The sequence below is a fragment of the Saccopteryx leptura genome, chromosome 12 (assembly GCF_036850995.1).
Source record: "Saccopteryx leptura isolate mSacLep1 chromosome 12, mSacLep1_pri_phased_curated, whole genome shotgun sequence".
NCBI lineage: Eukaryota > Metazoa > Chordata > Mammalia > Chiroptera > Emballonuridae > Saccopteryx > Saccopteryx leptura.
Genome location: NC_089514.1, coordinates 49692083 through 49764171, shown reverse-complemented (window position 1 = coordinate 49764171; position 72089 = coordinate 49692083).

Below are 72089 nucleotides of genomic sequence, written 5' to 3'. Positions count from 1 at the left end.
CTTATTCAATTTAATATTTCAAGTATGTTCTATGCTTTTGTCCTTTATTGGATCTGCATAATTAGAGTGACTATTCCCAGCAGTTTACATGGGGAAAGAATCCCAGTTTACCTTTGAGGTTCAGAAGTATTTATGATTATCTCTCCCTTCCAATCTCAGAATTGATAAAGTTTAGATAATAATTTGGTAGCACCACACTTAATACTTATTTCATTATTGATTATTTACATTTACTAGTTTTAAATATGATTATTTGTAAAATAGGTGAAGAAATTACTAAATCCATTGTCTCCAGGTTGATACCAATTGCAATCATCAGCAAGAGAGAAGAAAGGGTCAGAGAAGAAATGGGTATAAGTGGACAGAATTAGGAATATGAATTGTGGACAAGTTATTATTCTTTAAGTGGAAGTAAGTAACTTCAGAGAAACAATGCAGAAGGGTAGAGATGATATGATGAAAGTCTACAATGTTGAAGAATCTCAAATTTTGATAATTTCTCTTATGTCATTATCTAAATAGCTGTCTATAATAATATGCAAACCTTATTTTTCTTTACTAAAATTTTACCTGTGTTTAAATGAGAAACTACAGTGCCTTACCAGTATAAAAGTAATGGTCTTTCATAAAGACCAAGTTAAACTCAGCCTCAGAAAGTAATCTTTATATTGTATCTGGGCTGTGAGGACATTCATTTACCATTCCTGAGTCTTACATTCTTTTCCATATTATATAAGTTTCAACATCAAAACTTTGAATAAAGAATATAAGTTATATAAACAAAATGGAGCAAAAGTAAACAACCAAATTATGTAGTAATATTTTTTAATAAAAAGTGTAAAAGATGTAGTATACTATTATTGCCTTCACTCTTTGGTTTCTATATTGCTAAGAAAATATTTTGAGAACTAGCTGATTCATCAGAAAAACCTGTTAACCATGGGGTGGGTATTTATTTTTAAATAAACTATTTTCTATGGATCTAAGCCACAAATTGATGAAGAACTGTGGCTTAGAAGTTAACTCCCTCCAAGTACAGCCTGGCATCCTCAAGTCAATGGAAATATTTTCTCTTTAGTGGTTTTCTAAAAATTTTCAGGAAATTACCTCAAAATATTTGAAGATGAACAATTAATACCTTTAAATCATTGTAAACTATTCTCAAGGTAATAATTAGTAATTTATGAAGAACCTAAAGGATGCCATTTAATCATCTTGGCACCAGGTGTGTGTGTGTGTGTGTGTGTGTGTGTGTGTGTGTGTTAGATCCAGTAATTAATCGAGCACTGGAAGATGGAGAGGAGAGTGCAAAGTCATGCTCTTTTTTTCACGCTCAACTCTCACATCAAAGCCCATAGTATACTCTAAAGGCTCCAGGGGTATTATTCTAGATTCAGGAGATACATACTTCTGACTTTTTGGTATCTATCATTGAGGTAGTGGATTGTTCTAAAGACCATATATTGTTAGTAGATATAAATGATTCCAAAAATCTAGTCAGTGATTTAAACTGAGAAATGTGGAATTCTCAGTATAGGAGAACAATACACCTTAATATTCTGGAATACTAATTTCTCAATATAAAATAAATAAAAAATTAAAATTTGAGAAGTGTTTTTTAACATCACTTTTAAATCTCAAGAGCACAAGCCAAACTCAAAGAAACAAGTCAACTCTATGGATAAAAGAAAGATGTTAGACATTTACAGCTAGTCCAAACTAGTGACTGATGATTTAGCTGGGGGTATGTAACTTTTTGAGGTCTCATTGAGGGTAGCTGGTTTTCTCACTTGATATTCTTCTCATGTTCCTTAATCATTAATACAGGCTTTGAGACAAGACAGGTTTGACTTTTAATCTTAAAAAAATCACTGTAGAGAATTCAGTTTCACACATAGTCTTAAATGTAACACATATTTTTAAGGTTCCTATTGCTGCCTGAAAATAGAAAGTATCCTATTTTTTTCATTAAAACTAATTTTTATTTCTGGTTTTATAAAAATATAATATAAAATTTATCACAAGAATAATTTCATCTGTATCAATACCACAGAAAATGCTTACTATGTTTCAATTATTTAATCAGCTTCCTGTATACAAGCTATGCATACTGGCATTGAATGACCATTGGTGTGAAGCAAATACTCTTCTAAAGTCTTTTGATTACATTGTAAACCTGTTTAGCTTGAATGAGTGATAACTTTGTACATTAGTATATAACCGTTTCAGTGAGAAAAAATATTAAAGATTGGTTATTTGACAGGAAAATCTTTATTTATTTGATAAACATAACACTCAAGTCCCAATCAAGCATAATTTGATTTCTAATATAGTTTGTTTTATATGATATACAAATCCTAATCCATTAGATGTGTGCATGCATTAGACATAAAGACATGAACCAATGTGAGTGACCTTTTCCTTCTATGATACCCTGTAAATTTATGATTCTCCTAGATATCTTATGGACAAAGCCATTCCCTTTCTCCTCTATAACCACTACAATGGCCATGAAACTAAGGTACAGATAAGGTTAATATTTGTTTCAACTTACATCTATCTTCAGAAACCTCAGGGAAGCGAATAAGTGTGATATTAGGGAGGGAAGCGCACAGATCATAAAAAGCCAAATGTAATATGCCAGTAATATATTTTACCAATTTGCAACAATTTAGCCAAATATTAAAATATGTACCCATATTTTGAGGACATGTAACTTGAAGACACTATCAGGCAGAAGGTGATGTCAAAAGTCTCTTCTTAATTACCTCACTCCTTATGATTTCAATTTTTATATTCTTATGAAAAAATATATGAGTTTGCAGTGCTAAGACAAGACTGAAATCAGGGTAGAATGCATGAGTCAGACTTCATATCTGCCTAAGATTAATTGTACCTTTTTGATGCTGTAGAGCCAAATGGAATACTTCATCCACATGAGCTTTTGGCCTGTCTCCACAAACTGTAGCTGTAAGAATTAAGGAAAAATTGAGAACTCTCAAATACATTTCTCAGCATATTATAAATGTGCCACCCTTTAATTATTTATTTATTCATTCATTCATTTTAGAGAGGAGAGAGAGAGAGAGAGAGAGAGAGAAGAGAAGGGGGAGGAGCAGGAAGCATCAACTCCCACATGTGCCTTGACCAGGCAAGCGCATGGTTTTGAACCGGCGACCTCAGCATTCCAGGTCGATGCTTTATCCACTGAGCCACCACAGGTCAGGCAAATGTGCTACCCTTTGAATAGGCCAAATATCTTTACTGAGGATTTTTGCTCATTGTCTGTTGTCAGCAAGCATACACACACACATTCCCCACACACACACACCCGTGTACACAAAAGGAAAAATATAGCTCAGTAGGTATTTTTATAGAATTCTTTTACTACCAATTAGATTAAACAGCATTAAAGAATGGAATTTAATTAATTTAATTAAATTTAGTATTTTTTGCAGACTGCTAACATTAAATTTACTTAAGTAGAAAATGTACATGCTCTAAAAGATTGTGAATTAATCTCCCATTAAATTACTAAGACCAATTTTAAAAGTGAGTAACATTGACAAGTTATTAAGGGACTTGATATTTTTGCAAAGTAAGTCTGTCAATGATAGACCTATAATGGAAGAATGACATACAGTATTCCAAATCACACACAGAAACAGCACATATACAAATGTGGCAGCAATCTAAAGAATATATTCATATTTCTATTCTAGGAATTAAACTATATAAGTATAAATATAAAATTGACATCTGTGTAAATTATTTCTAAATGGCAGTCTAGAATAAAATATCTCAGCTGTTGCTGTGTATAGCTGTGTAAATCTGTGTATATGTGTGTGTGAATGTGTGTATATGAGTTTGTGTGAATGTGTGAGGTGTGTGTGGGGGGATGAGTACTATACAAGAAAGAATATTAATACTCTAAAGAAACTACCTAAAAATAATTGCAAGTGTTTGGACAGAGTACTTAATGCAGATTTGAAAACAGGTTCCAGGTTCCAACCTTGCAGTATCTATACCTGCGAAGCCACTTAATCTCTCTGATTAATTTGATTCTCCAGTTGGAATAAGTTATGTCTGAGATTCTTTTGTCTTCTAAAATACCAACTATGTAATATTTACATCTCTTGGCTATGTTTTTTTCTAGTCATTTTTGAAGGCACTATTAAATAGGAAAAAAAATGCAATTTACATCAAGTAGGTGGTAAAAAGAAAAAAGCAACAAACAAGTCAACAAGATCTGTTCACATCCTACAGGATGGTTCCAAAGTATTTCAAATGCACTAACATTCGATTATCACCTATAAATGCCACCTGTTTTAAAATACAATTATTTATAAACTACCTTCATGACAATCCTTAAAATCTATTTTGAGCGGGAATCAATCACACAAAAAAAATTGAAAGCAGAAGTTTGGTTGGTTATTAATTTTAAATATACAAAAAATAGCAATAGAAATTTAGAATAGATACTTCATAGAGCAATGTGAGTTCAAATCAGTGTTTGTATACTTGTCACCAAAGTTTAGTGATGTAATACTCTTCTATTTAACATCTTACACACAGAATTTTTCCACCAGGCTAGTTAATACTGCCTGTTACCTGGTTCTCTGAGATGAAGTGGAAGAAGCATTAGACTGTTAATCATGAAAGTCTAGGTTGTAGTTTCAGTCAGCTTACCTAAATATAGTAACGCTCTTTTGTCCTGAGCATTTTCATCAGGATTATCAAACAAACTGGAGTCATCTCAAGGTTTCTATCAATTAAATATGTGTAACTATGTTACTAATAAGAACATGATATTTAGATTTATAAATATTACACACATATAATACACACATTTATTTACATAAATATCACACAACTTGTTAAGTACAAAGTAAGTTTTTTCCAATTATAAACCTATTTTATATTAAGAAGATTTTTAATTCTGTTATACTTGGAAGGAATAAACTACAAAAACAAGTTAAAAATATCCTTGTGCATTGTGCTCTGATATTAAAAATAAATGCTTTTAATGAACAAAGAACCCTCCTTAGAATTATTTATTGTAAGAATTAATAATCATATTATTACAAAGATTGCCATTGCATCCAGAATACTGTAAAAAATCTAAGGAGTTATCAGGTATCATACAGCATGAGGCAAAAGCAGGCTTATAGTTGTGAGTATGCAAAACACAGAGTTCATTCTTGCATTATAATTTATTAATTATTGTGTTATTTTACATAGGAACAACTGTATACCTGCTTTTTGCCTCACCCTGTATATGTCTTCACTGTAGAAAAAGGCAATTTATGTAATTTATAGTTTAATTATTAAATTTGTTCTGCCAAAATAAAATCTGGATACAAAGCCAAGCAATTTTAAAAAATATTATTTAGAAAATTAAATTTAACAGGGTGACATTTATCAGTAAGAGGACATAGGTTTGAGGTAAGTTCCAAGCAACTTTTAAATAATAAAATCATACTAAGATCAATGAATAAAATATTCAAATATAAAGAAAATATCAACATAGGTATTTTGAATTCTTAAATTCCTTTCTTAAAAGAAAAATATTAGTATAAATTTTCAAACTTTATAATAGCATGCATTATGAAAACATATTTAAATAAGTTATCATTCACTCAAAAGTATTTTTAATCAAGTTAAATATTAGGACCATTTTAGACTTACAGATTTATTATAAAGATACTACAGGCCTGACCTGTGGTGGTGCAGTGGATAAAGCATCAACCTGGAATGCTGAGGTCATCAGTTCAAAACCCTGCACTTGTCTGGTCAAGGCACATATGGGAGTTGATGCTTCCTGCTCTTCTCCCTTTTCTCTCTCTCTCTCACTCTCTCCCACTCTCTCTCCTCTCTAAAATGAATAAGTAAATAAAAAATGTAAAGAAAAAAAGATACTACAGTGGGTTCTCATATATCCTACACCAAATATTCCCTATTATTAATTTATCCTACAATAGTTCGGTGCATTTGTCAAATTAATTAAAAAATACTGAATTATTGTTATTAAGTTTATAATATATTCAAATTTCATTGGTTTCCTCCTACTGTTTATTTTTGCTTTCAAAATCCTATAAAAACTACTACATGAATTTAATAGTCATGTCTCCTTAGTTTAATCTTGGCTGTGATTTGTTCTCAGACTTTTCTTGTTTTTGATGATTTTGAGTTCTTTAAGGATTACTAGTCAGATACTTTGTACAATGTCTCTCAGCTTTGATTTGTCTGATGTTTTCCTTGATTACACAGGTATGTGTTTGAGAAAGAAAGACCATAGAGGCCAGTACCATTTTCATTTCATCATAACAAGGGTACAGAGTATTAGTATGACTTCCTATTCATCCATAGTTGACCTTGATTAGCAGCTTGATACAATGTTTGGTTTCTCCATGTGAAGTCACTCTCCTGTTTTCTCACTTCCCATATTGAGGAGTTATGCGCCCTCTCCTTAAGAGTGGAGTTGCTACATAAGTTATCTGAAACATTTTTGCATGGGAAATATATCTACTGTCCCTTATTAAATAATTAACTGATTAATTTACATCAGTATGGATATTTATGTTATACTTTGGGTTATAATCTAATACTATTTTACTTAATTTATTGCTTAATATTTCCAGCTTTCACCATTGGTAGCACTTTTCGATGCCCCTTTTACCCCTTGATATACTCAATCACTGTGGTTTTTCCATTTGTTATGATCACTTTCTTAAATCCTAGTTCAACAAGATGCTCCAGGCTCATCTTGTATATTTCCTGTCTCGGTCTTAGATTCAGGCCAAGGAATCCAGGCTTCCTTTCATTGAGGAATAGTATTAGAAACCAAGATCTAGGTATTAGGGGTCAATAAATATTTAATATGCAAAGTTTAATTTATATTTATAAGCTGCATATATATAAATAATATATCATATAATTACCTAATAATTTTGTATTTCTATATCTTCCACCTGTTCCCAATTTATTTAAAGTAAACCCACAGTTGGGTGAAGAAGACCTCTATTACAAGGAGCGTCTCTAGTTATCCAAAGGTGCAGATTGTTTATTTTAGAGCACATTCCTAGGACACGTGCCTTCACATCACAGCTCTTAGAAGGATGCCTGTGGCCTCAGTGAACATTACATTCAATCATCCTGAATTAGACAAATCCCTGGCATTTCTGTAGAACCAAGTCTAATTATTATATATATGCATAATTTATCAGATTTATTAATTGGGAGGAGGTTCATTTCACCTCTGTGGAAAGGTCACAAAACATTTGATAATAGATATAATTTCATTTGTGATCCAACGATTTTACTAATCCACATTGTATTCTCAAATGACAGCCTTGTCTCAACAACTTAAAATGAAACATAATATAACTTCCTTTTCTATTTCAGAAAAAAGTAATTACTTTGCTATTGTCTTACATTGCTGTGTAACATTGCTTTTGAGGGTCTTATTCTGTTATTTGTGCTATTCCACTTACGGTTACCTTTTGAAAAATTTATATTATTAATAAATGAAAAAAACACACTTTGAAGAAGATTCTCTAAATGGACTCTGTCGAGAAAATTGTTCATAATCTTATAGATCAATGAACATTACATTGATGTGATTTTTCTGGCCCTTGAATGTCATTTCTTAGGATCAGAAGAAGCATTACAACACCATTAATTTTCATTTTCTTAATACCAATTAAGAGTTATGCTAAATTTTGAGCAATGTTAGAAATTTCCAGGACTTTGATAAATAAAACTAGTGTAAAATCTTTGTCCAGAAAGTAAAAATGGCAGCAGCTTTACAAACTTCAAATGAACTTCCACAATGAAGCAGAGTGAGAAAGCTACAATGTAGTGAATATATATAAAAACTAGAAAGAATAGTGAACTGAACACTGATAATAACTGAACACATGATAAAATGACATCGTTTGACACTATGCCTTCTATTATAATCCTCGACTGTAAAAACATGGTGAAACTAAGGATTCATATGAGACTTAAAATTTCATATGAGACTTAAAATGCTAAACATTTATATAGGTTATTTCTTTTGTAGTATAAGTACTGTTATAATATTTTAACATACTAGTACTTATAAATTGAGTAAAAGATGTTTTGTGTTGAAATCACTACAAAAGCGCATTTGGGTTGTATCAAGTTCTACTATGCAGAAGAAAAATGGGATTAATTAAATATCTTATTCTTTTCTTTGTGTTAAATTAAATAATTTCTTTCTGGTTCTTGATGTTTATGCCATTGAACAACATTGATGGACTTGCAGACCAATTCTTAGTGCACTTAGGTTTGTCATTTCAACTGACTGTGGGTGTTTTATGTCATAACCTAATTTCCCATGCCTGAGTTCCCAAATAATCTGAAATATTGAAAAGCACATTTTACAATTGGCTATAAGTGTTGTGCTTTATGGAAAGAATTAATGATCATTTCCCCATAAACTTATAAGCTAAAACAGATAAATAAGACAAGCAACAGAAGCAGGTGAATGAGACAAAACCAGATGTACCTAACTGGTGTGGGAGTGGGGCTGCTGTAGGGTCAGATTATATTGCATCAGTATCTTCTGACATCAGTTTCAAAATACTTCATTCAGTAAATACACTAGCATGGGTTAGTAGATTTTTTAAAGGACATAATAAAGAGAAAAAATAAAGACAGAGTTTATTTTAAACATACATGTTTTGAAAAAGAAAGGGGAAATCAAATGAAGAAGTATAATATTTAAACAACACAAAACTTCTTTCCTCCAATGGAGAGTGGTAAGTGTACTGTGCCACCTGCGCTTGGACCTGCCCCAGGCCACAGTCTCTCATCACTAAACGGCAATGAAAGATTGTGTGACGTGCTTTACTGTGTGTCAGAGTTTCATAGGAAGTATGATAAAACTAAAGAATTCTCAGTCAAAATTGATCAAAGATAATTTTTCTAATGATAAAGTGTAATGTCAGTGGCCAAGGCCAGGTAGGTTCACACTGGATTTGGGCAGACAGCAGAGTAAGTTTGAAGCTAGAAAGAGTAAGCCATTCCTGTTTGTTCTAGTCTCCCGACGGCTGGAAAACAAACAGGGAGGGGAAAATCACTGCTCATGGCAGCAGGTAAGAGATCAGGAAAACAGTCCCCTGCAATGGTAGGCCAGCGGTCCGTGTGAAGGGAAAACTCCTGTACCCTTATAGGCTACACACACGTGGCTCTGCCGTGTGCTCACACACCAATCATGCAGAGTGCATGGGAGCAGGCCGAACACAGCTGTTTTCCCTACAGGAAGTATCTCATCTTTTCTCACAAACAGGCCCTAGAAACTTTAGTTGGGAATATTCAGATAATTTAGTGTGGTAAATTTAAATTATAGCAGGAGACATATTCTTTTAGTCAATAATATTCATAAATACATACTATGTTCTTTAAATAAAATTAAAATAAATGATTAACAAATTATATATTTTATCTTGTCATCAGTAAATTGGGTATGCACAATGAACTTATTTTTTCAAAATGGTGGATATATTGATACTATCTTATAATTCCTTCCTTATTATGAGGTCACTTATTTTCTCCCAACCTCAGTCTCTTCCCAGAGCCCTTGACTCCTGCTTAGCCTGGAATATAAAACTGTTCACTATACAACTTTTGCACTAACTCCTCCTTCCATAATCCACCCCATTCCTTCTGGACCCAATGGTTAGTTTATGGTAAACATTGACTGACACTGAATCACTCAAACAGATTTTTTAGCCTATGTATTGGAATATGAGAAAAAATTAAGTTAGTTGGATATGCTGAGCTCACTGTGAGAAGAATCAGGGTTAGGACTGCCACTCCAGAGCAGCAGTAGTGAGCTGGTCTGCAACACAGAGGATAAGAATCTGGGAACGCCCGAAGGAACGGTGTTGAGGTCAGAGAAGAACGTGAAGCTGAGGGGGAGAGCGAGCAGGTGAGTGAGAAAGAATAGTGAGCTGGTCTGCAACACAGAGGGTAAGAATCTGGGAACGCCCGAAGGAACGGTGTTGAGGTCAGAGAAGAACGTGAAGCTGAGGGGGAGAGCGAGCAGGTGAGTGAGAAAGACAACAACTGCATTATTTCAATTGTTATTACAGTCAGCTGTTCTCGCAATAATGTTTTCATTACATTCTTTGTACTATCCTTAAAATAAAATCACTTTTCCTAGACATTTAGTAAATGAGTTTTTATTCCCTGTAACCAATCTGAGTCAACAATACCAAGATAACTTCATAGTAACAGTACACTATTTGGCTATAGTGAGGCTTATTAGTATGCTGCCTGCCTGTAGTTTGGTGTGAGATATACAATCAATAGAAAAGGAAATTGATTTGTGATATTTAGTGTTTTGAAAATGTTTAAAACTTTTTTCTCTTTGATTATAAATATGTAAAGAATTATAAAGCTAATTTATCAAAAAATTTTTATCAAGAACTTTTTTGGAAATAATATTAAAGAGAAAAAATTGGAATATAGATCACTCTATAAGCTGATATGTATAACCTACATAAATAATTTATTGTAGCATGAGTAGTTTTATCTAGACACTCAGCGCCATCCACCTCCCATCGGCCACTCTGCCACTAGAGAGTGACTGAAGTAGGGAACTCAAAGCCCCTTGTTCTCTTGAAAGCCCTTACCAACACCATATCTTTGTAATAATAATTATTTCCTCTTTCATCTTTCTTAATCTGTCCTGTAAATGTTCTTGATGATTTCAACATACTTGGAAATGATACTTCAAATCTTGTATCACCATTTCTTGATTGCCTCTTGCTAATGATGTCATCCCCAACCTTTCTCATATATTTTTATTCATGGTCATAGATAGATTTTGCTAAAGATTGTCTTGACTCTTCCAGGACCCATATATACCGGTAGATTTTTCACTGATTTTGACTTCTGCTTTGTTCCTAAACTAAGCACACATAGATTAGATCCACAGCCCATTTTTTCTAATAATATCCTCAAATGCCTCAACTCCCTTGCAAAAAATCATTGCATCATATTGACTTTAAAGTCATGACTACCTAACATTAGTTTTGCTTTTACTGCTACAAGCAACCAAACTAAATATTCTTAATCAATTCTCTGACTCTGTGATTTATTTCACAACTTCTTTCCTTTCAAACATCTGTTAATTTTTCTCCTCTCCTTGCACTCAGCCCACAAATTAGCCTCAAAAGCATTCAGAAGAGAATTGTTAAATACTTCTCCCCACCATCACACTACTTAGATGATTGTTAAAAACGTCTAAGGGAAACCACTCCTTTCCCGATTAATGTTATATCTTGCAAGTGTCTCCTCTTTCCTGAAATGTCAGCTTTTCTTTATACAGTAGTAGATGCCCATCAGCCTACAAAGGTGTTACAATATCTTTCATCTTAAATTTAAAAACAAAAATTAGCACATTGGCTTGGAAATTCAGTTGATTAGAGCATCATTCCAATATGCGAAGGTTGCAAGTGCCATACCTGGTCAGGCATATACAAGAATCAATCAATAAATGTATAAGTGAACCAACAAATTGATGTCTCTCTCTCTCTCTCTCTCTCTCTCTCTCTCTCTCTTTCCCTCTCACGCACTCTCTCTTTCTCCCTGTCAAATGAATAAATAGAATTAAAATTCAAAAAGTAGCCCACAAAAGTTGCACATGAAATGGCCTGAAGACAATTTAGTTTGTAATTCCAAACAGTAAGTTAAACTGAATTCTTTAAATAATAAAAAATAAGTTCCAGGAAAATAAAGACTAGTAGGCTGTGAAAACTATTCATAACCCATTCCATGAACACATGTTTTACATTTCATTCATACACCAGTAAAATTTTTATAGAAACTGGCAGAGAATGATTTTAAAATCAGCATTCTGTAAAATACAAGAATAACATGAAAGTTAGGTACAGATGTGACATAAACAATTTACAGGTCATAAAGGAATATATCATATTCTAATTTAATACCCTCTTTATACTTTGTGCTGAAATAAGATTTTTTTTAACTTAGAACTTTTATATATATTTAGTAATCTGTGATATTGGTCTAGTCTACCTGCATTCTTGGTAAAGCAGTTTAATTAGTTTTAGAGTTGGTAAGCAATGTTAAAAACATATCTTTATAGAAGTCCCGGGTTCGATTTCCGGCCAGGGCACACAGGAGAAGCACCCATCTGCTTCTCCACCCCTCCCCCTCTCCTTCCTCTCTGTCTCTCTCTTCCCCTCTTGCAGCAAGGCTCCATTGGAGCAAAGATGGCCAGGGCGCTGGGGAAGGCTCCTTGGCCTCTGCCCCAGGCGCTGGAGTGTTAATATTCAGAAATCAGTGGCATTTTTATACACCAACAATAAGTTGTCTGAAAGAGAAATTGAGGAAACAATCCCCTTCAGTATTGCAACAGTGAAATAAAGTATCTAGGAGTAAATTTAACGAAGGAGGTAAAGGACTTGTACTTGGAAAATTATAAAACATTGATAAAAGAAATCATGGAAGATACACACAAGTGGAAGCATATACCGTGCTCATGGATAGGAAAAATAAACATTAGAATATCTATATTACCCAAAGCAATATATAAATTCAATGCAATTCCTATTAAACTATAAATGGCATACTTCAAGGATATAGAACAAATATTCCAAAAATTTATATGGAACCAAAAATGAACACGAATAGCCTCAGCAATCTTGAAAATGAAGAATAAAGTGGGAGGCATCACACTTTCAGATATCAAGTTATACTACAAGGCCACTGTACTCAAAACAGCTTGGTACTGGCATTAGAACAGGCATACACAATGGAATAGAACAGAGAATCCAGAAATAAACCTACGCCTTTATGGACAATTAATATTTGACAGAGGAGATACATGCATACAATGAAGTAAAGACAGTGTCTTTAATAAATAGTGTTGGGAAAATTGGACAGGTACATGCAAGAAATTTAACTAGACCACCAACTTACACCATTCACAAAAGTAAGCTCAAAATGGATAAAAGACTTAAATGTAAGTCATGAAACCATAAACATCTTGGAAGAACACATAGGCAGTAAACTCCAATATCTCTCATAGCAATATTTTTTCTTATTTTTCTTCATGGGCAAGTGAAATAAAGGACAGGATGAACAAATGGGACTATATCAAACTGATAAGTTTTTGCACAGCAAAAGACACCATGAACAAAATAAAAAGACAACCCACACAATGGGAGAACATATTCTTCAATATGTCTGATAAGGGGTCAATAACTAAAATTTATAAAGAACTTCTAAAACTAAATAGCAGGAAGGTAAACAATCCCAGTTAAAAAATGGACACAAGAACTGAATAGACACTTCTCCTAAGAGGACATACAAATGGCCAATAGACAAATGAAAAAATGTTCAATGTCATTGAAATGTCATTGAAAAAATGTTCAATGATCAAAGAAATGCAAATTAAAACCATAATGAGATACCACCTCACACCAGTCAGGATGGCGCTCATTAACAAAACAACAACAGAAAGTGCTGGTGAGGCTGTGGAGAAAAGGGGAACCCTCCTGCACTGCTGGTGGGAATGCAGACTGGTGCAGCCATTGTGGAAAACTGTATGGGGTTTCCTCAAAAAATTAAAAATGGAACTGCCTTTTGACCCAGCTACCCCACTTTTTGGAATATATCCTAAGAATACCAAATCATGGATTCAAAGAAAATATGCATCCCCATGTTTATGACAGCATTGTTCACAATAGCCAAGAACTGGAAACAGCCCAAGTGTCCATCAGTGGATGAGTGGATTAAAAAGCATTGGTACATATACACAATGGATTACTATGTGGCTATGAAAAAGAAGGAAATCTTACCTTTTGTGACAACATGGATGGACCTGGAGATTATTATGCTGAGTGAAATAAACCAGGCAGAGAAAGAAAAAATATCATATAATCTCACATATATGTGGAATCTAATGAAGAAAGCGAATTTAGGATCTGAATAGAGCCAGAGGCAGGGTCACAGGAACCATAGGGACAGCTGTCAGAGGGAAAGGGGATGAGGGGATGGGATTAGAGAAGGTAAAGTGATTAGTGAAACTGTATATACATAACACAGAGATATAGATAGCAGGACAGCAAATCCTAAAGGGGATAGGGGAGGTAGTTAGAGGGAGGGGGGTAAAGGGGGTATAAAAAGGGACACAGGTTGGGGGTGAGAGAGTTATATTCAGTGGGACACTTGAATCCATGTAAATACAATAAACTAAAAATTAAAAAAATAAAGCCATAAAATGGATATGAAACATAATTCAACTTTAGAATATGAATCCAGAATTCACATCTTGTATTAAGTACTTGCTTTGGTATTTTTCTTACTTGCTTATTAGGTTATTTTATTCACATACATAATCTTTCTATGCCAAATGTAGTAAAAAGATACATACATTTAGAAGTTATTAGATTAGATCTTGTTAGAATAATATCAATTTTTTTATCCCAATTATCTCTAAGGTTATTTGAGCTTTAAATTAAAAAAATGTAGAAGTCTAGTGCATTCTCATTTTTAAAGTTATTTAATAGCTTAATAAATTTTTTTATAATTTTATATTTTAATAAGTCTTCTGTTTTGAGTGCTTAGTTTAAACAGTTGACCCGTGAACAATGTGGAGGATAGAGGTGCCGATATCCCACACAATTGAAAATCCACATATAATTTTGACTCCCCCAAAATATAACCACTATTAGCCTTCTGTTGACCAGCAGTCTTACAGATAACATAAACAGTTAATTAAACATATTCTATATGTTCTCTGTATTATATACTATATTCTTACAATAAAGTAAGCTAGAGGAAACAAAATGTTATAAAGGAAAGCATAAGGGAGAGAAAATAAATTTACAGTACTGTATATATTTATTGGGGAAAGAAGGGTAAGTGGGCCCATGCAGTTCAAGGGTTCACTGTATAAAGAACACAGATAAGAGTTTGTATAAAGCCTTTATGTGGACTTCTGGTTTGGGTTCCATATGTAAGGAGCTTGGAAATCACCCCTGTCTTAACAAGTTAAAAACTGAACTGATGTAAAAATAAACTTTTCCCTAAGAGAAGTGAGGTCACAGGACAAACCACTGGCCCAAGACCAGAGACAGGTGACTACTCGACATTGCACTTACCTGAGCAGAGATTCGTGAGTGGAAACTTCTGCAACAACCAGTGCTGGGTAGGATAATGTCAACAGGCATTGATGAATTGCTGGAGGCTCAGTGTGACAGCCTGGGCTAAGCATTCCAGGGGTTCCCAATCAGGGGGGAAACCTGATATTTTTGTGGGACTAACTTCCAGGAGCTTGACCAGGTTTCTCACAGTAAATATCAGATGAAAATACCCTTGTGCTTCCAGCATAAGGAGAGAAAAGGAACCATTTTTTAATATGTCAGAACCCTCTGTTCTTCTTAACAAGGCTAGAACTCAAGAGAAGCAAGAGAAGCAAGTTAATCAGAGCATAACCAGCTGTGGTATTATCAGCGCCTAATTAATCCAGAGGAAGGAACATAACCTCACTTCAGTCAGTACTAGCCATCCTGGCCGTTAAGGGTGGGGGAAAAAAAACACAGAAATGCTCGTGAAGGACACAGTCCAGAAGCATAGGGTCCTTAATGGACTGAGACCTAATTTCAGGACTATCGAACACATCCCCTCCACCTACACCTCACCATGACATTGGTAGAGGCCTATGTAGAGCAGTCCCTTTTATAAGGACCACTTGTCCAGCTATAAAATAAAAAATGTCCAGGATGGGAACTTCAGTTGATTAGAGTATTGTTTGCACAGTCCAAGGTTCCATCCCCAGTCAAGGCACATACAAGAATTAACCAATCGATCTGTCTCTCTCCTTCTAAAATCAATAAATAAAAATTTAAAAAATATATCCAAGTTAGGATATTCCCCTTTCTGATTACAAGTCTGTTTCATGATCCTTTCCTTGAGGATATTTACTATCAATCTCCTTCTTAAAATTTTCCTAAATTGTAACTCAAAATTCTTCTATCTCCTAAAAACTTGCCAGAGTGTTATAATATCTGTGATATCATTTTACTATCCTAGAATTTAATAACTTGTTTAGAGTTCAACATTGATTATCTCTAACTCTATTTTAATCTCTAGTTATGAAATGGGGAGGGAATTTTTTTTTATCCCATAGAGATAGTTTTATATCATCAAAATACTGTCATTTCCAAAGTGAATCACCATGCCTCTTGACGTTTGCCAGATGCTGATTGTGGTACTTTTAGAGCTTGCACCCTAAGGAAGAAGCAAAGCTTGGCTGATTCAGAATCATGCAGGAATACTCAGCTGGTATTGCTAGGTCAGCCAGGATAGAAACAGAATCAATAAATCTCTCTCTCCCCCACCACAATTTAAGAAAAAGAAGTTATTCTAAGGGATTGGCTTATGGGACTGTTGGAATCTGGCTAAACAAACTTATAGTCACTAGGGCCAGGTATCTGAAAGGGCAGCGGGAGCTGATGCCGCTGTTCAAAGACATTTCTCCTCAGGGAAACCTTAGTTCTGCTCTTCAGTCCTTTCAACTGATTGGAACAAGAATGTCCTGATGGTGCGGGTTGATTTCCTTTAATAAAAAGCTACAAAATACTTTCACAGAAACCTAGGTTAGTATTTGGCTGAGTAATAGGCTAACCAAATTGAAACACAAAGTGACCAGCAAAGTTGCCAAATCTGCTTTTTCAAGAAAAACTAAAAAGGCTGACTTTTAAAAATGTCAAGTCATCTGATTTTTTATTTTATTTTATTTTTTTATTAATTTTAATGGGGTGACATTAATAAATCAGGGTACATAGGTTCAAAGAAAACATCTCCAGGTTATTTTGACATTTGATTATGTTGCATAGCCATCACCCAAAGTCAAATTGTCTTCTGTCACCTTCTATCTGGTTTTCTTTGTGCCCCTCCTCTTCCTCCACCCCCTCCCATCTCCTCCCCACCCCCAGTAATCGCTACACTCTTGTCCATGCATCTGAGTCTCATATTATGTCCCACCTATGTATGAGATTATATAGATCTTAGTTTTTTCTGATTTACTTATTTCACTCCGTATAATATTATTAAGGTCCATCCATGATGTTGTAAATGATCCGATCATCATTTCTTATGGCTGAGTAGTATTTCATAGTATATATGTACCAATCTTCTTTATCCAATCATCTATTGAAGGGCTTTTTAGTTGTTTTCTTGTCTTGGCCACTGTGAACAATACTGCGATGAACATGGGGCTGCATGTGTCTTTATGTACCAGTGTTTTTGAGTTATGGGGGTATATTTCCAGTAGAGGAATTGCTGGGTCATATGGTCGTTCTATTTTTAATTTTCTGAGGGACCACCATACTTTCTTCCATAATGATTGTACTACTTTACATTCCCACTAACAATGGATGAGTGCTCCCCCTTCTCCACAGCCTCTCCAACACTTGTTATTACCTGTCCTGTTGATAATAGCTAATCTAACAGGTGTGAGGTGGTATCTCATTGTAGCTCTGATTGGCATTTCTCCAATAGCTAATAAAGATGACCATCTTTTCATACAATATATCTGTTGGCCATTGTATTTCTTCCTGGGAGAAGTGTCTGTTTATGTCCTTTTCTCATTTTTTTATTGGATTGTTTGCTTGTTTGTAGTTGAGTTTTATGAGTTCTTTGTATATTTTGGATATTAGGTCCTTATCTGTGCTGTGGTTTGAAACTATCGTCTCCCATTTAGTTGGCTGTCTGTTTTGTTGTTAGTTTCTCTTGCTGTGCAAAAGTTTCTTAGTCTGATGTGATCCCATTCATCTATCTTTGCCTTCACTTCCCTTGCCGTTGAAGTCAAATTCATAAAGTGCTCTTTGTAACCAAGGTCCATGAGTTTAGTACCTATGTGTTTTCAATGTAATTTATTGTTTCAGGTCTTATATTTAGGTCTTTGATCCATTTTGAATTAATTTTAAGTACAAGGAGACAAACTGTAGTTCAGTTTTGTTCTTTTTTTTTCTTTTTTTAATTTTATAAATAAATTTTTATTAATGTTAATGGGGTGACATCTATAAATCAGGGTATATATATTCAAAGAAAACATGTCCAGGTTATCTTGTCATTCAATTATGTTGCATACCCATCACCCAAAGTCAGATTGTTCTCTGTCACTCTCCATCTAGTTTTCTTAGTGCCCCTCCCCTTCTCCCTTCCCCTTTCCCTCCTTCCATCCCACATTCCCCCTTCCCTCCACCCCTGGTAACCACCACACTCTTGTCCATGTCTCTTAGTCTCATTTTTATGTCCCACCAATGTATGAAATCATGTAGTTACTGGTTTTTTCTGATTTACTTATTTCACTTCGTATAATGTTAACAAGATCCCAACATTTTGTTGTAAATGATCTGATGTCATCATTTCTTATGGCTGAGTAGTATTCCATAGTGTATATGTGCCACATCTTCTTTATCCAGTTTTCTACTGAAGGGCTTTTTGATTGTTTCCATGTCTTGGCCACTGTAAACAATGCTGCAATGAACATGGGGCTACATGTGTCTTTACATATCAATGTTTCTGAGTTTTGGGGGTATATACCCAGTAGAGGGATTGCTGGGTCATAAGGTAGTTCTATATTCAGTTTTTTGAGGAACCACCATAATTTCCTCCATAATGGTTGTACTACTTTACATTGCCACCAACAGTGAATGAGGGTTCCTTTTTCTCAACAGCCTATCCAATATTTGCTATTACCTGTCTTGTTGATAATAGCTAATCTAACAGGTGTGAGGTGGTATCTCATAGTGTTTTGATTTGCATTTCTCTAATAACTAATGAAGATGAGTATCTTTTCATATACCATTTGTATTTCTTCCTGAGAGAAGTATCTGTTCATGTCCTCTTCCCTTTTTTTATTGTATTGTATTGTTTGTTTGTTTGTTGTTGAGTTTTATGAGTTCTTTGTATATTTTGGATATTAGGCCCTTATCTGAGCTGTTGTTTGAAAATATCATTTCCCATTTAGTTGGCTGTCAGTTTATTTTATTGTCAGTTTCTCTTGCTGAGCAAAAACTTTTTAGTCTGATGTAGTTCCATTCATTTATCTTTGCCTTCAATTCTCTTGCCTTTAGAGTCAAATTCATAAAATGCTCTTTAAAACCAAGTTCCATGAGTTTAGTACCTATGTTTTCTTCTATGTAAGTTATTGTTTCAGGTCTTACATTTAGGTCTTTGATCCATTTTGAATTAATTTTAGTACAAGGGGACAAGCTGTAGTTGAGTTTCATTCTTTTGCATGTGGCTTTCCAGTTTTCCCAGTACCATTTGTTGAAGAGGCTTTCTTTTCTCCATTGTGTGTTGTTGGCCCACAAATATATAAAAAATTATTTGACCATATATATGTGGTTTTATTTTTGGACTTCCTATTCTGTTCCATTGGTCTGAGTGTCTATTTTTCTGCCAATACTATGCTGTTTTGATTGTCGTGGCCCTATAATATAGTTTGAAGTCAGGTATTGTAATGTCCCCAGCTTCATTCTTTTTCCTTAAAATTGCTTTGGCTCTTTGATGTTTTTTATAGTTCCATATAAATCTGATGATTTTTTGTTCCATTTCTTTAAAAAATGTCTAGGAATTTTGATGGGAATTGCATTAAATTTATAAATTGCTTTGGGTAATATGGTCATTTTGATTATATTTATTCTTACTATCCAAGAACAAGGAAAATTTTTTATCTCATTGTATCTTTTTCGATTTCCTTTAACAATGCTTTGTAGTTTTCATTATATAGGTCCTTTACATTCTTTGTTATGTTTATTCCTAGGTATTTTATTTTTTTGTTGCAATCGTGAAGGGGATTATTTTTTTGAGTTCATTTTCTAATATTTCATTGTTGGCATATAGAAAGTCTATGGACTTTTGTATGTTAATTTTGTATCCTGTGACCTTACTGTATTGGTTTATTGTTTTTAGTAATCTTATTGTGGAGTCTTTGGAGTTTTTGACCAAATGATCTTATCAATAGATGCAGAAAAGGCATTTGATAAAATACAACACAATTTTATATTTGAGACACTCAACAAAATGGGTATAGAAGGAAAATATCTCAACATGATAAAGGCCATATATGATAAACCATCAGCTAACATCATATTAAATGGCATAATACTGAGGACTTTCCACCTTAAATCAGGAACAAGACAGGGTTTTCCCCTCTCTCCACTCTTATTTAACATGGTGCTAGAAGTTCTGGCCAGAGCAATCAGACAAGAAAAAGAAATAAAAGGCATCCATATCAGAAAAGAAGAAGTAAAGGTATCACTTTTTGCAGATGATATGATCCTATACATCGAGTTTTATTCTTTTGCATGTGTTTTTCCAATTTTCCCAGCACCATTTCTTGAAGAGGCTTTTTTTTTCTCCATTGTGTGTTGTTGGACCCTTTATCAAAAATTATTTGACCATATACATGTGGTTTTATTTCTAGGCTTTCTACTCTGTTCCATTGGTCTGAGTGTTTATTTTTCTGCCAATACTATGCTGTTTTGAATATCGTGGCTCTATAATATAATTTGAAGTCAGGTATTGTAATGTCTCCAGCTTTGACCTTTTTCCTCACAATTGCTCTGGCTATTTAGGGTTTTCTGTAGTTTCATATAAACCTGATGATTTTTTTTCCATTTCTTTAAAAAATGACATTGGAATTTTGACAGAATTGCATTAAATTTATATATCGCTTGGGTAATATACTCATTTTGACTATATTTATTTTTCCTATCTAAGAACAAGGGATATTTTTTCATTTCATTACATCTTTTTTGATTTCCCTTAACAATGCTTTGTAGTTTTCATTATATAGGTCCTTTACATTCTTTATTATGTTTATCCCTAGGTATTTGATTTTATTTTTGTTGCAACCATGAAGGGGATTGCTTTTTTGAGCTCATTTTCTGATGCGTCATTGGCATATATGAAGGCAATGGACTTCTGTATATTAATTTTGTATCATGCGACCTTACTGTATTGGTTTATTGTTTCTAGTAATCTTTTTGTGGAGTTTGGGGTTTTCTATGTACAAGATCATATTATCTGCAAAAAGTGAAACCTTTATTTCATCTTTCTCCATATGAATTCCTTTTATTTCTTTCTCTTATCTGATTGCTCTGGCTAGAACTTCCAGCACTATGTTGAATAAGAGTGGAGAGAGTGGACAACCTTGTCTTGTTCCTGATTTTAGGAAAAAGTCCTTAGTTTTATACCATTTAATATGATGTTAGCTGATGGTTTATTATAGATGGCCTTTATTATGTTAAAATATATTCCTTCTATATCCATTTTGTTAAGTGTTTTAAACATAAAATGATGTTGTATTTTATTGAATGCCTTTTCTGCATCAATTGATAAGATCATATGATTTTTGTTTTGTTGATATGCTGTATTATGTTAACCGTTTTATGTATGTTGAACCATCCCTGTGATTCTGGGATGAATCCCACTTGATTATGATGAATTATTTTTTTAATGTGTTGTTGTATTCGATTTGCTAGTATTTTGTTTAGTATTTTAGCCTCTGTATTTATTAGACATATTGGTCTGTAGTTTTCTTTTTTTCTGTTGTCTTTGCCAGGTTTTGGTATGGGTTATATTGACCACATAAAATGTTTTGGCAATATTGCTTCTTCTTCAATTTTTTGGAAGACTGAGTAGAATAGGAACCAAGTCTTCTCTGAATGTTTGATAGAATTCACTGATATAGCTGTCTGGCCCTGGCTTTTATTTTTGGGGAGGTTTATAATACTTGTTTCTATTTCCTCCCTGTTTATGGATTTGTTTAGGCTTTCTGCTTCTTCATGACTCAGTCTAGAAAGATTGTATGGTTCTAAGAGTTTATCCATTTCTTCTATATTGTTGAATTTGGTGGCATATAGTTTTTCATAGTATTCTACAGTGTATTCTTTGTGTATCTATGATATCTGTGGTGATTTCTCCTCTTTCATTTTTAATTTTTAATTTTGTTTATATCAGTCCTTTCTCGTTTTTCCTTGGTGAGTCTTGCCAAGGGTTTGTCAATTTTGTTGATCTTTCAAAGAACCAGCTCCTTGTTTTATTAATTTTTTCTATAGTTTTTCTATTCTCAATTTTGTTTATTTATTCTCTCATTTTTATTATTTTCTTTCTTTTGCTGGTTTTGGGTTGTCTCTGTTCTTTTTTTTCTAGTTCCTTGAGATGTGAAGTTAAGTGGTTTACTTAGACTCTCTCTTGGTTGTTCATATAGGCTTGTAGTGATATGAACTTCCCTCTTATTACTGCTTTTGCTGCATCCCAGAGATTCTGATATGTTGTATTATTATTTTTTGTTTGCCTGTATGTATCTTTTGATCTCTGCACTTATTTCTTCTTTGACCCACTCATTTTTTAAAAGTATGTTGTTTAGTTTCCTCTTTTTTGTGGGTTTGTTTGCCTCTTTTTTGCAGTTGAATTCTAGTTTCAAGGTTTTATGATCAGAAAATATGCTTGGTATAATTTTAATCTTTCTGAATTTGTTGATGTTATTTTTGTGGCCCTACATATGGTCAGTTCTTGAGAATGTTGCATGTACACTAGAGGAAAATGTATACTCTGGCACTTTAGGATGAAATGTCCTGTAGATGTCTATCATATCCAATTGTTCTAGTGTTTCATTTAAGGCCAATATTTTTTTTTTGTTTAAGTAAACAAAATTTTATTATGTAATTTGTTTATGAATAAATGTGAGTGAAAAAAATTTTAATATACAACATTATTTTAATAAAAAATATATATCTTTTATCTTATTTTTATTAATTTTAATGCAGTGACATTGATAAATCAGGGTACATATGTTCTGAGAAAATATCTCCAGATTATTTTGACCTTTGATTATGCTGCATACCTCTCACCCAAAGTCAAATCGTCTTCTGTCACCTTCTATCTGTTTTTTTTTGTGCCCCTATGCTCCCCTCACCCCCTTCCTTTCCTTCCTCACCCTCTCCCCACCCCTCCACCCCACTCCCTGTTACCATAACATTCTTGTCCATGTGTCTGAGTCTCATTTTTATGTCCCATTTATGCATGGGTACATATAGTTCTTAGTTTTTTCTGATTTACTTATTTCACTCTGTATAATATTATCAGGGTCCATCCATGTTATTGTAAATGATCTGAAGTCATCATTTCTTATGGCTGAGTAGTATTCCATAGTATATATGTACCAAGGCTTTTTAATCCACTCGTTCTCTAATGGACACTTGGGTTTTTTCCAGATGTTTGCTATTGTGAACAATGCTGCTATAAACATGGGGATGCATTTTTCCTTCTGGAACTGTTTTATGGTGTTCTTGGGGTATATTCCTAAAAGTGGGATGGCTGGGTCAAAAGGCAGTTTGATTTTCAATTTTTGGAGGAATCTCCAAACTGCTTTCCACAGAGGCTGCACCAGTCTGCATTCCCACCAGCAATGCAGGAGGGTTCCTTTTTCTCCACATCTTAGCCAGCTCTTATTCTGTGTTGTTTTGTTGATGAGCACCATTCTGACTGGTGTGAGGTGATATCTCATTGTGGTTTTAATTTACATTTCTCTAATGATTAGTGATGTTGAGCATTTTTTCATATGCCTATTGGCCATCCGTATATCCTCTTTGGAAAAGTGTCTATTCATTTCTTTTGCCCATTTTTTGATTGGATTGTTTGTCTTTCTGGTGTTGAGATTTACAAGTTCTTTATAAATTTTGGTTATTAACCCCTTATCAGACATACTGTCAAGTATGTTATCCCATTGTGTAGTTTGTCTTTTTATTCTGTCCTTATTGTCTTTGGTTGTGCAAAAGCTTTTTAGTTTGATGTAGTCCCATTTGTTTATCCTGTCTTTTATTTCCCTTGCCCATGGAGATAAATCAGCAAATATATCACTGCAAGAGATCTTAGAGAGCTTACTGCCTATGTTTTCTTCTAAGATGCTTATGGTTTCACGCCTTACATTTAAGTCTTATATCCATTTTGAGTTTATTTTTGTGAATGGTGTATGTTGGTGATCTAGTTTCATTTTTTTTGCAGGTTGCTATCCAATTTTCCCAAAACCATTTGTTGAAGAGGCTGTCTTTACTCCACTGTATGCCCTTACCTCCATTGTCAAATAACAGTTGTCCATAGAGCTGTGGGTTTATTTCTGGGTTCTCCATTCTGTTCCATTGATCTATGTGCCTGCTCTTATGCCAGTACCAGGCTGTTTTGAGTACAATGGTCTTGTAGTATAACTTGATATCAGGAAGTGTAATACTTCCCTTTTTATTCTTCTTTTTTAAGATTGCTGAGGCTATTTGTGTTCTCTTTTGGTTCCATATAAATTTTTGGAATATGTGATCTATATCTTTAAAGTATGTAATCGGTATTTTAATTGGTATTGCATTGAATTTATAAATTACTTTGGGTAATATAGACATTTTAATGATGTTAATTCTTTCTAACCATGAGCACAGTATATGTTTCCACTTGTTTGTGTCTTCCTTGATTTCTTTTATCAATGTTTTATAATTTTCTGAGTACAAGTCTTTAGTCTCCTTGGTTAAATGTACTCCTACGTACTTTATTTTTTTGGTTGTAATAGTGAAGGGGATTGTTTCCTTAATTTCTCTTTCTGACTGTTCATTGTTGGTCTATAAAAATACCTCTGATTTCTGAGTATTAATTTTATATCCTGCCACTTTGCTGAATTCATTTATCAGGTCCAGTAGTTTTTTGACTGAGACTTTAGGATTTTCTATATACAATATCATATCATCTGTAAAAAACGATAGTTTTACTTCTTCTTTTCCAACTTGAATGCCTTTTATTTCTTCTTCTTGTCTGACTTCTGTGGCTAGGACTTCCAGGACTATGTTGAAGAAGAGTGGTGATAGGGGACACCCCTGCCTTGTTCCTGATCTTAAGGGGATTGCTTTCAATTTTTGCCCATTGAGTATCATGTTGGCTGTTGGTTTGTCATAGATGGCCTTTATCATGTTGAGGTATGTTCCCTGTATTCCCACTTTGTTGAGAGTGTTGATCATGAATGGGTGCTGCATTTTATCAATTGCTTTTTCTGCATCTATTGAAATTATCATGTGGTTTTTCTCCTTCCTTTTGGTTATGTGATGAATAACATTGATAGATTTGTGAATATTGTACCAGCCTTGTAAGGCCAATATTTTTTATTGATTTTCTGCTTGGATGAACAATCTAGAGCCGTCAGTAATATATTGAGGTCTCCAAGAATGATTGTATTTTTGTCAGTTTTTGTTTCTAGCTCAGTCAGTAGCTGTCTTATATATTTTGGTGCTTCTTGTTTTGGTGCATATATATTAAGAAGTGTTATGTCTTCTTTTTTTTTTTTTTTTTTTGTATTTTTCTGAAGCTGGAAATGGGGAGAGACAGACTCCCACATGCACCCGACCAGGATCCACCCGGCACGCCCACCAGGGGCGACACTCTGCCCACCAGGGGGCGATGCTCTGCCCCTCTGGGGCGTCACTCTGCCATGACCAGAGCCACTCTAGCGCCTGGGGCAGAGGCCAAGGAGCCATCCCCAGCACCCGCGCCATCCTTGCTCCAATGGAGCCTTGGCTGCGGAAGGGGAAGAGAGAGACAGAGAGGAAGGAGGGGGCGGGGGTGGAGAAGCAAATGGGCGCTTCTCTTGTGTGCCCTGGCTGGGAATCGAACCTGGGTTCCCCACATGCCAGGCCAACGCTCTACTGCTGAGCCAACCGGCCAGGGCCATGTTATGTCTTCTTAATTCAATGTCCCCTTTACCATTATGAAATGACCATTTTTGTCTCCGATTACCTTTGCTGTCTTGTAGTCAGCATTGTTAGATATGAGTATTGCTACACCTGCTTTCTGGATGTTATTTGCTTGTAGTATTGTTTTCCAACCTTACATTTTGAATTTGTTTTTAGCTTAGATGTGTTTCTTGTAGGCAGCATACATTTGGATTTTCTTTTTTTTTTTTTTTTTTTTTTTTATTTTTCTGAAGCTGGAAATGGGGAGAGACACACTCCCGCATGCGCCCGACCGGGATCCACCCGGCACGCCCACCAGGGGGAGACGCTCTGCCCACCAGGGGGCGATGCTCTGCCCATCTGGGGTGTCGCTCTGTTGTGACCAGAGCCACTCTAGCGCCTGCGGCAGTGGCCAAGGAGCCATCCCCAGTGCCCGGGCCATCTTTGCTCCAATGGAGCCTCGGCTGCGGGAGGGGAAGAGAGAGACAGAGAGGAAGGAGAGGGGGAGGGGTTGAGAAGCAGATGGGCGCTTGTCCTGTCTGCCCTGGCCGGGAATCAAACCCAGGACTTCTGCACGCCAGGCTGATGCTTGGATTTTCATTTTTAATTCATTCTGCTACACTGTGTCTTTTTATTGGTGAGTATGAATTCATTTGCATTTAGTGTAGTTATTGACATTTGAGGGTTTTTTTATTGCCATTTTATATATTACTTTCTGATAGCTTTGCATCTTGTTTGTTTCTTCTCTTTTATTTTTTATTATGTGTTTTTATTTGGCTGTAATCCATACTTCTTTTCTCTGTTACTTTTTTTTTCAAGCCGTGTAATTCTGTGTTGGTTTTTCCAGGGGAGGTTACCATTAAATAATGGAATGCATACATATCATTAGTACTAATGTATTGAGTACTAATGAATTGAGTTTTTCATCTCTGCTTAATTTGTTTTCATCATTTAAATTTCCTTGGTGAAGTATTCTTTCTGTTCACTGAATTGTTTTTTGAGCTTCATAAATTGCCTTTCTTGGCTTTCTTGTATATCCCAGAGTATTTTTAGGACTTCAATTTTAAATATTTTGTCATTTAAATCCAAGGTATTGAAAATTTTTTCTATAGTCTTTTCCTCATCTATCTGAGCTACATCACTGTCTTTTGTATCCATTTTATTCAATTTCTTTTTCTTTAATGATATTTGAGAGTGGTATTGTTAATTACACTAATAAGAGTTAATATAAAAGCTTTTTTTGAGAAAATGCTTTAAAAAACTTACTATTCTATTGTGCTAAGTGGAACAAAAATATGTAGAATGGAGGGCCTGTGTTGGGGGGAAGTTACAGAGATGCAAAAACGAGGCAAGAACCCACAAAGTGCCACAAGTAAAAAATTTGGATTAAGAATAATATAATTTATTGTAAATGATTGTTGAATAAGAGAAATAGTGTAAGAGAAAAGAAAAAAAATACAGTGAAAAATGAAAATCCTATTTTATTAAAGGCATAAAAACTATAGAATGGAGAGCTGGAGTTGGGGAAAATGCTAAAGAGATAAAAAGCAAAGTAAAAAGCACACAAAATGCCACAAAGAAAAAATTTGAATCCAGAATAAAATAATTTGTGGGTGAGATTTGAATGAGAGGAAAAGTGAAAGAGAAAAGAAGAAACAAAAAGAGAGAGAGAAAAAAATTGAGTTAAGTATTTTGGAATATAACACTCATAGAAAAAAAAAAGAATGAAAAATGTGACACTTATGGGTAATAATGTTCAAAATGAAAAGAAAATAATAAAATTGAAAGAGGATAAAATGACCAAGGTGTAAGGAAAAAAAAGATAAAAAATACAAAAAAAAATAAAAAAAGTTATAAAGACTGGATTTTTCCTGGTTTTGAGAAGTTATCTTCTTCCTTTTTCTTTCTTCTCTCTCTTTTTGGCCAGTGGTGCTGTACCCCAGGTTCTGCCCCTGTGGCACTCTTAGGCAGAGATTTGCTGTTGTGTCGCTATGGTGATGACAAAAACTAGGCCTCAGTCCCGTTGGTAAGCAGGGCTTGTTAGCATTTGCAGTCTCCAATAATGGAAGAGTCCATTTTCCTGGAGCCTCTCCCCAAATCTCTCCTTCCTGAACCAGCAGCCTGGGACCCAGCTGAGAAGTTGCCCCCGCCACAGCCTGGAGAACAAGAGGCTCTAAGAGCTGCCAAATCCCCCTTCTATCCTTACTTAATGCAGGGTTCTGGGTAAGGCTTTGCCAGCCAGAGCCGCCAGCATAATCAGGCAGGGCTGGGATCTGATTGCCTTTCAGGTATCTTTTTATGAGCCTCTGGGCATATCCAGTATGCCTCAGCACTCTGCAGGTCTGCTCTCCAGAGGCTGTCTTCAAGCTGTCTGCGTGCCCTTCCTCTCACCACTTCCATGGTTCTCTTCCCCAGGAGTGTGCTTTGTTGGTCTGTATGGCTGCTAGAGGTCCAACGCCCAGACAGGTCTGGTTGTAGGGAAGCCAGCTTTCGTGCACTTCCCACACGCTGTTGTTTGGGAAGCTTGGATTATTCAGAAACTCTGGTCACAGCCCACACAGAGGGTCTCTACTGACAGTCTCTGACCCAGCCCCTCTATTTGGAAATGTGGGCACCCACACCCAAAGTGCCAGGTGGATCCACTCACACACTGCCCATGCTCTCCGACCAGGATACCAGGAGTAAACAAGGCAACTGCTCGCCCACCTCTGCTGGGGTCAGCTGCTGGCATTAGCTCCACATGGGCTGAGCTGTGAGCACACTCTCTCCTCAGCCTGAATGTCTCTGCCCTAGCCCAGCTCTTTCCATGCCCCCAGCCCTTGCTTTCTCTCAGTTCCAAGTAAAATTAACCCTTGCTCAGGTCAGTGAGGAAAGCAAAATACTCCATTCTCCATCTTATTTCCTTCACAGTGGATTATATATTCAGTCACCTTTTTGCCCAGTCATACCTTTGTTTGATGTATGTGTATTTCAGTTGCTCCTGACATTGATTTTCTGTCTCTAGTTGTTGAATTTGTTGAAGTTTCAGGGAGAGGTTTCAGGAGCACTCCTCATGGCACCATTTCTCTGATATCACTCCAAGTCATCTGATTTTTAAATGTCATTTCAAATTTAAATAAAATAAAATATTTTCCATCCTAATAAGGGAACAACTATTTTGATTTGCTTACGACTGTGAGGTTTCCTGGGACATAGGACTCGAGAATGCTAAAACTGAGATACTCTAAGGCAAACTAAGATGGTTACTTACTCTACATCCAAAAAATCCCCAAACAAACATATAATATGTGTTTTCAGATTCTGCTTTTGAATTTAAGTCAGTCCTGAATTCCCAGGAGGTAAAGAGGTGCCAGTGGAACTAATAAGTTTGAGCAGAAGTTGTCAATTTATTATCTGTTCCAACCCATGTTGGGACACATGTTTGTATCAATGTCATTCCCACTGGAACAGTGATTCTATCAATCAAGGTAGGCAGGGGACAAAGGCTTAGAGGGTAAAAGATTTTATAGAGAATGGTTATCAGAAATTTCATGGTGGTGCAGTTGGGGAAAATTTTTCACTTGATTCTAATGTGTTCTTTTTGAGGGGAGATATGCAACTAAAGTAGTATGATATAGAAGTACATGGCTCTTCTACCTTAGAAAGTCATTAAGGCCACCATTTAACAGGGTTAAATGTAGCATGAAAGCTAAATGATGAAGATAGAGTTCTACATGTAAAAACTTAAAGGGAAAATGTAGATGAGAGAGCATATGGTCTTGTTGAATGATATATATCTTTAACAATGTTACCTCTACTGAACACAAGAATTTTCAGGGTCAGCTGTCAAAATATCTTAAAATGTAGGCTGATAACATAATATGAAGCTCAGTTTAATAAAATACATTATTTTATACTGAAAACATATGTTCCAAATATAAGATCCCCTGATGAGCTGAGCACATTCAACTTAAGTGTGATTTTCACTTAAAGTTGAGGTATTTTAGTTGAATACACTTTTTAATAGAAGTTTACCTTATTTCTGGAAGTAGATGTACTATCAGCTATGTGGTCATGGCCGATCATCCTTAGATTCACTTCCTTTGACTTTAAGAGTCTCAGTAATCCTAAATTAGCAGTTATGTTTGGATGATTGTATATCATAACACAGATGCTGAAATTAGCTGTGTCTGCTTGTTCTACTTAGAATGGAAATTTCTGCCTCCCACTTCAACATATTTTTTGTTTGTCTTTATCAAATTGATCTACAGAGCCATCATTCTAGGAGTTATCCAGAACTTTGATTGACTCAGTTATGAATTAGCATCACTATATTGTCTGGCTCTTTTGTGAAATGTCCACAGTCTTGAGTCATTTACTGAAGAGTGTTTTATGTGTTCTATAAAAGACTCTTATTTTCGAGACTTATTTAGAAAATAAAATGTAAAGAAAACCATAGCTGTAAGGTCACATAGTTCCAAATGTACTACAACATAACCATTTAACAAATCTCAAACTAGTAGATGTTGTGTTTAGGACTACCTGAATATTTATGGTTTGGCAAAATCAATCGTCGAGAATTACAAAATAAAATCCATGTCAAAGGCACAAAAGAAAAACCATCAGAGGAAAGAAAATCCATATATCAAGCCCCATGTTACCAGCAATGACTGCTTACGAAATGAATAGTGGACTTCCCCCAGTGCTTCTTTATCCCATTCTGCATATAAATAATTTCATTATTTGAAATTCATAATTGAGCTAACTGTGGAGTAATAATTGGATTGATGATAATTTTAACTTTTTAAAGGTATTTCTCTAGACAGTTCTATTTACTATACTTACTTATAGCCAACAAGAAATTAATATTCATTGATATAACTTTGTATAATATAATGAGCTCATCTTATAATCCTTAGCAAAACATTATTCAGTATTACAGTAGACTCTCAAGGGTTAATAGTATTATAGCAGGAAGCCATCTATAAGACATGATTCTTTTTAATTTTTTTTTTGTTTGGTGTTAGACTAAAGACACATGGGATGCATTTAGATCTAGTTTGTTTAGGTAAAACTTGTCTAATCTTGACAATTGTTGAAGTCATTAATCATTCTTATAATTAAAATCTGTTTATTGTTCCCAGTTGTAATGAATGATTGATACAAATAATTGTCTTTATATTGTAATAACTAAAAGTTTTATATCATCACTATCTAAATAGTCTTAGCGATAGAGTTGTATTTTATTATTAAATAATGTTCTCTTCAGCGAATTAAAATGTTTAGATGAATATATCATTCATAACTTTAGAGGTCAAATCACACATGGAATACTGTATATTAAAAAGTAAATTCATGGTGACGTCACAGAAATGGCGCCGTGAGTAGCGCGTCCGACAGATCTCCCCAAAATCACAACAAATTTATCAACTAGAAACAGAAAAATTTATCCTCGGAGCATTCCGGAGTTTCACACAAACTGAAAGCAAAAGGACTGTTATCACTTGAATCTGAGAAACGAGGGTGTAGAGGAAGCTACCGCAGGGACGTTCATTCAAGCCGCGGAGGGAGTGCGCCTGTGGTGAGTCAGCCCACACTCCGGAGCGGCGAGCAGCCGCCGGCGCGCGCCTGGTCCAGTTGCAGAGCGAGTACCGCCCACACTCGGGAGCCGCGGAGGGAGTGCGCCTGCGGTGAGTCAGCCCACACTCGGAAGCGGCGAGCAGCCGCCGGCGCGCGCCCGGTCCGGTTGCAGAGCGAGCACCGCTAACGTTCCCAGCGGCCCGCACACTGCGAGTGAGAGACCCCAGGCACCGGTGCCCGGAGCACCCCATTCGCGCGCGTGCCCTGGGCAATCCACGCGCCCAGAGCGCCCTACTGGCCTGCACACCCAGGGTGCCCCATTATCCTGCGCCTGGTGTGCCCCAGCCGCCAGCAGCGAGGCGAGCGGGAGAGGCGCCAAGGCGGTCTTCCCTACTTGGGAGATTCTCTCCGTGGGTGGGGCACCTCACCCAGCCATTCAAGCTAACAATCAAGCGTTGGGGGAGGGGCGCTCAGGCAGCCTGAAATACCTTCGGGAGCACAGCTGCGGACCCAATCACTGAAATTAGCTTAACCCATGAAATCTGCGCACCCACGGGTTCTAATTGATAAGATCTCTCTCAGTTCAGCGATCCAAGACAAGAGGCGTGATATTTTTTAGTGCCTCTCGCTAAAGGGGCAGGGGCAACTTCTGATTGATAGAGCCTCCATATTCAGGGATAAACGCTAACAAGAGGGACTTGGCAGATAATAAGATCTATACTACACTAGTCTCAAGCAGAGACTAGTGCCTCTTCTTCCCAGCCAAAACAGGCTACAAAGTGTGGAAAGCCTGGGTTGAGTGGTCCAACTGAATGCTAGGTGCTAAACAGTCACCTTGACAACAATTGACTCCCACTCCTGCCTGCCTGATTACACTGGAGGCTCTGACTGCCAGAGCCTTTCCCAAAGCCTTGCGCTGAGTGGGGATAGAGTGGGGATTTCCCAGCTCTTTGAGCCTCTTACTCCCCTGGCAGAAGTAGTTGCAGCCTTATAGCTGGATCACCAGGCTGCTAATTCAGGAAGGGGGGACTAGGAGAGTGAGTCCAGGAAAGCAAACTCTCTCATTGTTGGACCCTGCAAACGCCAACAAGACTTGACTACCAGCAAGACTAAAGCCAATTATATGACATTGCCATAGAATCCCATCAACTGTAAATCCCTACCTAAGTGTGACACAGGGGCAGAGCCTGGGGTACAGAGTCACCGACCAGGAAAAGGGAGAGAAAAGAAAAAGGAAGAAGTTAACCTCTCAAAATCAAGAAAAATCCACAGACTTTACAACTTGTTCCACTAATTTTTTTGTTGTTGTTTGTTTCTTCTATCTCATTGCCTTTATTATTATTATTTCTATTTCCTCCACCTCGGTCCTTCTATTCTCTGCCCATCTTATGCTTCCCTTTTCTTGAACTACACTACCCATGAGTGTTACATTTTATTTCTCTTCTTCATCCTCACCCTCCTTTAAGGTTATACTCCAAAACAATTAACTCTCACTCTCTCCTCTTTTTTTTTTTTTTGTTTTGCTTTATTTTGTTTTTTTCTCTTCCTTTTTTTTTCTTCCTTCGTTTTTCTCTTTTTCTTATTTTTTCCTTTCTATTCGTTTTTTCTTTTCTCGTTTTACTTTCCTCCCATTTAATCCTCAATCATGAACAAATTAGTTAATTTGGGACTCAAGGGTTTTTTTTGGCTTTATTTTTCTTTTTCGCTTTTGTTTTTGTTTTTTTCTTGTTTGTTTGTTTATTTTTGTGGCATTTTGGGTACTTTTTACGTTGCTTTTTAACTCACTAGCATTCCTCCCAACCCAAGGTCTCCATTGTATTTAGTCTTCACACCACTTAATACAACAGATTTTTACTTATTATTTTTATTTTTTTCTTCTTTATTATTCTTTTTTTTCCTCCTTTTTTCTGGTTCCCTCTTATCCCTCTCATTATATCTCTTAGTCGACCATCACTTACAAGCAAATCATCTTATGCTTGTCTAAGATTTTCTTCCTTTTTTTATTTTTTTTTTGCATTTAGTAGGTCCCTACTCCCTTTTTTTGCCCCTTGAACTCTTCACCCCAAATCAGGCCCTCCATTATAGGCAGTTTTTGTTCCATTTAGCATAATATAATTCACAGGTCATCACGATATTTCCCTGAGGAGGGGAGAGGAGGGAAAGAGAAGAAAGAAAAAAGGGGGAAATAATAAATTATTACTGTTTTTTTTTTGTGGGGTGTTTTACCTTTTTTTTTTTTAATTTACTTTTTACTCTTTATTAATTCTAATTAGTACTATCAACAAGACCACCCTCAGATGCCAATAAGAAAGAGGAAATCGAATATTATGGATACAAAAGAAAGAGAGGTAACACAAATAGATGTGGAAAAATCTATGGAGAAAAGACTTAACATATTGGAAGCCTTGGAGCTAAATGACAGAGAATTTAAAATAGAAATCTTAAAAATACTCAGAGATATACAAGAAAACACAGAAAGGCAATTTAGGGAGATCAGAAAACAACTCAATGAACACAAAGAATATATTACCAAGGAAATTGAAACTATAAAAACAAATCAAACAGAAATGAAAAACTCAATTCACAAGCTGAAAAACGAGGTAACAAGCTTAGCTAACAGAACAGCCCAGATTGAAGATAGGATTAGTGAAATAGAAGACAAACAACTTGAGGCACAACAGAGAGAAGAAGAAAGAGACTTAAAAATAATAAAAAATGAGAAAGCCCTACAGGAATTGTCTGACTCCATCAGAAAGAATAACATAAGAATAATAGGTATATCAGAGGGAGAAGAGAAAGAAAATGGAATGGAGAATATACTCAAACAAATAATAGACAAGAACTTCCCAAGCCTGTGGAAAGAGCTAAAGCCTCAAATTCAAGAAGCAAACAGAACACCGAGTTTTCTTAACCCCAACAAACCCACTCCAAGGCACATCATAATAAAGATGACACAAACCAATGACAAAGAAAAAATTCTCAAGGCAGCCAGGGAAAAGAAGAGTACAACATATAAAGGAAGGCCTATTAGATTATCATCAGATTTCTCAGCAGAAACTCTACAAGTTAGAAGAGAGTGGACCCCAATATTTAAAGCCCTGAAAGAGAGGAACTTTCAGCCAAGAATACTATACCCATCAAAGCTATCCTTCAAGTACGAAGGAGATATAAAAACATTCACAAATACAGAAAAGATGAGAGAATTTATCAGCAGAAAGCCCCCACTCCAGGAAATACTAAAGAGGGTTTTCCAACCAGATTCAAAGAACAAAAGAAGACAACACCACAAGTAACAGCTCCACCAAGAACACAATAAAACCAAACTTAAACTGTGACAACAAAGGAAAAAAAGGGGGGAGAGGATGGAGATTAACAGTAGCAAAGGACGATGAAGTGCAGAAATACTCATAAGATAGGGTACTACAATGAATATGGTAGGTACCCTTTCCATTACTTAATGGTAACCACCCTTGAAAAAACCACCACAAAAACACTTGACTTAAAAAAGGTAGCAACAGACGAAAGAAGTATGGAACACAAACAAACAAAAACAAATGATAGAAAAACAAAAGAGAAGAATCAAACAAGATACAAAACTAACAGAAAGCAATTTAGAAAATGGCAGTAGGGAACCCACAAGTGTCAATAATTACACTAAATGTAAATGGATTAAACTTACCAATAAAAAGTAACAGAGTAGCAGAATGGATTAAAAAAGAAAATCCACCTATATGCTGCCTACAAGAAACACATCTAAGCAACAAGGATAAAAACAAATTCAAAGTGAAAGGCTGGAAAACAATACTCCAAGCAAACAACACCCAAAAAAAAGCAGGTGTAGCAATACTCATATCTAATAATGCTGACTACAAGACAGAAAAAGTACTCAGAGACAAAAATGGTCATTTCATAATAATTAAGGGGAAGTTGAATCAAGAAGACATAACAATCCTTAATATATTTGCACCAAACCAAGGAGCATCAAAATATATAAGACAGCTACTTATTGACCTTAAAACAAAAACTAACAAAAATACAATCATACTTGGAGACCTCAATACACCGCTGACGGCTCTAGATCGGTCATCCAAACAGAGAATCAATAAAAATATAGTGGCCTTAAACGAAATACTAGAACACCTGGATATGATAGACATCTACAGGACACTTCATCCCAAAGCGACAGAGTATACATTTTTCTCTAGTGTACATGGAACATTCTCAAGAATTGACCATATGTTGGGCCACAAAGACAATATCAGCAAATTTAGAAAAATTGAAATTGTACCAAGCATATTTTCTGATCATAAAGCCTTGAAACTAGAATTCAACTGCAAAAAAGAGGGGGAAAAACCCACAAAAATGTGGAAACTAAACAACATACTTCTAAAAAATGAATGGGTCAAAGAAGAAATAAACGCAGAGATCAAAAGATATATACAGACAAATGAAAATGAAAATACGACATATCAGAATCTCTGGGATGCAGCAAAAGCAGTAATAAGAGGAAAGTTCATATCACTTCAGGCCTATATGAACAAACAAGAGAGAGCCGAAGTAAACCACTTAACTTCACACCTTAAGGAACTAGAAAAAGAAGAACAAAGACAACCCAAAACCAGCCGAAGAAAGGAGATAATAAAAATCAGAGCAGAAATAAATGAAATAGAGAACAGAAAAACTATAGAAAAAATCAATAAAACAAGAAGCTGGTTCTTTGAAAAGATCAACAAAATTGACAAACCCTTGGCAAGACTCACCAAGGAAAAAAGGCATAGGACTCAAATAAATAAAATCCAAAATGAAAGAGGAGAGATCACCACAGACATCATAGATATACAAAGAATTATTGTAGAATACTATGAAAAATTATATGCCACTAAATACAACAATCTAGAAGAAATGGATAAATTCCTAGAACAATACAACCTTCCTAGATTGAGTCAGGAAGAAGCAGAAAGCCTAAACAGACCAATCAGCAGGGAGGAAATAGAAAAAACTATTAAAAACCTCCCCAAAAATAAAAGTCCAGGCCCAGACGGTTATACTAGTGAATTCTATCAAACATTCAAAGAAGACTTGGTTCCTATTCTACTCAAAGTCTTCCAAAAAATTGAAGAAGAAGCAATACTTCCAAACACATTTTATGAGGCCAACATAACCCTCATACCAAAACCTGGCAAGGATGGCACAAAGAAAGAAAACTACAGACCAATATCTCTAATGAATACAGATGCTAAAATACTAAACAAAATACTGGCAAACCGAATACAACAACATATTAAAAAAATAATACATCATGATCAAGTGGGATTCATCCCAGAATCTCAAGAATGGTTCAACATACACAAAACGGTTAACGTAATACACCATATCAACAAAACAAAGAACAAAAAACACATGATCTTATCAATAGATGCAGAAAAGGCTTTTGATAAAATACAACACAATTTTATGTTTAAGACTCTCAACAAAATGGGTATAGAAGGAAAATATCTCAACATGATAAAGGCCATATATGATAAACCATCAGCCAACATCATATTAAACGGCATAAAACTGAGGACTTTCTACCTTAAATCAGGAACAAGACAGGGTTGTCCACTCTCTCCACTCTTATTTAACGTGGTGCTAGAAGTTCTGGCCAGAGCAATCAGACAAGACAAAGAAATAAAAGGCATCCATATTGGAAAAGAAGAAGTAAAGGTATCACTTTTTGCTGATGATATGATCATATACATCGAAAACCCGAAGGACTCCACAAAAAGATTATTAGAAACAATAAACCAATACAGTAAGGTCGCAGGATACAAAATTAACATACAAAAGTCCATAGCCTTTCTATATGCCAACAATGAAATATTAGAAAACGAACTCAAAAAAATAATCCCCTTCACGATTGCAACAAAAAAAATAAAATACTGCCTGACCTGTGGTGGTGCAGTGGATAAAGCGTTGACCTGGAAATGCTGAGGTCGCCGGTTCGAAACCCTGGGCTTGCCTGGTCAAGGCACATATGGGAGTTGATGCTTCCTGCTGCCTCCCCACCTTCTCTCTCTCTGTCTCTCTCTCTCTCTCTTCTCTAAAAATGAATAAATAAATAAATAAAATGCAAAGACAAAATATTTTAAAAAAATAAAAAAATAAAAAATAAAATACCTAGGAATAAACATAACAAAGAATGTAAAGGACCTTTATAATGAAAATTACAAAGCATTTTTAAGGGAAATCGAAAAAGATACAATGAGATGGAAAAATATTCCTTGTTCTTGGATAGGAAGAATAAATATAATTAAAATGGCCATATTACCCAAAGCAATATACAAATTTAATGCAATTCCCATCAAAATTCCTATGAGATTTTTTAAAGAAATGGAACAAAAAATCATCAGATTTATATGGAACTATAAAAGACCCCGAATAGCCAAAACAATCCTAAGGAAAAAGTATGAAGCTGGGGGCATTATAATACCTGACTTTAAACTATATTATAGGGCCACGATAATCAAAACAGCATGGTACTGGCAGAAAAATAGACACTCAGACAAATGGAACAGAATAGAAAGCCCAGAAAATAAACCACATATATATGGTCAAATAATCTTTGATAAAGGGGCTAACAACACACAATGGAGAAAAGAAAGCCTCTTCAACAAATGGTGTTGGGAAAACTGGAAAGCCACATGCAAAAGAATGAAACTCGACTACAGCCTGTCCCCGTGTACTAAAATTAATTCAAAATGGATCAAAGACCTAAATATAAGACCTGAAACAAAAAGTACATAGAAGAATACATAGGTACTAAAATCATGGACCTGGGTTTTAAAGAACATTTTATGAACTTGACTCCAATGGCAAGAGAAGTGAAGGCAAAGATAAATGAATGGGACTACATCAGAATAAAAAGTTTTTGCTCAGCAAGGGAAACTGATATCAAAATAAACAGACAGCCAACTAAATGGGAAATGATATTTTCAAACAACAGCTCAGATAAGGGCCTAATATCCAAAATTACAAAGAACTCATAAAACTCAACAACAAACAAACAAACAATCCAATAAAAAAATGGGAAGAGGACATGAACAGACACTTCTCCCAGGAAGAGATACAAATGGCCAACAGATATATGAAAAGATGCTCAGCTTCATTAGTTATTAGAGAAATGCAAATCAAAACTACAATGAGATACCACCTCACCCCTGTTAGATTAGCTATTATCAACAAGACGGGTAATAGCAAATGTTGGAGAGGCTGTGGAGAAAAAGGAACCCTCATTCACTGTTGGTGGGACTGTAAAGTAGTACAACCATTATGGAGGAAAGTATGGTGGTTCCTCAAAAAACTGCAAATAGAACTACCTTATGACCCAGCAATCCCTCTACTGGGTATATACCCCAAAACCTCAGAAACATTGATACGTGAAGACACATGTAGCCCCATGTTCATTGCAGCACTGTTCACAGTGGCCAAGACATGGAAACAACCAAAAAGCCCTTCAATAGAAGACTGGATAAAGAAGATGTGGCACATATACACTATGGAATACTACTCAGCCATAAGAAATGATGACATCAGATCATTTACAGCAAAATGGTGGGAACTTGATAACATTATACGGAGTGAAATAAGTAAATCAGAAAAAAACAAGAACTATATGATTCCATACATTGGTGGAACATAAAAACGAGACTAAGAGACATGGACAAGAGTGTGGTGGTTACCAGGGGTGGGGGGAGGGAGGACATGGGAGGGAGGGAGGGAGAGAGTTAGGGGGAGGGGGAGGGGCACAGAGAACTAGATAGAGGGTGGCGTAGGACAATCTGACTTTGGGTGAGGGGTATACAACATAATTTAATCACAAAATAAGCTAGACATGTTTTCTTTGAATATATGTACCCTGATTTATTAATGTCATCCCATTACCATTAATAAAAATTTATTTAAAAAAAAGTAAATTCATTAAAATACAAGTTAATTAGATAATTATTTAGCACTAAATAACTTTTAAAATCTTAATGAAGTCCTAATGTGTGCTTGATAATCCAGGATATGAATAATTATAAGATGTATTACCTAAACTCAATGCTTTGTAAATTTGTTTAGACAAAGGAAAATTTTAAAATAATTAACAAAATTATCATGTATATATCAGCATCTTTATGTAGTCCCTGAGATTTAGAAGAGAAACACTGCATATTATTGTGGATAAAAGCTGCTTCATGAAAAAGCAGGAAACAGAGTTTCAAGGTTGAGTATTCTATCCTTGAAAAATCAGCAATTGCAGCCAGAATTCTAAAAAATTATAAAATAGTTTTAAAAAAATAACTTGAAAGAGAGGCTTCATGCATCTTTGGCACCATATTTTTTTTAATTCCTATTCATGTTCAGGACAGTCATTTAGGCTTATTGTGTGTTCACCTAATGATGCCACCAATGCCCCTCCACAAAACCAAACGACCCCTCTCCTTTCCATATATATACATACACACATTCTCATTAGCGTTCCTAATCAATTACCTAACAATGTCTCAAATGTTATTATTTTCATTCCATAGTTATGATAAAAGCTAATAAACGTTACTTTATAAAACATATTTGTATCCTGGTTCTTAATTACCAATGAGTTTTACATCTTGTTTGTAGAGGGTGAGAGGCCTGTGAGAATTCCTCATGGCTAATTTACAAGGATTTCTTCATTCACTGAGGCATGCTTCATCATGCTCAGTATTTCGCAAAATATTACTTGCCAGGTTGATTTCTGTCCTTCTCTCTATTCATCTTTATGCTGAAATTTTAAACTATAATCATGTCATCTGTTTGAAAAACCATAGATTATATTCCATGCTATTTATTCCTATTAAGTATTTAATCAGTCATTTTACTCTTTTCTTATGTCTCTCATATAATTTAGTGCAAAATATTCACATTCTTTGCTATGTTCCAAATGGTCAAATAAATATTAAACTCTTCTATTACATTCCTCTACCGCATACTCTAAGTGCACTTTATTTCTAAAAGAAATAGAGAGGAGAAAATCGAGAATAACTTTACATCATTGTTCTACATTTTTCTTTATTAATAGCTGTTCCCACTAAAAATGAGTAAAAATATTTATTTAGAACATGGCATTTACAATTTTAAAATGGTGAATGTAATTTTTTTATATAAATTTCACAAGTGGATGATTTGAAAGTATCTCTCAATATTTAACATGCATATTTATTTTTATCTAATAATCCCATTTCTAAAAAATGTATTTTATAAAAACATGCACCTACATATTTATGTTGAAGATTTTAAATTCAATTCTTTTACAATGGTAAAAAAAATAATAAAATGACCTAAGTATCCATCAAAAAACAATATTTTAGACTGACCTGTTGTGGTGCGGTGCATAAAAAGTTGACCTGGGACGCTGAGGTTCCAGTTTGAAACCCAGGCTTGCCCGGTCAGGCACATATGAGAAGCAACTACTACTATGCGTTGCTTCCTGCTCCTCCCTCTGCCTTTCTCTCTCACTAAAATGAAACAAAACAAAATTTTAAATAAGTTGTGATACCCACATTTTAAAATAAAATACTATGACTCCAATAAAGGAGATATATGTAATAAAGTGAAAATTTTATAAAGGTAAGTTTTTAAATGAAATGATGATAAAGTAACATTTATAATAAAGTCTTATGTCTGAAAGGAATTTGAGTTTATGAATGAAAAAGTATTTAGATAATAAGATAAATATTATTTCTGAAAAATAGCTTTTTGGGAAGAGACTGGAAGTATAATAGAGGAGAGTTAAGTAGGTCTTTAGTGTATTGGTATAGCTCTACATTACATGAATAGATTTATAATCATAAATTAGAATATTTCTGAAATTAGATTAATAATAAGCTATATTGAAAGAATAAATGTGCTTATAGGTGGCATTAAATTCTGCCAGAGAATATATTGTAGACAAATAAACATAGGAATTCAGTATTTTCAGCTAAAAATTCAGTTGGTTATCATCACCCTATCTATCTAAATTCAGAACAAATGGCTGATTCAAGTACTTTCCAAAACCCAGTGAATTTATGTGACATTGTGTAGCCGTGCTGACAAACTGACTGACTTTTCAAATAGGTGCTTTGTCATAGTGCCAAGGAAACTTTCTTCACATTAATGATCAATTAATGATCCATGTAATTCAAATCCAGCAAAGACTGGCTTTCTGAATGCACAATGAACATAACTGTTTCCTTTTCCACAGGTTATAAAACTGAAGTTTCCAAAGTCCTTGTAGAAAAAAGGATTGAGTGGAGCATCAAAAGGGGGTCAAATCCCCGCACATCTCCTGTATGCACAGTGTCTAGCTCTGTCTCCTGGTTATGAGGAGCAACTTCTGATGCTCACCTCTCAGCTGAGATTTTGGTGATGCAGGTAAGGAGGGATAGAATGTGTAGGAAACTAGGGAAAGGAAGAAATCATAACCCAGGAAAGGTAATAATCAGGACCAGCACTAAAGAAGAACAAGAGATCTATCCCAATTGTAGGCACATATGACGGACGATAGAGAAAATACAAAAGTTTAGGCAGAGAGTGTGGCCGTTTCAAGCAAAGCAAGAGTATAGCAAAAGCATTTCCACCAAAAAGGTGAGAAAGGAGGCCTGTTATCCAGTTTCCCATAATGAAATTTTTGGCAGAAACCAGCTGAGAAAGCTTATTAGAGGGCAGGATACCCCTGAGGTTCACATGCTGAGGTAGAGACTATGGTGAGATAGTCATTAATATCTCACTATGGCAATTTCAAGCTAGCAATAATTTAACTATCATTTAGTAATTTTCCTGAAAATTTATCAGATCCTGTAAGGCAGTATGTGATCAATCCAGCATACTATTTGCAGTAGGTGTTAGAAAAACCATGCACACTCAAGTGGCTCAGGCAGAAAGTAACATTAAAGTTGGAATGCAATAAAGAACATGCGAGAGACCGCTGCCTGTTAGCACAGCTGTGCAGACAAAAAGTGATTCCATATACTACTAGAAGAGGAGTGTGATATGTAAACATTTTCTGCTAATTTAACAGATAAAACCTATTTTAGGCCCTTGCTGGTTTGCTCAGTGGTAGAGCATCAGCCCAGTGTGTGGATGTCCCGGTTCGATTCCTGGTCAGGGGGCACAGGAGAAGTGACCATGTGCTTCTCCACCCTCCCCCTTCTACTTCTCTCTCTTCTCCTCCTCTCCTGCAGTCATGGCTCGATTAGAGCAAGTTGCCCCAGGTGCTGAAGATGGCTCCATGGCCTCTGCCTCAGGTGCTAAAAATTGGCTCTGGTTGCAATGGAGCAAGGGCCCAAATGGGCAGAGTATTGCCCCCAGTGGGCTTGCCAAATGAACCCCAGTTGGGATGAATGGGGGAGTCTGTCTCTGCCTCCCCTCTTCTCACTAAATAAAAAACAAAACAATAAAAACACCTACTTTAATTTTGCATTTAATTATTAGTGGAATTTGTTTTTTCTTTATATATATATGTGTGTGTGTGAAATCTCTTTTTCTGTAAAATGCCTGATCAATTCATTGCCTGTTTATGCTGTGGGATTATTTGCTTTTATCATACCGATCTACGTTAGGCACATGATATGTTAGGTAATAAAATATTAGTACATGAGCTATTAACTGAGTTTCTTATCAATTCTTAGCTTTGTGTAGATTTTTTGTTTGTTTGGTTTGGTTTTTGCTATGCAGAGGTTTAGTTTATTAGCATCACAATTAAATTAATCTTTTCTAAAATGTTTTCTGAGATTTTGTATCTTGCTTAGAAGAAATGTTCAGACTCAGATTATACATAAATTATGAAAGAAAAGGGTAGGGTTATATAGTACTAGGAATCCAGACCTGAATATGTCTCATGGATAGAAGTGGAGTCTATATTGATTCAAATAATTTTATTGCCCACAAATAGTAAGCTTTGAGAAAGTTCTAAAACCTGCAGAATTTGCATTTATCTCCAGTGAGCACCACTCATCTTCCGCGTTTGTTAGTAGGTCTACAGCCATTAAGGGAGGACTTCTCATTATCGATTGTCCAATGATTACCAATAGAATTTATGATTAGTATTTTGCTTAAATTTTAAAAAATTATTCTTTCTAGAAAACTATATTTTTCAATATTCCAGAAAACATATATTTTCCCAAAATGAATGGTAGGACATTGTTGGGTGGATAAAATGTATTATGCTCACTTTGTTAAAGATGCCGTTGCCCAGGTGATATTAATGTGTGTTGGGGATTGTTGTAACCTGGGGCTTGGTTTTGGGATTAAGCCTTTCCCACCCTTTTTGATGTGGGGCGGTACAATCCAATCATGCCTCAGAGAAGTGACTTTGTATTAGAGACTTCCCTGTTTTGTATATTGGATTAAGAGTTTGGATTTCTACACTATAAAATGGGGACGAAGTGGGAGCTTGTGCTCTTGGTTCCTGAGATTAGCAAGAGAGAGCAGAGGAGAACAGAGAAAGGCCACGTGGAGGAGGCCAGGAGAAGCAGCCAAGATGGCGGAGTGCTGAGTGAGATGCCAGTTTGTGTAGAGTTTGTATCTGGGATAAGGAAGGAGATGGGGAACTGAGGAGAATAAGTCTGGTGAGCTAGAAACCTTTGATTCTAGGAAACTCGGATAAGTCAGTGGCTTTGTGAGCACTGAGTGTGACTGGGTTTTGGAGCCCAGTGTGTATTTTTACTTGCCTGCCGGGTGCAAGGTAGGATTAAAGGCTATGGCCCACAAGTTTTTGGCTCCATGGTTTCTTTACCGACTGTCCGAATCCAATGCGAACCTGCATGGGCCAGAAGGCTGCTGTGATGGTGGCCCTGGCCTTGACTGCTGGCTTTACATTCATGACCATCTACATTGAAAATGCAGGTGTAATAAAGAAAGCAACAGTGCCTGCATTTTGTAGGACTGAAGGAAACCTGCAGAGGATGTCCACTTTATTCAGTGTGTTACACTCTTTCCATAAACTGGTTTAACTTTTATTTTTTTAACTTGTTTATTAAGTGAGAGGTGGGAGGCAGAGACAGACTCCTGCATGTGCCCCAACCAGGATCCACCAGCAAGCCTCCAACCAGGATGCTCTCTGCCCATCTGGGCCTCAGCTTGTTGCTCAGCAACTGAGCTATTTTATTATCTGAGGTGAGGTCATGGAGCCATTCTCAGTGCCCAGGGACAACTTTGCTTGAACCATTTGAGCCATGGCTATGGGTGGGGGGGGGAGTAGAGAGAGGGGAAGGGTGGAGAAGCAGATGGTCATTTCTCCTGTGTGCCCTGACAGGGAATAGAACCCAGGACATCCACACACTGCATTGATACACTACCACTGAGCCAACATGCCAGGGCCATAATACTTTATAAAATAGCATGTGTCAAAATTATTCCTATATTTTCTTTATTCATTCAGACTTCTATGTCTTTTTTCATTTTATTTATAATTTACCACAGTCACATTTGTTTCCTCATGTGCTCTGAAGCTCTAAATGCAGTACCCCTGTCTCACTCTAGCTATGCCTCCTTTCCTTTCTCTCTCTCTCTTTTTCTTCCATCCTTTCATGCTTTTTTTTTCTTCCTTCACTTTCTTGGCTCTAATTTTTTTCTTCCAAGACAATATCAAAATGTCTGTATGGAAAAGAACATTACAGGACATGGTAAAATATCAAGGTTAACAAGAATGATGAAAACTTATATTTTAGTCTAGAGCTCAGTATTTTATTCTTTTTATACCCAATATTTCGTCTAAGGCAGATTGATATCATAAAAGAATAACTGATTTTTTTTAGCCCTGGTTTATCTCTGGGAGTTCATACTGCCTTATCTGTAAAATTTGAATTATAGATTTTGGGTATAATATCATGTTTTGAGAACTCAAACCTTTTTCTATTTTTTATTTTGTGGCATAGTCAGAGAGTGGGACAGAGGAAAGGAGAGAGATGAGAAACATCAGTTCTCCATTGCAGTTCCTTAGTTGTTCATTGATTGATTTTCATATGTGCCTTGACTGGGGGGGCTACAGCGGACCAAATGACACCTTGCCCAAGCTAGGGACCTTGGGCTCAAGCTGGTGATCCTCGCTCAAACCTGATGAGCCCGCAATCAAGCTGGCGAGCTCGGGGTATAGAACCTGGATCCCCCACATCCCAGTCTAACACTCTATCCACTGCGCCACCGCCTGACCAGGTGAGAACTCAAACCTTTTGATACACAATTCTATACTCACCTTGTAAATCATAGTCAGAGTCTAAGAATAAACCTCAATATTCCTCAATTTGCTTTGCTTCATTAAATTTCATGTGCCAATATAATAAAAAATATATATATTTTCTCATTTAACCAAAGCATTACATCATGCATTACTTTTAGATAGTTATTTTTCTAAATGAAGTAGTAAAAATAAAGAATCTTTAAAAAATTGTTTACACTGATTTTTTTGTTTTGTTTTATTCATTTATTTTTTAAAAGGTTCTACATGTAAGTAAGATTATATAGTATTTGTTTTTCTCTATTTGAATTATTTTACTTAGTATAATATCCTTCAGGTTCATCCATGCTGTGGCAAATATCAAGATTTCATTCTCTTTAATTGCTGAATAATATTCCATTGCATAGGTTGATAAACATCTGAATTGCTTTCCATATATTTACTATTATTAGTAATGTTACAATAAACATAGTGGTACATAAGCATTTTTTTTGGATTTAGTGTTTTTGTTTTCTTTGGATAAATACCCACAAGTGAAACTACTAGATTGTTTCAAGAAACATTCAGTCTTTTACACATTCTTTCATTCTTAACATATTATAGTAATTCAATCTCAAGTTAAAAATGTCATAATATTTTGTCAGCAAAGTAAAAGAGTAAGGTATCAAATTATTGAACATATCTTTAACTTACACTGAACCTATTATTTTGAACGAGAATATATCTCACCAGAGAATATTTACCATAAGGCACAGTCATACTACTGCATTTCAAAGTTATCTGAAATAATGTACTATCTTGTATGTTTATGTTTGCCTTATTTTTTCTTTTTAATTATACATGTCAGATATGTAACATTTACATGGTTCAAAAGTAAAAATTATATTTAAATATCCTCAAAGTCTTGCGCTCATCCCTATCATCATGTACAATTGTTTGTTTCTTCCTCTTTGAGTGCATGTGCTCATTTGTATATGTACGCGTGTATGCATGCGTCTGCACAAAATAAACAAATACACATATGCATAATCTTAGTTTCCCTTTTTTATCACAGAAAGATAGCATTCTATTCTTTTCTGTTCTTGTGTACCTTACTCTTGTTTTTTTCAAATAAATACCCTTTCAGTGCATAAATATTAGAAAAACTATTTTGGAACAAATATGATGCAACATTTGAACAACTTCTATAATTCAGCAATCATAAATCTACTTGAGTCACAGTTTTGATAACAGTGATCTACATCCATTTTATACTAAGGTAACATTCTAAAGTGACAGCAAATATTTATAAGTATACAAGCAATGTAAATGTAAATTTAAATAATAATATCTAACATTTTTGAGTTTTTCAATGCCATTTAGCATTCTGAATAGTTTATGTGTTTTATCTTACTAAATCATTACAATCCCCCTGTGAGGTAAACTCTATATTAAATCCATTTTTAATTCAGTTAACAGGGTCAGTGAGAGGTTTAGTGAATTGTACAGGGTCACAGAATACAGCAGAATCTGAAGTCCAACCTCTAATTATCTGCTGCCCAATTAATAGTAAGTTACAGATAAAAGTACACATATTTTACATGTATGTGATAGATTAAAAACATAGGGTAGTAGATTAGTCGAAACAACCAAAGTGAGATTTGAAATTACAGTAATAGCTTATAAGTTTAACTAGTTTAGTTTTAACTATTTTAAAATTATACTGATGAATGTGTGTTAAGACAACAGAAGTAGCAATTAAATTGTACATAGCTGTTATACATGCATATTTTTTAAATGATCAACACTTTTTATTATAGGTGGATATACATGTTTACCTAACCTTTTATATATTCTCTGGGAAAAAAGTGTCAAATAGAACCAGATGTAAGAAAACTACATGATCAAAGTTTAAAGAAATAGAATTCTTAAATAATATATACAATAAAAGATAGAATCCAGCTGTATGCTCTTGCAAAGGAAGTGAGCACACAAAAATAGTTTGTTTCACTCTACTTCATTATTATTATTAATCCTGTAGAGTGAAATTAAGCACTCCACCTTAGTATTTATTTTCTTGCTAGAATTGTACCATATGGGAGAATTTTATGTAATTAAAAACATTGATTGGTATGTACTTCTGTTAAAATGTATTATCACCATATAATTTTACTTTCTTTTGTATCTCCACAAATATTTTTTTCTTTTTATGTCATGCCATGTAACCCTTTTTATTATTATTATATCATATTATGTAACCTTTCATATATTTGGTACATGTCTTTTCAAAGCCAGGGCACCTCTGAGTAATATATCAACACTGAATACTGAAAAGGATAACGCCAGCTGTAATCATATAACCTGTCCAATCTGCCAAGTAAAAACCAAGGATATAATAAAATTGAAAAGTCTGCTATTAGATTCTCAAATATATATTCACACAAAAAAAGTTTGGGAAAAAAAGTTTCCAAAGACTCTAAATGAATTCTATAAGGAGATACTAAACTTAACTTCATTTAAAAGTTCCAAAGGACTATAGGAAATTGAGCAGTCAATGCATCAAGTGAGGGGAACAGGAAGTAAAAGTGAGGGTATAAATGGGAGAGTATTTTATGAAACAAAAATGTAGTATCACAAATCACTGCTTCTTTAAACTTCAAATGCAAAGGACAAACTTTGCAAGTTCAACAGTGTTGAGCATTTATCATCATAGGTACAAGGATAGCATCAGGCAAAGGATTCATGTGTTTGTAATTACAGATAGTTACAGATAAATTTACTAAAACCTTTAATCTAAACTTTCTCATCAATATATCCCAATGGACAAGAATATACTACATTTCACATTTGCAGACAAAAATGAATAATCCACCCAATACCAGTGATAACCAGTTCTCAGGTACTGTATTCTTACTTTATGATAATATTTTTGTTTTTGTCTCGTTTCCCCCATCTATTCCTTTACTTAATATAATTTTATTATAGCTTATATTATTTTCTTATTAAAATCTATAAAGTCTCACTAAAAAAAATGACATGAAATAAATAAAGAAACACGGACTTACAGAAACAGAGACCTAAGGATGGTTACCAGAGGTAGGAGGTGGGGGAGTGAGTGGAAGGGGGAAGGGGAAAATAGTCAATCATGTTACAGTAAGTACCCATGGTGACAACAGATCACTAAAGTCAGTGTGCTCATCACATTGCAAAGTATAAAAATGATGAATCAATATATATTGTACATTTGAAACTAATATAGCCAATATAAAATTGTTTATCAACTATGCTTAAATCCCTAATAACTTCTAAATATACATACTTCTATTAATATTATGCAAATAAAATATTTTACTTTAAATTGTATTTTTATTATATTTTTCAAGTATTTATTGATTTTTGTTCTCTTTGTGAAATGTTTATTTGTGGTTTCACTCATTTTTAACTTGGAGTATTTGTCATTTTTGTTTTGTGAGCAAGTACATAGGAACTTATTGTTTAGAATAAATTAAGCAAATGATTTTTCTAGTTGTTTTATTTTTATACACTTTAACAGTTTATTACTAAAAGACAAACAATATTAATTTTTATATAATTAAAACAATATTTTCTTAATTATTTTATTTATGCACTTACTCTCAGAAAAGTATTGAAAGATATATATATATCTTATCTACTTATATTATAAAATAATAAAAACATGCTTACTCATCAATTTACTCAATTTACTTAATAATAAATAGTCCTCTCAATCATTTGGTATTTTCAAATTCAACTAAATTTTTACATACACTATGAAATTTCAATTCTTTTATTTATTCTAAGATGTATAATCATCTTGCTGAATATTGAACATCACATTATTATAGCTCTTATTTATTTAAAACTTACATTGAACCCTGCTCAAAATTACTCTAAATTCAGTTAAAATTTACATAAACTATAAAGTGTGTAGTGAAATTCCATTTCACAGATAAAAAAGCACAGAAAATTAAATAATTTTATAGTTGAATGAAGTTTGTTTAATTTTCTTTTCTACCCATTATGAAACATTGCCTTATAATTTAGATATTTTTAAATAAAAATCTATAAATGCAGGAATGTATTAGACTCTTTTGAAAAAGATGTGTAAGTACATTATAATAAATAAATAAAGTAATTCTAATGATGTGTGCTATAATTTATTGGGTAAAATAATTATATTTTTCTAGTCTAACAGTAATCCTTCCCACCAAACCAGAAATTGCCTTGAATGCCATTAGCTTTCAGTTCCAGGCTAAGATTTACACTAATCAAATAAATATACTATTAAGATATTAAATTAGAAAGAATTTTCCTTCACTGTAGAATCATTTATCACATATACAATTATTATCAAAAATATTATAATATTTGAATGAAAGATTTTTCACAGAGCTATTATTCTGTACTGCATAGAGTTTGCAAACAAATAAAATTCGTTAAATCAATGACAATGGCAATGTTCATGGCTTTATTGATTTATCTACAATCCACCATTTTGGTCAGGGGCTTTCTGGTGGATCCTGGTTGGGGCACATGCAGGAGTCTGTCTCTGCCTCACACCTCTCACTTAATAAACAAGTTAAAAAAATAAAAGTTAAACCAGTTTATGGAAAGAGTGTAACACACTGAATAAAGTGGACATCCTCTGCAGGTTTCCATCAGTCCTACAAAATGCAGGCACTGTTGCTTTCTTTATTACACTTGCATTTTCTCTGTAGATGTCCATGTCCCAATAATTGAGATAAAGAAAAAACTGAGGAGCAAGTGTGGGAGGACTGACTAGAGATTTGTTTGTCTTTTTTCAATATGGTGAGTTTGAAATATCTACCAGACATTTACATGAAGTGTGTAAAATCAGCAGTTGATTATCTGAGCCCAGAAGACATAAGAAATATTAAGCAGGAAATAGTATATTTGAGATTTATATGCCTATAGATAATATTTAAAGTCATGGGACTAGGTGCTATGAGTTAAGCAGTAATTGATAATATAAAAGATTTGTTTCAAAGACCAAATCATGTTGCTTATCAACGTTTGTGGACAGGAAAGAAGAGGTAAAAAGAAAAAAGTCTGAGGAAAGGGAAGTAAAGAAAAACCAGGTTAGTGCTGTATACCCAAGCCAGTAAATAATGGTTTTCAAGCACTTTATCAAATTCTGTTTATAGATCAAAGATGAATAGAGTAGAGAATTGACTGCTGGATTTATCAACATAGAAATCATTAGTCTTTTCACTGAGACCACTTTGGGTTAAGTGCTAGAGGAGGGTGAAAGTCTAATTAAAATATATTTAGGAGACAAAGTAGGAAGGAAACTAAAGATAATCAGTGTAGATAATTTCAAGGGTATTGATGTCTTTTAGACAACAGAAAATTATGTGTCCTCTGGCTTCCTGCTTGCCAAGCTCTTTCCATTTGCTCCTCTCATGTCTGATTACAGCTTACATTTGCCCAGCCTGCATGGGAGCAGGTTGGTACTATTTCCCTCTTCTCCTGATTCTCATTTCATCACAACCAACATTCAGATCTCACTTATATCTTACTGTAGTGAGGTACATCAGAAATAAACAATTTATATATATTTTAATTTAAAAATCCTAATTACAAATCACAAAAATTTTAGAAGTAGAATTTGAAAATTATTTGTTCTAAACTAGTGACTTTTAGTATTTTCCATCACAGTGCATATATTTGCAGATGAAATAATTTGTACATTACATTTGTGAACCACTTTTTCTCCCACTCAGGGGAATAAATAGGAAATGATAATTTATTTGAAAAAATAGAAGTAAATGATTTCCAAAAATTAGTGGATTCTGGTTAGTAATAAATAACTTCCTCCCTATTTCACACTTTATATATGTGTTGACACAAAATGAGAATTGCTTTGATTAGTGATTATATTTATACATTAAAAATCTGAAGGGCTAAACCAGGGGTAGTCAACCTTTTATACCTACCACCAACTTTTGTATCTCTGTTAGTAGTAAAATTTTCTAGCCACCCACCAGTTCCACAATAATGGTGATTTATAAAGTAGGGAAGTAACTTTACTTTATAAAATTTATAAAGCAGAATTACAGCAAGTTAAAGCATATAATAATAATTACTTACCAAGTACTTTATGTTGGATTTCGCTAAGTTTGGCAGAATAAATCTTTATAAAACCACTTACTATAGTTAAATCTATCTTTTTATTTATACTTTGGTTGCTCCGCTACCACCCACCATGAAAGCTGGAACGCCCACTAGTGAGCGGTAGGGACCAAGTTGACTACCGCTGGAATCAGTACACTGCAGCTAACTCTGAAAGCAAATAGCTTGGAGTAGGACTCAGCTCTGGTAGAGGACAGAGATAACAGAAGTTTCAGGCAGGTCAATCCTGAAGGAAATGAAATGAGCTTGGGAGTTATTTCCTTAACAGAAATTCTTTTTCTGATAGGGAACTGGGAGCCAAATCGTTAAGACAAAAAGTTTTTTCTGAGATCTTTAACCTTTGGAAAATAAAGTAACTAACAGAGAACAATTACACCTGGTGAAAGAAATCAGGCCAGACACCCAAGCAGCATTTGTGCTAGAATACGGAAATATCAGAAGCTAATGGCAATGCATAGATTTTTTTCAGTCTCAATGAATAATTCAATGTCATATTATAATATCTTACAGCATAATAATAGAGCTTTCTAACTTTGTAAGGGCTTTTGCATACTTTTATTTGATTCCCAGAACAAACCAGGCAAATTTTAATTTCTCCACTTGATTATTAGGGAATTAGACACAAAGAATATAAAATATTTGTCCAAGATCCCAAAACCAGCAAATTGTAGCATTGGGACAGAGCCCAGGTCCCCTGATTATAAGTGTAGCACTGTTTTCACTAAATGAAGTTGTAAGTCATAACCAAGAAATGGAGGACTGCCAAGAGAATACATGATTTGTATAACAATTGGTAAAAATAATCTAGGGACAATGTCTAAATATAATTATTTCAAACCTGTAGCTATTCATCTTCCAACAAACAAAAACAATGTATCAATTGAAGTTATTGCACTCTTTGGTTTTCCACTCTGGAAAACAGGCTATGACTACCTATGTATTTAACAGTATATTTTGGGTTTTGTGTATTAATATACAGTCTTAAAAATATTTTTTCTGCCACCTATTTCCACACTATCACACAATTTCATACTACTATAGCCTTGGGTGCATTATCTAATCTTGATTTTTTTTTCTAGCCTTTAAATTAGAGAAAATTTTATCTATCACAAACTATGGATATGACATAAAAGCAAATTGGTACCCAAGGGAGGGGTTAGGGAGAAGGGGAGTAAAGAGGGACAAATATGTATATGGTGACAGAAAATGATTTGACTTTGGGTGATGGGCACATAATACAATCAACAGTCCAAATTCTATAAAGATGTTCACCTGAAACCTATATACTCTTATTGTTCAATGTCATCCCATTAAATTTAATTTTGAAATAAAAAAGACAAAAAAAAATAAGGATTAAATGTTAAATGTGAGCACAATAAAGAGATCAATTGTAACTGATTTGTTGTAGTGGATGGTAATCAGACTTGCAGTGGGGATCACTATGTAGCATCTATAAATGTCAAATTATAGTCTTCTTACACACCTAAAATACATATATAATCTTGTATACCAATCATACCACAATAAAAAATAAGTGAGTACAATGTTTGTTATAAATTATAAATGTATATCAATAAATGTAATGTTTTTCAATTTGGACCCCTGGCCACACCCTAGTGGTCATAGTAGTTTAGCCTTTAATGACATATTTTAAAGATTCTGTTTCTAATTCAGTCACACAAATGCTGAAACAATTAGAAAGATTAGTTTAGGATAATGAAAATTTTAAATTGGGAATTTGAAAAGCTAATGTAGAAAAAACAAAATTTCAAATCTGGGAGAAAAAAAAGGCTAACCAAACAACTTTAATATCAAAGTACCCTGAGCAATAAAGGAAAAGTTTTATAAAGACAAGCTATTTCATCTTATTAAAATTTTTTTCTGATACCTTCAGTCATAATTTTCAAAAAATTAAATGAGACAAAAATATGTAGAGCTAGACCTCTATTTTATTTAACTCATCATTTACACAGATAAATAAGCCAGGTTCTCTACCAAATATCTGGTCACCCTAAATTTCTCTCTAATTCTCAGTAAATCCTGTCAAGTATGACTTCACTGTGTACATCCATGATAGGCCTGTGCCCACCTCAACCACCTCCATTCCTAACAGTCTCTTCCAAGCCACCACCATCTCTCAGCCTCTGTGTGATTTTCCTGTTACCACTTGCCCAGCCCTCACTGCCCTCCTTCCAACCCACCAGGCGCAGGGCTTCAGAGGCACTTGACTTGCCTTTGCTTCATGGTCTTAGGTTGGTCTTCCCCACATGGTGACACAGCACGGCTCTTCTTTTCCATAATCCTGCTTCTCTGTGAGGCCACCCTGAGTTCTCTATTTAAAATTGTGGCACTGCATGACCCTAATTCCTGCTTTAACTTTGCTCCAGAGCCAGTACCATATTTATATATGTATTTATTTCCTTCTCTTGTTAGGATTTAAAGTTCTACATGGGCAGGGAGCTTTGCCTGTGTTTGAACTGCTGTATCCCCACAGTAAATAATAGCACTTGCCAAAGTAGTAGATAATTAGTATTTTGAGGAGCACATTACCCTTTTGAAATTATTTGCAAAAAAATAAATTTATAGAATAATATAAATATTCATACATCTAATAGTTTATTTCCATCCTGTATTTTCATATAAAGCATTTTACCATTAAGTATTTGCTGAAATAACCATAGAGGATACTGCTATAGAAAATGTTAATTATAATTAAATTAATTTTCTTAATATTCACATTTTGTTTATTTTTTGTCTACTATGAGGCAGTCTTTTAATTTTTGCTTTAGTTGGAATTTAGAGGCAACTAAACTATAAAACTATTAGGTTGGTATACACTTAGCTGTGGGAACATTCCATAAAGTGAATAACGACAAATCAATGTCCCAACCCAAGGGCATAAATAATATTTTACAGTGGTTGTTTCTTGTGTTAATCAAAGCTGGATTAGACATTATAGACATCTGGATTTCTGTGCTAGCAGCAATGGTTGGCAGAAACTGTGTTCAAAATTCAGATTGATCTTCATTATCTGGAAAAGGATCATAAATAAATATAATGGAATTAAATTACAAGTCATTGTAATACATCTGAGGTGGAAAAAGAACCAAACAAAAGAGGACTGATATACAATTCAAGAAAAACAGCACAATCATTTCATCTATACTATACTATCCATTAGCCACTATGCTAGAGAGTGTATAGGATACAAAATGAGTAAGCCTCCTACCCTCAAGAGTTATTTTCCCACTGAAAGGAAGCAGAAATAAAAAAAATACAATGTAAAATGCTAGTTCAAAATTCCTTAACTATTGAAATAGAGACATACAAACAATAAAACACAATGGGAAAAATTATCAATGAGAGCATTAATATTTGACCTTTCTCAGCCCCAGCATGAGCAGTCTTTTGTTATCCCTATTCCCTTACCCCAAACTATCAGGAGAAGCATGGACTCTCTCCATTAAAGACAAAAGATTTCATACTTGTTGTCCAACTCTGCTCCAGCTAGCAATGCATATGGAAGGGAAGACTAACACAAAATAGCTTGCTTACGGAAGTAGTTCCTGAAGGTGGATAGTGTGCAAATCTCCCACAGAGTTGTTTGAGCAAAGCAGATCCCAAGGATACTGAAGTTCAGAAGCGTGCTTCTATATATGATATTATCCATATGCACTGAAGAGAACGAACAGAAAGTGCAAAAATTCAAGCCACTTGCTTTTTTCCCCTTAGTGGGTACTAAAACTTTGTATTCATGACTGACTCAGTCAGTATCTTAGTCTAGTCTACTGCCCACTTGCCCAATCAGCAGACTCCTAAGGAGATTTTCAGCCCTAGAGGATGGAAAGAAGACATTTTGTTTGAGTCATAGAAAATGTTAAAGGATAAAAACAAGTTATAAATTTTGAGAGATTTATTTGAAACTTGAGAACCTTGTTTCTGTTATTGGGCTAATAACTCAATGAGAAACGCTAGATGGGGAAGAGTCCTGGTTTTAAAGGGAACCTCATTGTTATTAATATAAGTAGACTTCACCTGAAACAGCTTTTTTCCCTATGAGATAAAAAATGTTAGGCCAGTACTTCTGACATAAAGTATATAATTTTTAAGTATAGTAGCCATAAAACAGGTATGAAGTAGAACAAATTCCAGGTTCAAGTATCTATTTCAAATTTTCCTGTTAGCTTCAGGTAAGTCACTGAGAAAACGCAGCTGAGTTTGCCATTCTGTTCAATCATGAGAAAATGACTGAATAGTAATACCTCAATGTCCCTACCAGAACTGTTATTTCTGTGAAAAAAAATAAATTTATCACATAATTTCTTAGGATAACAACTTATTCTTTACTATTTTTTTAATTTTGACTTTATAATAGAAAGATTCATTTTATAGTTCCAAAAAAAAATCTTACAACTGCATTTTCTGTATGCTGTTTGAAAACATTTATGTTTGGATAGTTAACAAGCCACCAGGGAGTTTGTGGATGAGAAAAAGCACAACCCTAACAGTAAGCCCATGTTTTTATAAAGAATGCCTGCTGTTTTAAGGTCATAAGCTGTGAAGCTGTGGTTAGTGAAGAAATTAGTCATGAAAATACAGCACAGCACAGCCGGGTTTTATTATGCAAGAACTACTTCTCTTTTTTGTTTATTTGAAATAAGATAGATTGTGAAAGTGGTGAAATGTCCTCGTGGTGCTAAATGCTAGGGGAGTGCCCCTCTCTACAACACGTCATGCTAATGAGGTTATTCGGAAGATATGATCTTTCTCCAAAACTAAAAGTAAGCAAGAGTTTCAACACATGGGAATTTCCAAATGTGCTAACATGAAATTACCACACCCATCACTGAATATTCAGTTTGTTTTTCTAAAAATAAGCACACATGTATGTGTGAGTTTTAAGATTAAAGTGAATCTGGCTCCCTAAACATGAAGAAACGCTAAATTTGGTGCAAATAGGCCTACTCAGAATTACAAATTCTAAATAGAAGAACTTAAAAAACATGTTTAGTATTCCTCAGAGTAAGAATTTTTAAGTTCCTGTAATATTTTTAACATACTAATGGGCTTTGAAGGAATTTAGTAAGGGGCTTAAACTTTTAGAACAAGTTCCAAATACCTCTCTTGAATTTGTGTTAGTTGTTCTCCTTCCACAATGCCCATGGCTCAAGAACAACATCTCCTTTCCAAGGGCCGCATGCGTATCTGTGCTTTTTTATCTTAATACCATTTTAATATACTCAGAGAATGAATGCCTTACTTTAGAGTATATGGTAAAATACTTAATATCATATTATCACCTCAAATTTTAGTTCTATTTGGTATTTTGTGAAAGAAATTATTTTTCAAATGTAACTAATGTATGGTAAGAAACATGAAAGTCTAGCCACTTTTATATTAGATGAAGCATGTTCTGTCAAGTGTGTTTTAATAAATAACCCCCTCTGCCCAAGTTACACTTTCACCTTGGAGGTGAAAGTCAAGGCTAGAGTACCAGGAGGAAATGCAGGACTAGAAGAAAAGAAAGACTGAAGTGGGAAAAGGGTTTAAAAAATAAAACGAATATGTAAAAGGTTCAACTACACTATGATTCATTAGAGCATTTATTACTTAATGAAGACAAAGTAAAGTATACCAGTAAATCTTGATTTATTTATATAGTAAATACTCTATAATACTGGAGGGAAATAAACTGATGATACTTATGCAATGGATGTGAATTTCAAAGATAAAATATTGAATAAAAGAAGCTAGAAACAAAGGGGTACTTTTTGTATGGTTTTACCCATATAAAGGCAAAAAATATGGGAAAGTAGTCTATAGTGATAGAATTCAGAAACATTATTAACTTTGGGAGGGAGGATTGTGACTGAAAGATGGTGATGCAAGTATTCTATATCTGTATGGAATGTTATCTCATCTCATGGTACACAGTTATATGTAACCAACTTCTCTTAAATAATTTGAGAGCCAAGTATGTCAGATGGACTTTAAGATTACCTCCAGTTATTATATCCTTGTATAATTTCCTCCCATTGAGTGTGGATCAAACCTAATGACTTGTTTATAATAAATATACTACAGCAAGTTATTTCTGTGTTTGTGTTACATTAATACTGACTTTGGTCTTGCTAGCAGAATCTCTCCTTCGCTGACTGTTTTAAAGCAAGTTGCCATGTTGGAGAGGCTCATTGGCAAGGAACTGCAGGTGGCCTCCAACCAACTGCAAAAAAGAAACTGAGGTCTCAGTCCCAAAGCCCTGAGTTATACCCTGATTCTTGACTCATAAAATAAGAGATAATAAATGTGTATTGTTTTAAGATGGTAAGTGTTGGGACAATTGTTACATAGCAATAAACAATACACCAAGTAAAACATGTCTGTAACCTAAATTAACCAGTAAGGTGCCAGTTCTGGGCAACTGAAAAATATATAATAGTGTAAAGCAGATTAAATTTTTTCTCTACAATTATATTCTGACTATTAGAGGTACAAATTAATCACATCTTGGGTTTGCTTTGGACCAAAAAGTTTTCCAAAATGTGGGTCTTTCTATTTAAAAGTAGGGTGGCCTTAGGCAAGCCAGGACAGTCGGTCATGCAACTTATTAACCACAAAATTATTTCTGCTGTGTATTTTCTTCTTAAAACATAATACAGTGTGTCCATAAAGTCATAGTGCTCTTTTGACCAGTCATAGGAAAGCAACAAAAGACAATAGAAATGTGAAATCTGCACCAAATAAAAGGAAAACTCTCCCAGTTTCATACCTATTCAGCGCAGTTTGATGTGGGCTCATGCACAGATTTTTTAGGGCTCCTTAGGTAGCTATCCCGTATAGCCTCTACAGACTCGTCACTGACTGATGGCCTACCAGAACGGGGTTTCTCCACCAAACTGCCGGTTTCCTTCAACTGCTTATCCCACTGAGTAATGTTATTCCTATGTGGTGGCGCTTCATTATAAATGCGCCGATATTCACGTTGCACTTTGTTCACGGATTAGAATTTAGCGAGCCACAGAACACACTGAACTTTCCTCTGTACCATCCACATATCAACTGGCATGGCTGGGAGCTGCTCCGCTGTATACACAGTGTTATATCATTATCTGCACATGCGCACATGCTGCCACATCATCCAACAGAAACTGGGAGGGTTTTCCTTTTATTTGATGCAGATTTCACATTTCTATCATCTTTTGTTGCTTTCCTGTGACTGGTCAAAAGTGCACCATGACTTTATGGACACACTGTAGATGCTTAATGTTTGTTATATAAATTAGTTTTCCAAATAAATATTTCAAAAAATATTCTGATCTAAATTAATAGATTCAAGAAAAGAAAGTAATAAAGATATTTTTCTTTTTAATCTTTTTTTCTTTTCATTCTCATTCTCTCTCTCTCTCTGTCTCTCTCTCTCTGTCTCTCTCTCTCTCTTTCTCTTGGCAAGAGACCTAGGTAAGAGAAATCAGTCATTATAATATTTCAGTAAAACAAAGCTTTGTGGCCCTACTTTATAGTATCTGTTTGAAAATATTGCCATTAATGATGATGAAGCCTTGCTAAGATGTCATGAATCAAGTAACTAAAAGGCAGTTTTGACCAGAGTTGTCATCACTACTCAATCTCACTGCAACTATTTCTATTTTGATGACATTTAAGGGAGAAAGAAAGAAAATAAAATGAGCAATCTCCAAACATAGTTGTTATTATAAATGAAATGTCATCTTCTACTATAAAAATTGTAGAAAAGACTAAGTCATTTCTTCATGATTATCCTCTCCAATACATAGGTCATCTCCGTCTTCATTTCTCGGTCTCTCTGTTTCTACCTCTTTGGGGTTTTCGATGTACAGGATCATATTATCTGCAAAAAATGAAACCTTTACTTCTTCTTTTTTAAAAAGAAAGTCTTTTATTTCTTTTTCTTGTCTGATTGCTCTGGCTAGAACTTCCAGCACTATGATGAATAAGAGTGGAGAGAGTGGACAACCTTGTTCTTGATTTTAGGGGAAAAGTCCTTATTTTATGCCATTTAATATGATGTTAGCTGACGGTTTATCATAGATGGCCTTTATTATGTTGAGATATTTTCCTTCTATACCCATTTTGTTAAGTGTTTTAACATAAAATAATGTTGTATTTTATTAAATGCCTTTTCTGCATCTATTGATAAGATCATATGGTTTTTGTTCTTTGTTTTGTTGATATGGTGTATTACATTAACCGTTTTGTGTATGTTGAACCATCCTTGTGATTCTGGGATGAATCCCACTTGATCATGATGAATTATTTTTTAATGTGTTGTTGTATTCAATTTCCTAGTATTTTGTTTAGTATTTCAGCATCTGTATTCATTAGAGATATTGGTCTGTAGTTTTCTTTTTTTGTGCTGTCCTTGCCAGGTTTTGGTATGAGGGTTATGTTGGCCTCATAAAATGTGTTTGGAAGTATTGCTTCTTCTTCAATTTTTTGGAAGACTTTGAGTGGAATAAGAACCAAGTCTTCTTTGAATGTTTGATAGAATTCACTGGTATAGCCGTTTGACCCTGGACTTTTATTTTTGGGGAGGTTTTTAATAGTTGTTTCAATTTCCTCCCTGTTTATGGGTCTGTTTAGGCTTTCTGTTTTTTTATGACTCAGTCTAGGAAGAGTGTATTATTCTAGGAATTTATCCATTTCTTCTAGATTGTTAAATTTGGTGGCATATAGTATTTCATAGTATTCTACAATAATTCTTTGTATATCTATGATGTCTGTGGTGATTTCTCCCCTTTCATTTTGGATTTTGTTTATATGAGTTCTTTCTCTTTTTTCCTTGGTGAGTCTTGCATAGGGTTTGTTAATTTTGTTCATCTTTTCAAAGAACCAGCTCCTTGTTTTATTAATTTCTATAAATTTTCTGTTTTCTATTTTGTTTATTTCTGCTCTGATTTTTATTATTTCTTTTCTTCTGCTGGTTTTGGGTTGTCTTTGTTCTTCTTTTTCTAGTTCCTTAAGATGTGAAGTTAACTGGTTCACTTAGGTTCTCTCTTGTTTGTTCATAAAGGCCTAGAATGATATGAACTTCCCTCTTATTACTGCTTTTGCTGCATCCCAGAGATTCTGCACTTATTTCTTCTTTGACCCACTCATTTTTTAAAAGTATGTTGTTTAGTTTCCTCTTTTTTGTGGGTTTGTTTACCTCTTTTTTGCAGTTGAATTTTATTTTCAAGGCTTTATGATCAGAAAATATGCTTGATATAATTTCAATCTTTCTGAATTTGTCGATGTTATTTTTGTGGCCCAACATATGGTCAATTCTTGAGAGTGTTCCATGTACACTAGAGGAAAATGTATATTCTGACACTTTGGGATGAAATGTCCTGTAGATGTCTATCATATCCAATTGTTCTAGTGTTTCATTTAAGGCCAATATTTATTTATTAATTTTCTGTTTGGATGAATGATCTAGAGCCATCAGCGATATATTGAGGTCTCCAAGTATGATTGTATTTTTGTCAGTTTTTGTTTCTAGCTCAGTCAGTAGCTGTCTTATATATTTTGGTGCTCCCCAGTTTGGTGCATATATATTAAAGAGTGTTATGTCTTCTTGATTCAATGTACCCTTTATCATTATGAAATAACCGTTTTTGTCTCTGATTACCTTTGCTGTCTGGTAGTCAACATTGTCAGATAGGAGTATTGCTACACCTGCTTTCTGGATGTTATTTGCTTGGAGTATTGTTTTCCAACCTTACACTTTAAATTTGTTTTTAACTTAGATGTGTTTCTTGTAGTCAGCATACAGTTGGATTTTCTCTTTTAATCCATTCCGCTACTTTGTGTCTTTCTATTGCTGAGTTGAATTCATTTGCATTTAGTGTAATTATTGACACTTCAGGGCTCCCTATTGCCATTTTATATATTGCTTTTTGTTAGTTTTGTATCTTGTTTGGCTCTTCTTTTTTATTTATTTATTTTTTAATTTTTTTATTTATTTATTCATTTTTTTAGAGAGGAGAGGGAGAGACAGAGAGAGAGAAGGGGGAGGAGCTGGAAGCATCAACTCCCATATGTGCCTTGACCAGGCAAGCCCAGGGTTTTGAACCAGTGACCTCAGCATTTCCATGTCGACGTTTTATCCACTGCGCCACCACAGGTCAGGCCTTTTTTATTTTTTATCATTTGTTTTTGTTTGGTTGTTTTTGTTTTGTTTGGTTCTTTCCTCTGTTACTTCTTTTTCAAGCCATGTACTTCTGTGTTGATTTTTTCAGGGGTGGTTACCATTAAATAATGGAAAGAATACATATGATGTTATTGTAGTACATTATCTCATGAGTGCTTCTGTACTCCATCCTCCTTTGCTACTGTTAATCTTTGTCCTCTCCCCTTTTTTGTTTCTTTGTCACAGATAAATCTTGGTTTTACTGCGATCTTGATGGAGGCTTTATTTGTAGTTTTGTTTTGTTTTGTTTTTTGTGTCTGGTTGGAAAACTCCCTTTAGTATTTCCTGAAGTGGTGGTTTTCTGATGATAAATTCCCTCATCTTTTCTGTATCTGTGAATGTTTCTATTTCTCCTTAATATTTGAAGGATAGCTTTGATGTGTATAGTATTCTTGGCTGGAAGTTCCTCTCTTTCAGAACTTTAAACATTGGAGTCCACTCTCTTCTAGCTTGTAGAATTTCTTCTGAGAAATCTGTTGATAATCTAATAAGCCTTCCTTTATATGTTGTATTCTTATTTTCCCTGGCTGCCTTGAGAATTTTTTCTTAAATTCAAGGCTTTAGCTCTTTCTACAGGCTTGGGAAATTCTCATCTATTATTTGTTTGAATATGTTCTCCATTCTATTTTCTCTTCTGATATACCCATTACTCTTATGTTGCTCTTTCTGATGGAGTCAGACAATTCCTGTAGGACTATTTTATTTTTTTAATTTGTGAGTCTCTCTACTCTTCTCTCTGTACTACCTTTAGTTGCCTGTCCTCTATGTCACTAATTCTCTCCTCTATCTGTCCTTTTCAATTGGCTAAGCTTGTTACCTTTTTTTTAAAATTTATTTATTAAATTTAATGCAGTGACATTGATAAATCAGGGTACATGTGTTGAGAGAAAATATCTCTAGATTATTTTGACATTTGATTGTGCTGTATACCCCTCCCCGAAAGTCAAATTGTCTTCTGTCACCTTCTATCTGGTTTTCTTTGTGCCCCTCCCCTCCCCCAACCTCTCTCTCCTTCTTTGCCGCATCCCCCCTCCCCCCACCCCCCACCCCTGTTGCCATCACATTCTTGTTCATGTCTCTGAGTCTCATTTTTATGTCCCTTCTATGTACGGATTCATATAGTTCTTAGTTTTTTTCTGATTTACTTATTTCACTCCGTATAATGTTATCAAGGTCCATCCATGTTATTGTAAATGATCTGATGTCATCATTTCTTATGGCTGAGTAGTATTCCATAGTATATATGTACCAAAGCTTTTTAATCCACTCGTCCTCTGATGGACACTTGGGCTGTTTCCAGATCTTCGCTATTGTGAACAATACTGCCACAAACATGGGGATACATTTCTCCTTTTGGAGCCATTCTATGGTGTTCTTGGGATATATTCCTAAAAGTGGGATAGCTGGGTCAAAAGTTCGATTTTCAGTTTTTTGAGGAATCTCCATACTGTTTTCCACAGTGGCTGCACCAGTCTGCATTCCCACCAGCAGTGCAAGATGGTTCCCTTTTCTCCACATCCTCGCCAGCACTTATTCTGTGTTGTTTTGTTGATGAGCGCCATTTTGGCTGGTGTGAGGTGATATCTCATTGTCGTTTTAATTTTCATTTCTCTAATGATTAGTGATGTTGAGCATTTTTTCATATGCCTATTGGCCATCTGTATGACCTCTTTGGGGAAATGTCTATTCATCTCTTTTGCCCAATTTTGGATTGGATTGTTTGTCTTCCTGGTGTTGAGATTTACAAGTTCTTTATAAATTTTGGTTATTAACCCCTTATCAGACGTATTGTCAAATATGTTCTCCCATTGTGTAGTTTGTCTTTTTATTCTGTTCTTGTTGTCTTTAGCTGTGCAAAAGCTTTTTAGTTTGATATAGTCCCATTTGTTTATCCTGTCTTTTATTTCACTTCCCATGGAGATAAATCAGCAAATATATTGCTCTGAGAGATGTCGGAGAGCTTACTGCCTATGTTTTCTTCTAAGATGCTTATGGTTTCACGGCCTACATTTAAGTCTTTTATCTATTTTGAGTTTATGTTTGTGAGTGGTATAAGCTGGTGATCTAGTTTCATTTTTTGCAGGTAGCTGTCCAATTATCCCAACACCATTTGTTAAAGAGGCTGTCTTTACTCCATTGTATTTCCTTACCTCCTTTGTCAAATATCAGTTGTCCGTAGAACTGTGGGTTTATTTCTGGGTTCTCTGTTCTGTTCCATTGATCTATATGCCTGTTCTTATGCCAGTACCAGGCTTTTTTGAGTACAATGGCCTTGTAGTATAACTTGATATCAGGAAGTGTGATACCTCCCACTTTATTCTTTTTTAAGATTGCTGAGGCTATTCGTGTTCTTTTTTGGTTCCATATAAATTTTTGGGATATGTGGTCTATATCTTTAAGGTATGTCATTGGTATTTTAATTGATATTGCATTGAATTTATAGATTGCTTTGGGTAATATAGACATTTTAATGATGTTTTTTCTTCCTAACCATGAGCACGGTATATGCTTCCACTTGTTTGTATCTTCCTTGATTTCTTTTATCAATGCTTTGTAATTTTCCAAGTACAAATCTTTAGTCTCCTTGGTTAAGTTTACTCCTAGGTACTTTATTTTTTTGGTTGTAATTGTGAAGGGGATTGTTTCCTTAATTTCTCTTTCTGACTGTACATTGTTGGCATATAAAAATACCTCTGATTTCTGAGTATTGATTTTATATCCTGCCACTTTGCTGAATTCATTTATAAGGTCCAGTAGTTTTTTGACCGAGACTTTAGGGTTTTCTATATAGAATATCATATCATCTGCAAATAATGATAGTTTTACTTCTTCTTTTCCAACTTGAATACCTTTTATTTCTTATTCTTGTCTAATTGCTGTGGCTAGGACTTCCAGTACTATGTTAAATAAGAGTGGTGAAAGGGGGCACCCCTGCCTTGTTCCTGATCTTAAGAGTATTGCTTTTAATTTTTGCCCATTGAGTATGATGTTGGCTGTGAGTTTCTCATAGATGGCTTTTATCATGTTGAGGTAAGTTCCCTGTTTTCCCACTTTGCTGAGAGTTTTGATCATGAATAGGTGCTGGATTTTATCAAATGATTTTTCTGCATCTATTAAAATTATCATATGGTTTTTCTTCTTCTTTTTTTATGTGATAAATCACATTGATTGATTTACGAATACTGTACCAGCCTTGCCTTCCCAGAATAAATCCCACGTGATCATGGTGTATGATTTTTTCCATATATTGTTGTATCCAGTTTGCTAATATTTTGTTGAGGATTTTAGCATCTATATTCATCAGAGATATTGGCCTATAATTTTCTTTCTTTGTGTTGTCTTTGCCTGGTTTTGGAATCAGAATTATGCTCGCCTCATAAAAGGAGTTTGGAAGTCTTCCTTCCTCTTGAATTTTTTGAAATAGTTTGAGAAGGATAGGAGTTAGTTCTTCTTTGAATATTTGGTAGAATTCTGTTGTGAAGCCATCAGGCCCTGGACTTTTCTTTGTTGGGAGTTTTTTGATAACTGTTTCGATCTCATTTGGTGTAATCAGTCTGTTTAGGTTTTCTGATTCTTCCAGATTGATTTTTGGAAGATTGTATGTTTCAAGGAATTTGTCCATTTCATCTAGGTTGTCTAGTTTTTTGGCATACAGTTCTTCATAGTATTTTCTTACAATATTTTGTATTTCTGTTGTGTCAGTTGTTATTTCTCCTCTCTCATTTCTAATTTTATTTATTTGAGTCCTCTCTCTCTTTTTCTTGGTGAGTCTACTTAAAGGTTCATCAATCTTGTTTACCTTTTCAAAGAACCAGCTCCTAGTTTCATTGATCCTCTGTATTGTTTCTTTAGCCTCTATGTCATTTATTTCTGTTCTGATCTTTATTATTTCCTTCCTTCTACTACATTTGGGCTTTACTTGCTGTTCTTTTTCTAATTCTTTTAGATGCAGGGTTAAGTTGTTTATTTGAGCTTTTTCTAGCTTCTGAAAGTGTGCCTGTAGTGCTATGAACTTCCCTCTCAGTACTACTTTTGCTGTGTCCCATAAATTTTGAGTTGTTGTATGCTCATTGTTATTCGTTTCTAGGAATTTTTTTTTCTTCTTTGATCTCATTCTTAATCCATTCATTATTTAACAACCTGCTATTTAGTTTCCATGTGTTTGAGAATTTTTGAGCTTTTCTGTTGTGGTTCATTTCTAGTTTCATGCCGTTGTGATTGGAGAAAGTGCTTGATATAATTTCGATCTTCTTAAATTTGTTAAGAGCACTTTTATGCCCTAACATGCAGTCTATCCTAGAGAATATACCATGAGCACTTGAAAAGAATGTATATTGTGCTGCTTTAGGGTGAAAAGTTCTGAAAATATCTATTAAATTGAGTTGATCTAGTATTTCCAATAATTCTGTTGTTTCTTTGTTAATTGCCTTTCTTAAGAATCTATCTAGTGATGTTAGTGGGGTATTGAAATCCCCTACTATTATAGTATTGCTGTTGATCTTTCCCTTTAAATCCATCAAAGTCTGCTTTATATATTTGGGTGCTCCTATATTAGGTGCATAGATATTCATAATAGTTATGTCTTCTTGTTGGATTACTCCCTTTATCATTATGTAGTGGCTTTGTTATCTCTTACTATATCTTTTGTTTTAAAGTCCAATTTGTCTGATATAAGTATTGCTACCCCAGCTTTTTCTTTCATTTCCATTTGCATGAAATGTTTTTTTCCATCCTTTTACCTTCAATCTATATGTATCTTTTGTTCTAAGGTGTGTTTCTTATAGACAGCATATGCACGGGTCCTGTTTTCTTATCCACGCAGCTACCCTATGTCTTTTGATTGGATCATTTAATCCATTTACATTTAAGGTTATTATTGATATGTAGTTGTTTATTGCCATTTTCTTCTTTAAAGATGTATTTCTTTTTTGCTATATTCTTTTCCCACTTTGATCTGTTTACAACAAGCCCCTTAACATTTCCTGCAGCATTGGTTTGGTTGTAATTAATTCCTTGAATTGTTTTTTGTCTGGGAAACTTTTTATTTCTCCTTCGATTTTAAACAATAGCCTTGCTGGATAAAGTAGTCTTGGTTGTAGGTTCTTGTTCTGCATTACTTTGAATATTTCTTGCCATTCCCTTCTGGCCTCAAGTGTTTCTGTTGAGAAGTAGGATGTCATCCTTATGGGGGCTCCTTTGTAGGTGATAACTTTTTTTTCTCTTGCAGCTTTTAATATTTTCTCTTTATCGCTTAGCTTTGGTATTTTAATTATGATGTGTCTTGGTGTAGGTTTCTTTGGTTTTCTCTTTAATGGAGTCCTCTGTACTTCTTGGACTTGTGAAAGTTTCTCTTGCATTAATTTAGGGAAATTTTCAGCTATGATATGATTGAACAAAGTCTCTATCCCTTGTTCTTTTTCTTCTTCTTCAGGAACCCTCATGATGCAGATGTTATTTCTCTTCATGTTGTCACAGAGCTCTCTAAGAGTTTCCTCAGACTTTTTGAGTCTCTTATCTCTTTTCTTCTCTGCTTTCATGCCTTCATTCCAGTTGTCCTCCAACTCGCTGATTCGATCCTCAGCTCTATCTATCCTGTTTTTAATTCCTTCCATTGTGGTCTTTATTTCTGATATTGTATTTGTCATCTCCAACTGATTGTTTTTTATACTTACTATTTCTTTTTTTAGGTGTTCATAATCACCATCCATTGTTGTTCTAAGATCTCTAAGCATCCTTACAATCATTATTTTGAACTCTGCATCTGGAAGTTTGATTATATCCATATCACTCAGTTCATCTCCTGAAGGTGTCTCTTGTGGTTTCATTTGGATTGCACTTCTTTGTCTTCTCATTTTCTGTTTTTGGGTGTTTTATTTGTAGAGTTGGTTGAGTCTAGGCTTGGTGTTGTCTGCCTTCAGTTTTCAGTTGTGTTATTTCTAGGTCTTCTTGGGTTGGTATCAGCTATTATTTGTAATCCACTTTCGGATTTGGGCAGCTTTGAAGTCTTGATTTGTTTGTTTTCTTAACAGGTGATAGTCTTGTTTACTGATCTCAGCAGGGGGCTTCCTTGAAACTGTATTCAGGAATGAGATGGGTGTAACCTGAGACTCTGAAGACCTCTTTCGCCAACTGATCTCCCTGGGGGCAGGGTGATTTCTCAGCTTCAGTAGGGGGAGGTGTATCTCAGATCTCCATGGAGACCTGAGTTACTGCCCCTCCTCCCCACTTCTTGTTTTCAGCTGTGTCTTGTTGTGCTGATTGGAGCTGGATAGATGTCCGGAGATCTCTGATCTGGAAGCAATTCAGCTCTTTTTTGTGAAAGGTTCAGTCCCTCCCCCAGCTATGGCCGCCTCCATCACGGATGAGTCAGCTTTTTAGGTCGTCTCCTTCATTCCTTAGCCCCTCACAGTCTGTCCCTCTCTCTTTCCTTTCCACTTGGGAGATATGCTGGTCTTTTCAACACACCTCGCTCCCTGGTTGCCAGGTAAGTTGCTGTGAGCAGTAGTTTCTGCTCCTTTCCCTTGCGTGAATTCCCCTCTGGGCTCTCAGCCTCACCCCCCCCCTTCCATTCCTGTAAGCAGGGGAGATTCAGGTGCTTCCTACCAGGTTTGTTGTGGCTTCTTCTTTGCTTCTTGGTTTTTGAGAACTGTTCTTGTAGATCAGAGTTGGTTTTTCATGCTGATTTTTCCTAAATTGATTTGTATTCCAGTTTTTTGGTGAGAGCTGGGCGTCTGTGCGTCTGCCTACTCCGCTGCCATCTTTATATCAGCTTGTTACCTTTTTTTACAGTTCATGAATTGAGGTTTTTATCTCTGTTTGATTTGTTTTCATCGTTTCAATTTCCTTGGTGAAGTATTCTTTCTTTTCATTGAATTTTTTTTCATCTCCCTAAATTGCCTTTCTGTGTTTTCTTGTATATACCTCAGTATTTTTAGGACTTCAATTTTAAATTTTCTGTCATTTAACTCCAAGGTTTTTAAGCTATTAAAAATTTTTTATAGAGTTTTCCTCTTTTATCTGAGCTACATCACTGTCTTTTGTATCCATGATATTCAATTTCTTTTTTCTTAATGGCATTTGAGAGTGGTATTGATAATAACACAAATAAGAGTTGATAAAAAATATTTTGAGAAAATGCAGTGAAAGACTGACAATTCTATTTTGCTACGTAGAACAAAAGTACCTAGAATGAAGGGCCTTGGTTGGGGAGAAGTGACAAAGGTGCAAAAACCAAGGCAAGAACTCACAAAATGCCACATTAAAAAAATTTGAATCAAGAATAAAATAATTTGTTGTAAATGATGGTCGAATGAGAGAAATAGTGTAAAAGAAAAGAAAAAAGGAAAAAAGAGGAAAAAGAAAATACAGTGAAAAATGAAAATTCTATTGTATTAAGTGGCCACAAAAATTATAGAATTGAGAGCCGGAGTTGGGGGAAATGTTAAAGAGACAAAGAGCAAATTAAAAAGCAAAAAAAAATGCGACAAAGAAAATATATGAATCCAGAGTAAAATAATTTGTTTGTGGGTGAGATGCGAATGAGAGAAAAAAGTGAAAGAGAATAGAAGAAATGAAAAGAGAGACAGAAAAAAAAATTGAGTTAAGTTTTTTGGAATGTAGCACTCAATAAAAAAATGAAAAATGTAATAATACCTATGGGTAATAATGTTCAAAATGAAAAGAAAAAAATAAAATTGAAAGAGGATAAAATGACCAAGGTGGAAGGAAAAAAAAGATAAAAAATACAAAAAAAAAAATGGGAAAAGTTATAAAGACTGAATTTTTCATGGCTTTGAGAAGTTACCTTCTTCATTTTCCTTTCTTCTCTCTTTTTGGCTGGTGGTGCTGTACCCCGGGTTCTGCCCCTGTGGCACTCTTAGGCAGAGATTTGCTGTTGTTTCTCTACATTAATGACATAAACTAGGCCTCAGTCACATTGGTAGGGGGGCTTGTTAGTGTTTGCGGACTCTGACAATGGGAGAGTCCATTTTCTCAGATCCTCTACCCAAAGGTCTCCTTCCTGAACCAGAAGCCTGGGGACCCAGTTGTGAAGTTGCTCCAGCCACTACCTGGACAGTAAGAAGGTCTAAGAGCTGCCAACTCTTCCCCTTTATCCCCACGTAATGCAGGGTTCTGGGTAAAGCTGTGCCAGCCAGAGCCGCCAGCATAATTAGGCAAGGATGGAAGCTGATTGCCTTTCAGGTGTCTTTCTATGAGCCTCTGGGCATGTCTTGTATGCCTCAGCACTCTGCAGGTCTGCTTTCCAGAGGCTGTCTGCAAGCTGCCTGCATGCCCTTCCCCCCACCACTTCTGCAGCTCTCTTTCCTAGGAGTGTGATTTCTTAGCCTGTATGGCTGGCAGAGGTGCTGCTCCCAGACAGGTCTGGATGTAGGCTTTTGTGCATTTCCCATGCTATTGTTTGGGAATCCAGGATTATCCAGAAACTCTGGTCACAGCCCATACAGAGGGTCACTACTGATAGTCTCTGACCCAGCCCCTCTGTTTGGGAACATGGGAACCCATGCCCAAAGTGCCAGGTGTATCCACTCACACACTGCCCATTCTCTCTGACCAGGATCCGGGAGTAAACAAGGCAAATGCTCGCCCACAACTGCCGGGGTCTGCTTCTGGCATTAGCTCCGTGTGGTCTGAGGTGACGGGCACACTCTCTCCTTGGCTTGAATGTCACTGCCCTAGCCCAGCTATTTCCTGCCCCCAGCCTTGCTTTCTCTCAGTTCCAAGTGAAAGCAGCCCTTACTCAGGTCAGTAAGGAAAGTGGAATACTCTGTTCTCCATCTTATTTCTTACAGAGTGGATTATATATTCAGCCACCTTTTTGCCCAGTCGTACCTTTGTTTGATGTATGTGTATTTCAGATGCCCCTGAGATTGTTTTTCTGTCTCTAGTTGTTGAATTTGTTGAAGTTTCAGAGAGAGGTATAGGGAGCACTCCTCATGTTGCCATTTCTCTGACCGTATTTAAATTTTTTAATATTAATGTCATTTAGTAATATTTTTCCAATCAACACAACACTCAGATGTTTGAGAGACACAATGTGGAAGCAATGTAGGCAATATTTTAAAATGTGTTTTTAAGGCATTCATTCAGTTATACATTGCTCATTTTTGCATATTGCTAAAGTAATTAATATGTTACCTGTGACATAATAGTATTTTTCCATTTTAGGGGTGTGGTTTTGAATTTGTAGATAAATAAAGAGATGATAATATTTTCATTATAACTAAAATGCAGTTGGCCCTTGTATGTGTTTGAATTGTATGGGTCCACTTACATGTGGTTTTCTTTCAATAAATATATACTTTAAATGTATCTTCTCCTCCTTAGGATTTCTTAATAACATTTTTTTCCTCTAGCTTAATTTATTGTAAGAATACAGTATATGATATATGTAATATACAAAATGTGTTTTAATTGACTGTTTTTGGTATTAATAAGGTTTTTGTCAACTATGTTAGTAAAGTTTTGGCAAAGCCAAAAGTTAAACATGAGTTTTGACTGTGTGGGAGATAGGAACCCCTACCCTTTATGTTGTTCAAAGGTTAATAGTACAAAACTGTAGTCAAAATATGATGAGTCACATTTTTATATAACTTAAAAAATAATTCATATGGGGTCTCCATATATTGATTATTAAATAATCTCATTACTTCTAAATGACAACTTTTACTGATGGACTGTTACAAGTTGCAGAAAAATTGTAAAATGTGAATAATTAGCATCTTTAGTGAGAAGCAATTAAAATATGAAACCAAAGTTAAATACAATAGACCTTATATTTCATTAATTTTTTTGAAAATTATTTTTTATATTCTGTATAACTGTTGTGTTTAGTAAGTGACTATACATTTTTTAAAATTAATGAATCTTACCAAGACATTTTTTATTAACCTAGAAATGAAAAAAAAGTAATATTGTCAAGAGCCATATCAAAACATTGAAAAAAGAAGTAGAAATCTGTCTCATCTTTTACCAGATTAGTCAAAAATTTAGTCTCTCTATTATTGCAAAAGCATGGCAGTTAAGCAAGAGAAAGTCTGATATAAGAATATAGTCATGATCTGGAAACAACATCCTTCCACTTCAGTGAAAAATAAGAACCAGAACATTATCAGTCCCAAAACTAAGAACTGAGTTATATGTTGGATGT